We start from the raw sequence: 72,089 nt of genomic DNA, 5'->3' as shown, positions 1-72,089 counted from the left end.
TTAACCGCCCAAGCACCTCATTTCGAGCACAATATGTGCCCCAATTCAGTCCTCAAGTACGGCTGGGCTCAACCCGCTTCAGCCTTCGCCTGACGCTGCAACCTCAACTCTTCCTGATAGGAGCATATTTATGCGACTTAAATGGCTTGTTCTCGTACATTTACGTTATGTTTCTTTAGTTATTTTAGTTCTTTATGCTTCTTTTGTGTGTTTTCAGGTTCTAAGGGCTTAGGGAGCAAAAAAAGATGCATTTTGGAGACTTTTGGAGCACTTTTGGGCTAAGGACGGATAGCTTATGCTTGAAGCCAAAGTGTTGGACGAAATTGAAGACCTAATTGGAGCCAAAGTGTTGGAACCTTGTTCTCTTTAGTTTTAGGACATTTAAACCTTTCCTAATCCCAATCATGCCATGCATAACACACATCCATTCTAACACATTGTCATTGCACATGCATTTCCTTCTTTAGTTAACCCACATGCACTTATCACTTATCATCACCACATATCATATCACTTAATCACTTATCACTTATCATCACCACTTAACCACTTATCATATCATAACCACATATCATATCACTTATCACTTATCACTTAACATATCATCCACCTACTTCACCTACAACATCCACCTACTTCACCTACAACATCCACCTACTTCACCTACAACATCCACCTACAAATGACATAGCCATATGTTCCCTCCACTACTCCTATAAATACCCTTGCATTCATTCATTCATGAACATCTCATTTCATACACAACACATTACAAACACATTCTCCCTTCCCTAGCCGTGAGCTTCCCATCCATTCCCTTATAATCCAAACACCACTCCTCATCCATTTCCATAATCCCCCAAACCTCACCTTAGACCTTGTGCTACAACAACGAGGAAGATAAGAGGGCCTAAACGTTCATACAATTCAAGTGTGAGTTGTTGGAATGTTTAGGTGTTTCTTTGATTTCAAAGTTTAAATTCAATTCTCTTTGTTTTGTACGTATGAGGAATGGAAGAGAAGAGTGCCTAAACGTTCATACAATTCAAGTTTGAGTTGTTGGAATGTTTAGGTGTTTCTTTGATTTCAAAGTTATGAGGAACTAAACCCCCTTTAGCTAGGGGGTGATTCGAAACTATGTTTATATTTGCAATATGAATTGATTAACTTTCGTTGGAATTTCATAAGTTGTGGATTCAATTTGTTTAACCGTTTGATTGATAACTTATTTATGAATGTTTATTAAGAATGCGCGCTTAATTTTCATGCATAAATATGACGCTAGAATATAAGTGAATTTCACCTAATCGTTATGAACTTATATTCACAAGTAGTGGAGGTTGCTTATAAACAATCGCGTTAAATGAATTCTTGACACGAGTTTCATGCTCATCATAGTAACGAATGCCTCGTCAACACTTATAGTTTTCATAATGCTTAATGATCTTTGATTGTATCTTTATTGTGCTGTTCACGTAAAGGACTTTTGGAGAATGTGGTGAATTGCGTTGCGCTAACCCATCCAATTCATTAACTTAAGGAAAACTTGACGGTTAATTTAAGCGGACCTAATTAACCCGGGGCGTTGAGTTTCATAATTTATCGAAAGACCAACTGAGAATCAATCTTGTATGCAAGTGTAACATGTGTGGAGAAGAACCCCTTGGCTATTCCATCATCCATATTTTATTCACATTCATATTTACATTCTGTTTTAATTGCAATTTGTTCATTTAGTTTAATTTTGTCAAAACCTAAATCCCCCTTTACTTTAATGTCAAATTAGTTAGAAATCAATTTAGTTTGTGTTTTTAAGAGTTTTGAGTCTTTTGAACTTGTTAGAATCTGTTTAGTTTATGTTTTAAAGTATTTTTGAATTCCTTGAGTCTAGTTTAGTGTTTTATATTGTTAATACGTTTTTAAGTCAGTTTCCAAGAGATTAACAATCCCTCCTAATCCCCGGTCCAGAACGATCCCTACTTATACTTATACTACAATTGTCAAACGAGGGTTTAATTTGAGTGTCAAGTAATTTTCGCATCAAATTTTGGCGCCGTTGCCGGGGATTAGCAACTTTGCTAATCCCTTGGTTCTTTTTTTTTTTTTTTTTTTTTTGTTTAGTTGTTTTCGTTTTAGTTTCTAACTTAATGTTGTTTTCTTTGTTTGTTGTTACTTTTGATATTTGATTTAGTTCTCTTTCTTTGATTTTAGGTACTAGAGAAGTAAGATATGGATTTTGCTAGCATTCAAGCTCAATTGGCAAATCTTACTTCTAAATTGTCGCCGTATGCCGAAAGGACCACAATGCAGAGTGTCCCTACATTTGGTGCTTCATATAGGCAAGGATTTCAAGCCAATCAATGTCCACAAAGAGATTGGAGGGATCATTCAAACTCTATATGGTGGGAAGATCAACAAGTTCAACGTGAAGCATATTGGCAACCATATGAGGAGTTCTATTCAAGACCTATGCATCCACCACAACTTCATATGCAATATGCTCAATTAAATTCAAGTTCGCCAATAGATTATAATCAAATTCTTAATGAAATAAATTCTTTGGCGCAGGGGTCACAAAATCAAGCCAAGGAGGCTCAACAAGAAGCATATTGGCAACCATATGAGGAGTTCAATACAACACCTATGCAGCCACCACAACCTCCCCCACAACAATTCCAATCAAGTTCAAGTATGTCCATGGATAATGATAAAAATTTTCAATTACTAACCTCTTTGGCGCAGGGGTCACAAAATCAAGCCAAGGAGTTGGGTAAATTGGACGAGCAATTTGGGCAGATTATGGAGTTCATGAAACAAATTCAAGAGCAAAGTGAACTCTCCAACTCAACTATTGAAAACTCGAAGGAAGATTTTGAAATCCATAATGCTATCACTTTGGGAAGTGCTATGGAGGTTGGAGCTGACCTAAAAATGTCCAAACATAGCCTAGAAGTGGATGAAGAGCTGCTAATTGAGGAGGAGGAAGAAGACATGCACACGGCAAGGGTAGAACAACCCTTGCCGCAGCCCCCTAAGCCCTCTAAACCACCCACCACCAGTAAGGACGTCCCAATTCCATGTTATTCTGATGTTATTCCACCCAATGTCCCTTTTCCTAGCAGGTTTTTGATTCCCAACCAAGAAGAGAGTAAAAAGGACATCGTGGAAGCCTTCCCAAAGGTGCAAAATGCTATTCAAATTCTTGGTGCAACACAGCAAGTTTTAGATGGTGTTGAATTCTTCAAAGGACTTTGTACACCAAGAAGAATGATTCAAGAGAAGGTAGTGGCTGGAGAAGATGTAGAAGGCATCAAATAGGACATATTTGAAACCACAATTCCCAAGGAAGTTGGATTTTATGACACGGGACAAGTCATAACTTTCGAAGGGGTGTTTATTCTGGAGTTCATTTTGGAGCACACAGGTAAGCCGCCTCCCCGAATTTCAATTTTCTTTTATACTAACATGTGGTTAATGATTCAGGCACCCAATCTGGAATTTAAACTATTACCGGATCATTTCAAGTATCACCGCCCATTCAAAGATAAATTCCATGCCGTTTGATTTTATTTATGTAAAAAAAATGAAAAAAAAAAAAAAAAAAAAAAAGATACTAAACATGGAGAAAGGTGGAGCTTCACAAAGGTTGTTTACGTGAAGCCCCACTACGAGGCGCAGAAGCGGAAGGCGCAGAAGCGGGAGGCATAGAAGCGGGAGGCATCGGAGCGGAAGCCATAGAAGCGGGAGGCATCGGAGCTAGAGCATTCCAGGCCTCAATACTTGGCCAAGCGCTGGATGACCCAGGAAAAATGTGCCTCTGGAGATAAGACGCAAGCCTTTGACGGTCATTGTGAATTCGACCCTCAGACTCTTGCAGCTCATCAAGCTTCCTCTTCATGCCCGTCGAATAGTTGTTGGCAAGCACGTGCAAACTTCTATTCTCATGCTTAAGCAGTTTGATCTCCTGCTTAAGACTTTCCACCTCTGCCATCAATGATTCCACCTGACGGGAGCGGGCAAGCAGGCGTTGGCCCATGTTGGACACAGAACTCGCACACTGAACACTAAGTGCGAGGGACTCTTGAACGGCCAACTCATCGGACCGTCCTGACAGCAGCCTACTATCTTTTGGAGTGAGGAGGTTCCTAGCTACTATTGTAGCTGTTGTGGCGTCCTGCATCACAGAGTCTTCACCTGAAAGAGGACCGTTAGAAGATAAGAAAGAAGGGCGCCATACGTTACCTTGACGCGGCGCGCCCGTATCACTGCTAAGGCTCAATTCCAAGCTAAGGTTCGATGAGTTTGCCATTTTTCAAAAGTGTTCAAAGAGAAGGGTTGGAGTTAAATTTCCAAGGGCCGGAGTCGATTTTCAAGAATGGGAAATCTTCAGAGTGTGTTGCTGGCGGTGATTGATAGCTCTATAAAAAGCCAAGATGACGCGTCCACCGATTCAAAGAGCCGGATTTTCCGGCGTAATTTAGGCGACGCTCCCTCGGCTTTTCAGAAAACGCGTTCAACTTTGTCAAAAGATTTCTGACAAAGCTGAAAACACGTGGAGGCCATCATCGCATCTACACATCTTTAGCCGACAAGCGCAAAGTTCGGCGACGCTTTCTCTGCTTTTCAGAAGACGCGTGCAGCTTTGTCAAAAGGAGCCGCATCTGCACTACCACGTGTCGTTCGGAAAGCGAAGGGGCGTCGTTCAGAAATCGAAGGGGCGCCTGCTCAGAAATCGAAGAGGCGTATTCAAAGATCGAAGAGGCGCCACTATTTCAAAGAGCCGGATTTGCGGGATCAAAACGTTTGTCGACAAGGGTAAAAAGTACCACCACTTGATATTATCTCTATATATGTCGACCTTCGTCTTTTATGGCAAGGCAAACCTGAAGAAAATGCCCAACTCTCCCTCACCTCTGAGGGCGCACTCCCAGCAAAGCCTTTCAAAATACTCAATTCTTTCTTCTTCCCCAAAGATGATACCAGATGCCTGGAGTACATATGACCCAGGAGGAAACGGCAGATTGAAGCATGTGCTGATTCATTCACCGCTTCTTTAAAGCAAAGGTATCTCATATCATCAAGGTCAAAAGCAAAAGTATCTCATATCATGCTCTTTCCCTGTCTTTTCCTTTGTCTTTGTTATTACTCGCATAGCAAAGTGAAAGAAGCAATCAGCCGGCACTTGGAGTCAGTCTTTTGTTCTGGAACCGACTGCCTGGAATCCATTCCTGATTGCTTACCTAGCGTTGCTCTCGAGTAGTCATCTTCAACGGTTGATACACTTCCAGAGAAGGGACCACTTCTGCAAAGGGGAGCAAGTAAGGCAAGGGAAAATGATACATTGAAGCATGTGGAGACAAACGTAGGCTGAGTTATCCTCCAACCCTTTTCAATACGAATTGGAAAGATTGAACAAAGAAACAGACCAAAGGAGTAAGCTCAGACCTTCGAGGGAGACCAAAAGAAGCCTGCTGCCCAGTTCATGAGTAGCACAAAGGAAAATCAACGATGGGAGCAGCGCAATTCAAGAGGAAGCCTGTGGAATCACAAAGATCAAAGCCTCAATGCAATTACCAAGGAGAAGATGGAATTTACACTCTATAACCAGATTTGCGTCTCTAAACTCTTCTCTTTGTTAATTACATTATGCCATGTTTAGTATGTTTAGTTGCTTTTTGTGAGTTTACTTATGTTTTGTGTGAATCTATGCTTAAAACATTGAGGACAATGTTTGATTTAAGTGTGGGGGGGGGGGGTAACTAAAGTGTTTTGATGCAAATTCGTAGGGTTTTATCCACCATAACTTCTAATGTTGTTCCTTGCTGTTTTAAGGTGTTTTTAAGTTGTTTTAGAGTGTTTTAGTGTGTTTTGTTTTATAATTCGAAAATCCCATAAAAATTTGAAAAATTGTTTTGAAAAACCCAAAAAGAGTTGTTTTAAAAGTCGTTTTTGTGTGTTTGTGTCTTAGGGTACCTTCCAACACAATGATAAGGATTTGGTTTATAATTGCATGACGGTTAGAAAGAGTTATAAACATAGAGAAAAGTTTGATTTACTCTTGGTATATGCTTGGTTATGGTTATAATGTATGACTTCAAATGCAATCATAAAAGAAAAATTCGTTTTTGTAACATGCTTGAAGGAAGAAACTCAAACAAACGCTACATCCCTGTGAGACTCGAGCCATTACTTTCTTTGGAGAGTTATTTTCTGTGATTCTTTATTTTCTAAAGTTGTTGCATGATCTCATTATTCCTTGCTTGGTTGCTACTTAGAATGCAATTGTATCATGATAGAACTAAATGCTAGAACTCATGCCCATTTCATTCAAAGCATGTTATTGATTTGCATAACACATATTGAAGAAGAAGTTGTGTAGTGACCACCACCATAGCCAAATAGCCTTACTTCCCATACTTCGTATATGTTGTAAGTTTTAACCCCGTTAAGCCTTGTTTAGCCTTTATTCTTTGTTTACCCACATTTTCCTCACCTAGCCTAGTTTAGGACAATCCCCACCCTTGTTCTTAAAAGATAGTGAGCATGACTTAATTGAATTCCTTTTGAGTTACATTATGAAAGAAAATAAGTGTGGGGGAGAGAATGTTTAAGTGTTTATGTTTTGAGATTCAAAAGAAAAAAAAAAAAAAAAAAAAAAAAAAAAAAAAAAAAAAGAGAAAAGAAAGAAAGAAAGAAAAAAGAGCTAAAAAAAAAAAATGAAAGAATAAGTGATTGAAGAAAGGTTCCAAAACACCAATTCTGGGCGTAAATTGTCTAAATTCTCCCTTTTTGTTCAAAAGTTGAGTTTTCATTCAAAAGTGAATTCTAAGTTGATTCAAATGCTTTGCTCACTATTTCTTTAAAAACCTTTGTTTTCCATATCCCTTCTTTGTTATCCACATACCCCAAGCCCCGTTACAACCCTTGACTTCTATCTTGAGTGTTGTGTATTTCAATTTGTGGAGTTTGAACTTGGTATGAGCATATGGTATCACTGGTTCTCGCGTCTAAGTAGTAGCATTCCATTCATGAGATCATATCTAAACATGCTTATTAACTCCAGAAATTGCTTCCTTTGAAATACATATATGTGAGTGTTCGTTTTTATGATTACATCAATCTTCTCACATATACCTAGTGTAGGGTGTGTAGTCAGAAAATCTGTGTGAAAAACGAGAGTACATCTAGTAAGAAATTGAGGGAATTCTCTAAGGCATGTTACCACATTCAAAACATGGTTTTAAATGCTTAATTGTGAACTAGTATGTGGTGACTATGAGTAAGAATGTACTTAAGTGTAAAGATGGCTCAAATCTGTGAGAATAATGATTTTTAATTTGTCATGTGCATTGGAAGTCCCTGATACGATTGTTGGAAGGTGTAGGTTGTGTTTTGTTCTTTTTGTTTTGTTTTTCTGTTTTGCTCGAGGACTAGCAAAAGCTAAGTGTGGGGGTATTTGATAGGAGCATATTTATGCGACTTAAATGGCTTGTTCTCGTACATTTACGTTATGTTTCTTTAGTTATTTTAGTTCTTTATGCTTCTTTTGTGTGTTTTCAGGTTCTAAGGGCTTAGGGAGCAAAAAAAGATGCATTTTGGAGACTTTTGGAGCACTTTTGGGCTAAGGACGGATAGCTTATGCTTGAAGCCAAAGTGTTGGACGAAATTGAAGACCTAATTGGAGCCAAAGTGTTGGAACCTTGTTCTCTTTAGTTTTAGGACATTTAAACCTTTCCTAATCCCAATCATGCCATGCATAACACACATCCATTCTAACACATTGTCATTGCACATGCATTTCCTTCTTTAGTTAACCCACATGCACTTATCACTTATCATCACCACATATCATATCACTTAATCACTTATCACTTATCATCACCACTTAACCACTTATCATATCATAACCACATATCATATCACTTATCACTTATCACTTAACATATCATCCACCTACTTCACCTACAACATCCACTTCACCTACAACATCCACCTACTTCACCTACAACATCCACCTACTTCACCTACAACATCCACTTCACCTACAACATCCACCTACTTCACCTACAACATCCACCTACTTCACCTACAACATCCACCTACAAATGACATAGCCATATGTTCCCTCCACTACTCCTATAAATACCCTTGCATTCATTCATTCATGAACATCTCATTTCATACACAACACATTACAAACACATTCTCCCTTCCCTAGCCGTGAGCTTCCCATCCATTCCCTTATAATCCAAACACCACTCCTCATTGATAGGAGCATATTTATGCGACTTAAATGGCTTGTTCTCGTACATTTACGTTATGTTTCTTTAGTTATTTTAGTACTTTAAGCTATTTTCGTGTGTTTGTAGGTCCAAATGGCTAAAGGAGCAAAAAGATGCATTTTGGAGACTTTTGGAGCACTTTTGGGCTAAGGACGGATAGCTTATGCTTGAAGCCAAAGTGTTGGACGAAATTGAAGACCTAATTGGAGCCAAAGTGTTGGAACCTTGTTCTCTTTAGTTTTAGGACATTTAAACCTTTCCTAATCCCAATCATGCCATGCATAACACACATCCATTCTAACACATTGTCATTGCACATGCATTTCCTTCATTAGTTAACCCACATGCACTTATCACTTATCATCACCACATATCATATCAGTTAATCACTTATCACTTATCATCACCACTTAACCACTTATCATATCATAACCACATATCATATCACTTATCACTTATCACTTAACATAACACCCACTTCACCTACAACATCCACCTACTTCACCTACAACATCTCATTCCATTTCACAACACAACACCCCTCAAACACTTCCTTAGAATCCAAACCATCTTTCCATTTCCACCATTCCTCATCCATTTCCATAATTCCCCAAACCTCACCTTAGACCTTGTGCTACAACAACGAGGAAGATAAGAGGGCCTAAACGTTCATACAATTCAAGTTTGAGTTGTTGGAATGTTTAGGTGTTTCTTTGATTTCAAAGTTTAAATTCAATTCTCTTTGTTTTGTACGTATGAGGAATGGAAGAGAAGAGTGCCTAAACGTTCATACAATTCAAGTTTGAGTTGTTGGAATGTTTAGGTGTTTCTTTGATTTCAAAGTAATGAGGAACTAATCCCCCTTTAGCTAGGGGGTGATTCGAAACTATGTTTATATTTGCAATATGAATTGATTACTTTTGGTTGGAATTTCATAAGTTGTGGATTCAATTCGTTTAACTGTTTGATTGATAACTTATTTATGTATGTTCATTGAGATTGCAAGCTTAATTTTCATGCATGAATATGACGCTAGAATATAAGTGAGTTTCACCTAATCGTTATGAACTTATATTCACAAGTAGTGGAGGTTGCTTATAAACAATCGCGTTAAACGAATTCTTGGCATAAGTTTCATGCGTATTCCATAGTAACGAATGCCTCGTCAACACTTCTAATTTTCATTGAACTTAATGATCTTTGTTGAATGTCTCTATCATGCGTATTCCATAGTTAGGGACTTTGATTAAGAATAATTTGGTTGTAATGCGTATTCCATTCAATCCAATGAATTTAGGGAAATCTGAAAGTTAATTTAAGCGGACCTAATTAACTTGGAGCATTGAGTTTCATAATTTATCGAAAGACCAACTGAGAATCAATCTTGTATGCAAGTATAACATGTGTGGAGAAGAACCCCTTAGCTAGCCTTCATTCCATTTATTCCATCATCCATATTCACATTTACATTCTGCTTAGTTTATTAACTTGTTTTGTTATTTCAATTTTCGTCAAATCAAAACTCTTCCCCCCTTTTTCCTTATTGTTCAATTTAGTTTATGTTTTAAAGCATTTTGAGTCTTTGGTTTGTCTTAGTGATTTAAAGTTTAGTTTTGCATTCTTTGAGTCTAGTATAGTGTTTTAAACTTTATTTTACGTTTTTTAGTCAAATCCAAGTGATTAACAATCCCTCCTAATCCCCGGTCCAGAACGATCCCTACTTATACTTATACTACAATTGTCAAAAAGAGGGTTTAATTTATGCGCGTATAATTCTCGCATCACTCATCCATTTCCATAATCCCCCAAACCTCACCTTAGACCTTGTGCTACAACAACGAGGAAGATAAGAGGGCCTAAACGTTCATACAATTCAAGTGTGAGTTGTTGGAATGTTTAGGTGTTTCTTTGATTTCAAAGTTTAAATTCAATTCTCTTTGTTTTGTACGTATGAGGAATGGAAGAGAAGAGTGCCTAAACGTTCATACAATTCAAGTTTGAGTTGTTGGAATGTTTAGGTGTTTCTTTGATTTCAAAGTTATGAGGAACTAAACCCCCTTTAGCTAGGGGGTGATTCGAAACTATGTTTATATTTGCAATATGAATTGATTAACTTTCGTTGGAATTTCATAAGTTGTGGATTCAATTTGTTTAACCGTTTGATTGATAACTTATTTATGAATGTTTATTAAGAATGCGCGCTTAATTTTCATGCATAAATATGACGCTAGAATATAAGTGAATTTCACCTAATCGTTATGAACTTATATTCACAAGTAGTGGAGGTTGCTTATAAACAATCGCGTTAAATGAATTCTTGGCACGAGTTTCATGCTTATCATAGTAACGAATGCCTCGTCAACACTTATAGTTTTCATAATGCTTAATGATCTTTGATTGTATCTTTATTGTGCTGTTCACGTAAAGGACTTTTGGAGAATGTGGTGAATTGCGTTGCGCTAACCCATCCAATTCATTAACTTAAGGAAAACTTGACGGTTAATTTAAGCGGACCTAATTAACCCGGGGCGTTGAGTTTCATAATTTATCGAAAGACCAACTGAGAATCAATCTTGTATGCAAGTGTAACATGTGTGGAGAAGAACCCCTTGGCTATTCCATCATCCATATTTTATTCACATTCATATTTACATTCTGTTTTAATTGCAATTTGTTCATTTAGTTTAATTTTGTCAAAACCTAAATCCCCCTTTACTTTAATGTCAAATTAGTTAGAAATCAATTTAGTTTGTGTTTTTAAGAGTTTTGAGTCTTTTGAACTTGTTAGAATCTGTTTAGTTTATGTTTTAAAGTATTTTTGAATTCCTTGAGTCTAGTTTAGTGTTTTATATTGTTAATACGTTTTTAAGTCAGTTTCCAAGAGATTAACAATCCCTCCTAATCCCCGGTCCAGAACGATCCCTACTTATACTTATACTACAATTGTCAAACGAGGGTTTAATTTGAGTGTCAAGTAATTTTCGCATCACTTCCCTCACCCTATAAGGTCATCCTAGTAAGCCTTTGCCTTTATCTCTTCAAATGTGGCAGCGTCGATATACTTGTGTATCTCCACTTCATGAACATCCTTCAAAGACCGCTGCTCAGCTCGAAGTTTCTCGAGTTCCTCTGACTGAGCTAACATTTGCCTCTCCGACTCCAGCCTAGCCTCCATCTCTTGCGAGGTTATTCACTCAAGCGCGTAGATTGGCCCCGTTTGGCGGAACAAGGCCATCTCTATCCAGACGTTGCCCTAATAAACAAAAGTTAAAAATAAAATAGAGAGAAAGAAATACATGCAGATACTAAGACAGTTTCGCAGAAGGAAATGAGAGATGGGGCGTTACCTCATAGCGGCTTCCATGTTGGATATCCCGAGGACAATATGTTTTGGTGAATATCTCTAGGCATTGAGCATGGCTCCACCGTTCAATAAAACATTTGGTGTATTTTTGCCAAAGTCTCGATTAAAGACAAATAAGAATGCTTGAGACAATTCTCCCATGAATTTGAATTCAGTGGATATCACCAACTTTCAGATTTCAGAATTCTTCTGTGGTTGAGTTTATTCTCCCTTGAGCTTACGAGAAATTAACGGTAGTTATCTCCTATTAATTTGGCTCTTTATCTTATTTTGTTTATTTTTCAGCACTTGTACTATGCAAATTTCAATTTTGTTTATTTCAATTTTTTTATGTTATTGTATTTTAATTGAATTTATTTTTATAATGAATTGTATTTTAATTCCGAGCAATTCAATTTTCATAGAAGCTTTTGCTTCCATTATGAGTTGTAGTGCACAATCATATAAGTAGTGTATGTTTGTCCTGAAGTAGAAGTTCACTGACCAAATTATGGCATGATTATCTTGGCAATTCTCTATCCACAATGAGGTGTATGATTGTCTTTGGTACATTTTTAGGCCTTGTCATAGTGCATTGTGCACATCCTTGCAAGGAATACTCTCATGGAATTTGTCATCAAACCAACTAAGTCATAATTGACCTTGAATCTCCATTTTATTCTCGAGAATTTAAAAGCGTATTTATGAGCTTAATCAATATCTAATTGTGGACTATTTGACCTCGATGTATCTACAAGATGGTCATAATATTATTTGCTTCTTATTGCAAGGCAATTTTCCAAATTTTGTACGATATGTCATGTCACTTGGGATAAATTTTGAGCACACAACTTTTCTTGGCTTACCACAAACTTTCAACATTTAATTCATTGCAAATTTTTGCTTGGGATATGCATCTTAAACATGTGCATCGTCATGATCAACTCAGTTGAGGAATATTTTCCAATCAATAAGTCATTGTGTACAAAAGATGGTTTCATCCATTAAAATTGGGATTCAAATCAATTTGTTCTAAGTTATACTCATAGTTACCATAGTTTTGCGGATTGAAATTTTGGAGAAACTAGGTTCTCATCCTGCATTTCTATACTGAGATAATACTTACGTTCTTACTAATGAATATTCTATGTTACTTACTAGTGAATATTCTATATATTTACTTTTTGATGGACTTGCCTGACGAGGAGGTGTTCTACAACGACATCTTCCTGACATGGACAATGTTCTTCGACGGATCTGCATGAATGAACGGAGCGGGGGCAGGAGTAGTATTCATGTCGCCACAAAGACAAGTACTACCCTATTCCTTCCAACTAAGCGAGCTATGCTCCAACAACATCGTTAAGTACCAAGCACTAATCATTGAACTCCAAATGGTGATCGACATGGAAATCACAACGCTAGAATTGTATGGCGACTCCAAGCTCATAATTAATTAACTCTTGATTGAATATGAAATGAGGAAACATTATCTCATCCCATACTTTCGGCTAGCAACTCAACTGTTACAAAAGTTTGAGGCCGTGATGCTAGAACATGTGCCAAGAAAAGAAAATCAAATGGCAGACGCTCTTGCTAACTTAGCCTCAAGTATAGTGCTAAGAGAAGACGAAGCTGCATATGTGCTAGTTTGCCAAAGATGGGTGATCCCACTCGTCACTGAAATACTACTAGATGACACAAACATCATCTCAGTACTTCTAGTCGACACTGAAGAGTGGAGACAACCGAGATTAACTACTTGGAGCATGGAAAGCTTTCGGACAATCCTAGACATTGCTCTAAAGTACGTCGACGGGCACCTCGCTTCATCTACTATAAAGATACACTCTACCGACACTATTTTGAAGGAGTACTTCTAAGATGCCTAGGTGAGGAATAAGCTAATCAAGCCATGGAAGAAGCACACTCAAGCATATGCAGAGCGCATCAGTTTGGACTAAAGCTACTTCCAGCTTAAAAGAATGGGCTACCATTGGCCAAGTATGGTGAAAGATTACCTGTAATACACCAAAATGTGCCAAGCCCGCCAATTCCACGCTAACTTCATACATCAACTGCATGAGCCATTACACCTTACGATTGCTTCATGGCTATTTGATGCATAGGGATTAGACGTCGTGCGACTAATCACACCAAAATCATCTGCCGGAGAAGCCTACATCATAACCGCAATGGATCACTTTTTCAATTGGGTTGACGCCGTACCCCTAAGGGAAGTCAAGAAGGAAATTGTCATCTATTTCATCAAGGAGCATATCATCCATCGATATGGTGTGCCTCACTACATCATAACCGACAGTGGAAAATAGTTCTCAAGCCGCCTTATGGACGAGCTCTGCGAGAAATACAAATTCAAGCAGCACAATTCTTCCATGTATCATGCTCCGACCAACAGTCTTGCAAAAGCATTCAACAAAATGTTGTGCTACCACATAAAGAAAGTGATCGCCTGAACAAAGAGAAGCTGGCATGAAAGAATAAGCGAAGCACTTTGGGCATATAGGACAACACATAGAAATCCTACCCAAGCTATGCCTTATTCTCTAGTATATGGCATGGAAGTTATTCTGCCATTCGAAAGTCAAATGCCCTCACTAAGGATGGCTATACAAGAAGGCTTGACTGAAGAAGAAAATACAAAGCTACGACTTCAAGAGTTAAAAGCACTCGACGAAAGAAGGCTCGAAGCACTCGACCCAATGTTCCTTGTTTGCACGATCATAAAAGGTAACACCGAACGCTCCTAGCCTGCAAGAGCATAAAATATGTACGGCAAAATCACCATAAAAAGAAATTCATCATTCCTTTGAACCACGTCATGACTTGATCCCTCCTCAACCGAAGGTACGTTGGCAACTTGAAACTTCAAAACTTCAAGTACAGTCACATCATCAACAAAAACACAAACACTTTGAAGAATAAAGAGAAAATTCAAGAATGGGAATACTTTATTTCTTTAAAGCTACAAAGCCTTATTACAAAATAAGCAAGAAAAAAAAAACACAAAGAAGGCTTCAAGCACAAAAATGGAAGACACTATTGAATAGCTATGTCCCTAAAACTACGGCGACGATCTTCAAGCAACCCTTCCAAAGTCTACAAATTCTCTACATCGGTGGGAGACAAGGTAGGCATTTCCATGGCCACGCCTTTCTCTTGCTGTAGGTGTGAAACCCTCTCTTAATGCTGAGAAAGTGTAGCTTCCTGCTCCAAGAGAACACCCTGAAGTCGTGACGCTTTAGTTTCCAGCTACTCTTGCTCACGTGCCAACACTTGTAGACTTGCTTGGACAGAAGCTAAAGATGTCCTTGTGGCTTGATAACTTTCCGAATCAACTTGCTGAGAAGAGCGAACTTGGGCAATTGATAAGTCTATTGCCGCATGTTGTTGAGCTCTAACCTCTGGACTCAACTTCTTCGACGAAATAACATACAAGGAAGAATACTCAGTTGAGGTGGCCATAAGTTCGACAATCTTGACTTTCAAGAGCAAGGAATCAACGTTAAGATTGTTAATCGCAGAAACAAGCTTCAACAAGTCTTCTTTAAGCAATGAAAGGTCCTCCAATGGGCACTTCGCAATCCTCCTCTCAATGTGGCTCTTGATGTCCATAGTTGTGCGAAGGCTGATACGATGGATGAGCTGCTCAGTGCCACTAAAGTTCGGCCCTCTAAGAAAGATCTTAGAGCTAGCTGGCAAATGTAACATCCCACATCGACCAATCCCACATCGCCCAGGGGAGAGGATCCTCTATGCCTTATATGTACATGCCCACCTTCATATAGCACGAGGCCTTTTAGGAGTTCACTGGCTTCAGAGTTCATCAAAACTCCAAAGTCAAGCGAGTTTGCTCGAAAGCAATCCCAGGATGGGTGACCCACTGGGAAATTCTCGTGTGAGTTCCCAGAAACAAAACTGTGAGGGCATGGTTGGGGCCTAAAGCAGATAATATTGTGCTATGATGGAGTCGAGCCCGGGTCGGGATGTAACAATTTGGTATCAGAGCCAATCCCTGGCCGAAAGTGTGCCGACGAGGACGTCGGGCCCTTAAGGAAGGGTGGATTGTTAGATACCACATCGCCCAGAGGAAAGGATCCTCTATGCCTTATATGTACTTAACCACCTTTAAATAGCACGAGGCCTTTTAGAAGCTCACTGGCTTCGGAGTTCATCGAAACTCCAAAGTTAACCGAGTTCGTGCGAAAGCAATCCCAGAATGGGTGACCCACTGGGAAGTTCTCGCGTGAGTTCCTAGAAACAAAACCATGAGGGCATGGCCCAAAACGGACAATATTGTGCTACAACGGAGCAGGGTCCAGGATGTGACAACAAAGGTGTTGGACGCATGATGGGCTCTTGCATACCTTCACCCACACATGGAAAACTTAGGCACCTTGGCGGATTTGGAACAAGTGATGCGAAAATTAACTTAACACACAAATTAAACCCTCTTTTGACAATTGTAGTATATATGTAAGTAGGGATCGTTCTTAAACCAGGGATTAGGAGGGATTGCTAAACACTTTAAACTAACTCAAATAGATAAAATTAAGCTTTAAAACACTTAACTAAACTTAAAAGACTCAAAACAAGTTCACAAGACTCAAAATAAGCTAAAAACACTCAAAACTGCCTAAAAACAAAAACTGGGCAGATTTGACTCTAAACACAATTTTGGACGAATTTTGGTTTTAACTTGACTCAAAACACTTGAAAACACAATCTAAAACAGATTCTAACAAGTTAGACACTCTAAAATAAAGGGGGATTTGGTTTTGGACGAAAATAAGGTAAACAAAACAAAAATTAGGACTAAGCAGATTTGCACGAATTTGGTGGAAATAGATGGATGATGGGCTGCTATGAGGTCTTTCTCCACACATGACATACTTGCATACAAAACAATCTCCAGTTGCTTTTTCAATGAATCATTAACTTCAACACCCCAAGTTAATTAGTTACGCTTAAAGTAACCCTCAGATTTTCCTTAAGCCATTGAATTGAATGGAATTAGCGCATTGCAATCAAATTATTCCTCAAAAGTTCTCTACATGAAAGCGCATAATAGAGAAACAATCAAAGATCATTAATTTCTATGAAAATCATAAGTGTTGATGAGGCATTCGTAACTATGAAAGTGCATGATACTTATGCCAAGAATTTACTTAACATGATTGTGACTAACAACCTTTACTACTTATGAATATAAGTTCACAACGATTAGGTGAAGCTTCCTTATATCCTAGCATCAGATTTATGCATGCAAATTAAGTGTGCACTCTCAACCCACATACGCAAACAAGTTTTAATTCAAACAGATAAGTAAATTGAATTCACAATTCATGAAATCACAACTGGAAGTAATCAAATCATATTGCAAATATAGCCATGGTTTCGAAATTCCCCCTAGCCAAAAGGGGATTAGTTCCTCAATCTCACAAAGCAAAGATTCTTGAATTTAAACATTGAAAAACACAAGAAAGATTACACCTAAAACGTTCCAGCAACTCCAAGTCGAATGGCATGCACGTCTAGGGCTCTCCTCCTTCTTCCTTGCTGCGGCACAAGGTGTGGGTGGTGTTTTTGGGGGTGATGAATGGTGTATTCTTGCTTAGGATGATGAATGATGGCTGATTAGGGTGGAAGGGTGCGGCAGATTATGTATGGGGTTGTATGGAGTGAATGAATGATGGAGAATGGGGTTTAGGGCTTGCGGCAATGAGTTTTCTGAATAGCATGAGGGTTCATCTGAATTTGTGGCTGAAAATATCAATATATAGTTCGGCCAACCCTAGGGTTAATTAGATTAGGGTAACAACTTAGCAGATTTTTAAGGCTTAGGGCCCTAGGTTTCAGCACAAGTCATTAAATCCACTTAGGAAGGGGTTTGGCCCAATTAATTTCAGAAAAGGATTTGTATAACCCAAATCCACAAGGAATAAGGCCTAATAAATCAGAATCCATAAGGGAAAAGGTTTAGGAAATTCGTCCAAAATTAGGCCTTCTAGAAACTAGGTGTTTTGTGGCTGATTTTGGGTTTTCTAGAAGAGATAAAAGGGGGAAGGATGTGGCACCCTTTTAGGGTCAGATAAGGCTTCTAGAAATCATGTTTTTAGGTCCACTTGCAGCTAGGATTAAGGTGGAACAAGATTAGGTTAGGATAAGATAGGATAAAGTTTGGATAAGATAAGGTTGTTAGGATAAGTTTCCATATTTCTTGCTCTTTCCTTATCTTCTTTGTCTTGAACTTTCCTTTTCTGATTTGTAGCATGTTCCTAGCCTCTTTTGACTCCAAATTCGTCCATCCACCTTGCTCCATATACAAGCTATCCATTTAGTGCCTAAAACTGCTCCAAAATGCACCAAAATGCACTTTCTTGGTACTTTAACCCTTTGGACCTACAAACACACGCAAATGACTTGAAATACTACATTAACTAAGAAATAACAACACAAATGCACAAGAACAAGCTAACTAAGTTGCATAAATATGCTTCTATCAACAAGCTCTGCACTAGGTGGATCCCCAATCTCCTCGTTTGTAGGTAGATTGCCTCCAAATAGCATTTCTGTAAAGGAATGAACGCCCACGTTCGCCAAGTCAAAAGAACAAGAATGCCTATGATTGATGTTTTCCTTCTTCGTGCTAGAATATGTTTAGTATAATGGCACAAGTAAGGGTGTCGAATCCACAGGGACTAATTGGACCTATACAACTACTTGTTTTGCAAGAACTCTATAAGAGAAATAAAACTAATCAACTTAGGCAGATTTGTTGTTGTAACTTGAAAGCACAAGAAAATGAAGTAGACACAAATAAATGAATCAACAATTAATAAAATGAGATAGCACAAATGGAGATGAAGCTAGGGATTCGGTTTCACCATTGCTAAGCCAAGTCCATGCTTGCTAAGTCAGATTATACTCATCCATCTACCTATTTCTTGGGTTTGTTTCACTTAGATATGATCAACCATATGATGTGTGGATTTGATCAAATGTTCCTAATCATGAACCTAAGTGTGATGTGCAACTTTGGTCCCTAATCAAGAACATGATACGCACAAGAAACTTTCATAAAACCAAAGGAAACACTCGGCAGGTTGTTTGCAAAGCATTCCCTTCATTCATTCACATATCCACCAAGAGTATGCATGATGTGTGCTTTACTCTTGACTAAACAACCTGTGGTTAAATCAAATGGTGATCAAACATTAAAATCAACACACAAAGTCACAATTAAATCAGAGAATGAAACAAGAAATAGATGGATCAACTGAGCATTCTGAAATAACTACATGGCAATCTTGCAAGGCTACATCGAATCCCTAGAAAGAAATTAGTTACACTTCATGTTTACAGAATGTTTGATATAAAAATATACAACATGAATGAACATAAAATTAAGGAGAAAGAACCCTTGAAGCAAAACTGATGTCGAAATCCCTTAAGAGTTGCCTTCGGTGTGGTGCTCCAAGTGTGTTGTAAATGAAGGTGGAGCGGCTAAGGTTGAATGGTTTCTGCGAATGGGAGAGTGTATGGAATGGAATGAAGCCGAGAAGAGATTGTGTAGAAATGGAAGGGGATTTGCGGCAAAGGGGATGTGTTTGTGGTATCTTGTGTATGAAAATGAGATGTGTTTAGGTAATGGGAATGCAAGGGTATTTATAGGAGGAGTGGAGGTGTATATGGCTGTTTGTTTAAGGTGTTTGTGTGGAGGAATGATGGAAAAATAGCTAGGAGTGAAAGCTGGAATTGCATGTGAAGATGCTGGAATTTCAATGTGAAGTGCACGGCATGGGTGTTTTGGTGCATGTGTTGGCTGTTTTGTTTGTTGGTTAAAGCTTGTGTTTGCATGTGAATGTTGTTTGTGTGAAGTGTGTGTGAATGCATGTGGATTAAAGAGTGAATGGTGGCTGAAATAATGATGGAAAACAGCTAGGAGAAGTATGGAATGCATGTAAAATGTAAAGGGAAAAGTTGGAAATGGCTAGGAAGGTCACGGCATAGACTTCTTTGGTGCAGAAATGGGTGTTGTTTGCATGTGAATTGAAGTTAGGGTGAATGATGATGAATGGATGTGGATTAAAGAATGAATGGTGGTGTAATGATGAAGTGTGATGGCTGAAAATGGCAAGGGAAATGCATGTGTTTGCACGGCAAAGAGGGAATGTTGGTGTTTTTGTGTTGGTTTGAATGGTTTAATTAATGGGAGTGCATGTTTGAATGATTAAAGTGCATGTGGGTGAATATGTGGCTGATTTATGAAAGGAATGCATGTGTTGATGAAGTGGAATGACAACTAGGTTATGAGGGGAATGCATGTGATGCATGGCAAGGTTTTAGAATGGGCTTAAAATAAGGTTGTTTTTGATGGAATGGATGGTTCTTTGCATGGCTATAAGGGAGAGAATAAGAGAGAATGGGCTAGGCCCTTTGTTGTATGTCCTAAATTGCATAAATGGCCTTCAATTTCGTCCATCCTTTTGGCTCCATGGATAAGCTATCCAATCCATGCCCAAAAATGCTCCAAATAGCCTCAAAATGCACTTTCTTGCTCCCTAAGCCCTTAGAACCTGAAAACACACAAAAGAAGCATAAAGAACTAAAATAACTAAAGAAACATAACGTAAATGTACGAGAACAAGCCATTTAAGTCGCATGAATATGCTCCTATCAAATACCCCCACACTTAGCTTTTGCTAGTCCTCGAGCAAAATAGAAAAACAAAACAAAACAACAAAAGAACACGAAACTAGACAAAACGAACAAAACACCACCTACACCTTCCAACAATCGTCTCACGGATTTCCAATGCACATGACAAGTTAAAAATCATTATTCCCACAGATTTTGGCCATCTTTACACTTAAGTACATTCTTAATCATAGTCACCACATACTAGTTCACAATTAAGCATTTAAAACCATGATTTGAATGTGGTAACATGCTTTAGAGAATTTACTCAATTCCTTACTAGAATGCACTCTATTTTCACACAGATTTTCTGACTACACACCCTACACTAGTTATATGTGAGAGATTGATGTAAACATGAAAGACTAGTATCTCACATATGTTATAACAAAGAAAGCATTTTCTAGATTTACGATAATGACATGAATATGATCTCATGAATGGAATGCTACTACTTAGAATGAGAACCAGTGATTCCATAAGCTCATATCAAATCCAAACTCCACATTATTGAACACATAACGATCAAGATAAAAGTCAAAGGGGTGTAATGGGCTAGGGTATTGGCTAACAATGAAAGGTGAAGGATAAACAAACATTCTTAAAGCAATAGTGAGCAAAGTATTGAATTAAGCACTTAGAATTCCCTTAGAGCGCGGAAAACAACTTTTAGACTAATAGGGGAGATTCAAACAACTCTTATTTTTCTTTTCTTTTTCATATTTTTCAAATTTTTTTTTTTTTTTTTTTTAGCCGTGCCTATGGCACAACAACTCTCATCAATAATCCTTCCCCCACACTTATTTTCTGCAACATATTAATCAAAAGGAATTCATTTTCCGTCATGCTTACTATGCTTTAAGAACAAAGGCATGGATGGTCCTATTCTAGGCTAGGTAAGGATAACATGGGTTAACAAAGAACATAGGCTAAAGAAGGCTCAAAGGGGTTAAAACTTACAACAAATACGAAATATGGGAAGTAAGGCTATTTGGCTATGGTGGCAACTACACAACTTTATCTTGATATATGTTATGCAATTCAGTGCTTTGAATGAAATGGATATAAGTTCTAGCATTTAGTTCTAGCATGATACAATTGCATTCTAAGTAGCAACCAAGCAAGGAATAATGAGATCATGCAACAACTTTAGAAAACAAAGAATCACAGAAAATAACTCTCCAAAGAATGTTTAGGCTCAAGTCTCATAAGGTTGTAGCGTTTGTTTGAGTTCCTTCCTTCAAGCATGTTACAAAACGAATTTTTCTTTTATGATTGCATGTGAAGTCATACATTATAACCATAACCAAGCATATACCAAGAGTAAATCAAACTTTCATCCATGTTTATAACTCTTTTTAACCGTCATGCAATTACAAACCAAATCCTTATCATTGTGTTGGAAGGTACCCTAAGACACAAACACACAAAAACGACTCAAAACACTCTTTTTAGGCTTTTTAAAACATTTTTTTCAAATTTTTATGTGATTTTCGGAGTTATAAAACAAAACACACTAAAACACTCTAAAACAATTTAAAAACACCTTAAAACAGCAAGGAACAACATTTGAAGTTATGGGTGATAAAATCCCACGAATTTGCATTAACAACATTAGTTACCCCCCCCCCCCCACACTTAAATCAAACATTGTCCTCAATGTTTTAAGCATGGATTCACACAAAACATAAGTAAACACACAAAAAGCACTTAAACATACTAAACATGGCAAAATGTAATTAACAAAGAGAAGAGTTTAGGGACGCAAATCTGGTTATGGAGTGTAAATTCCCTCTTCTCCTTGGTGATTGCATTGAGGCTTTGATCTTTGTGATTCCACAGGCTTACTCTTGAACTGGTTTCCGCCCATCGTTGATTTTCCTTTGTGCTACTCTTGAACTGGGCAGCAGGATTCTTTTGGTCTTCCCCGAAGGTCTGAGCTTCCTCCTTTTATCTGTTTCTTTGTTCAATCTTCGCAGAAGTGGTCCCTTCTCTGGAAGTGTATCAACCGTTGAAGATGACTACTCGAGAGCAACGCTAGGTAAGCAATCAGGAATAGATTCTAGGCAGTTGGCTCCAGAACAGAAGACTGACTCCAAGTGCCGGCTGATTGCTTCTTTCACTTTGCCATGCGAGTAAGAACAAGGACAAAGAAAAAGACAGGGAAAGAGCATGATATGAGATACTTTTGCTTTTGACCTTGATGATATGAGATACCTTTGCTTTTGAAGAAGCGGTGAATGAATCAGCACACTTCAATCCGCCGTTTCCTCCTGGGTCATCTGTACTCCAGGCATCTGGTATCATCTTTGGGGAAGAAGAAAGAATTGAGTATTTCGAAAGGCTTTGCTGGGAGTGCGCCCTCAGAGGTGAGGGAGAGTTGGGCATTTTCTTCAGGTTTTCCTTGCCATAAAAAACGAAGGTCGACATATATAGAGATAATATCAAGTGGTGGTACTGTTCTTTTACCATTGTCGACAAACGTTTTAATCCCGCAAATCTGGCTTTTTGAAATTGCAGGCGCCTCTTCGATTTCTGAACGACGCCCCTTCGATTTCTGAGCAGGCGCCCCTTTGCTTTCTGAACGACACATAGTAGTGCGGATGCGGCTCCTTTTGACAAAGATGCACGCGTTTTCTGAAAAGCAGAGAAAGCGTCGCCGGACTTTGCGCCTGTCGGCTAAAGATGTGTAATTGCGATGATGGCCTCCACGTGTTTTCTGAAAAGAAGAAATCCTTTGACAAAGTTGAACACGTCTTCTGAAAAGCCGAGAAAGCGTCGCCAAAATTACGCCGGAAATTCCGGCTTTTTGAATCGGTGGACGCGTCGCCTTGGCTTTTTATAGAGGTATCGATCACCGCCAACAAACACACTCTGAAGATTTCCCATTCTTGAAAATCGACTCCGGCCCTTTGAAATTTAACTCCATCCCTTCTTTGAACACTTTTGAAAAATGGCAAACCCATCGAACCTTAGCTTGGAATTGAGCCTTAGCAGTGATACGGGCGCGCCGCGTCAAGGTAACGTATGGCGCCCTTCTTTCTTATCTTCTAACGGTCTTCTTACAGGTGAAGACTCCGTCATGCAGGACGCCACAACAGCTACAATAGTAGCTAGGAACCTCCTCACTCCAAAAGATAGTAGGCTGCTGTCAGGACGGTCCGATGAGTTGGCCATTCAAGAGTCCCTCGCACTTAGTGTTCAGTGTGCGAGTTCTGTGTCCAACATGGGCCAACGCCTGCTTGCCCGCTCCCGTCAGGTGGAATCATTTATGGCAGAGGTGGAAAGTCTTAAGCAAGAGATCCAGCAGCTTAAGTACGAGAATAGAAGTTTGCATGTGCTTGCAAATAACTATTCGTCGGGCATGAAGAGGAAGCTTGATGAGCTGCAAGAATCTGAGGGTCGAATTCACAGTGACCGTCAAAGGCTTGCGGCTTATCTCCAGAGGCACCTTTTTCCTGGGTCATCCAGCGCTTGGCCAAGTATTGAGGCTTGGAATGCTCTAGCTCCGATGCCTTCCGCTCCGACGGCTCCAGCTTCTATGCCTCGTAGTGGGGCTTCACGTAAACAACCTTTGTGAAGCTCCATCTTTCTCCATGTTTAGTATCTTTTTTTTTTTTTTTTTTTTTTTTTTTTTTTAATCAAATCAAACGGCATGGAATTGATCTTTGAATGGAGGGTGATACTTGAAATGATCCGGTAATGGTTTAAATTCTAGAGTGGATGCCTGAATCATTAACAACATATTAGTATAAAAGAAACTTGAAATTCGGGGAGGCGGCTTACCTTTGTGCTCCGACATGAACTTACAAATAAACACCCTTTCGAAAGTTATGACATGTTCCGTGTCATAAAACCCTTTTTCATAGCAACCCAATAGTTTGTCTACAAACATAGCCCTCATATACATTCGTATTAGTAAGCAAAAACACACTTAACCACAACTAACACAAGGCAAGTAGGCAAAGAATATGGAATGGTGACAACATAAACACAAAATGAGGAAAGAACACAAACCACACTAGGTTGCCTCCTAGTAAGCGCTTTATTTAATGTCTAGGCAAGACATGGTAGCTTGTTCACGGTGTTGTAAACTCAAGAAAATCTACAACTTGATAAACTTGCTCTTCCTCCACTTTCTCCAAATATGGTTTCAATCGCTGCCCATTGACTTTAAAAGAGGTGCCATTCTTCATGTTCTCTATCTCCACAGCTCCGTGGGGAAATGTTTGCAGCACCTTAAATGGTCCCACCCACCTAGACTTCAATTTACCTGGAAAAAGTCTCAAACGTGAGTCATACAACAGTACTTTCATACCTTGGTGAAACTCCTTCCGTAGGATGGCCTTGTCATGATAGAGCTTAGTCCGTTCCTTGTAGATTTTGGCATTCTCATATGCTTCATTTCTGAGTTCTTCCAACTCATTAAGTTGGAGCTTCCTTGCTATTCCAGCATCCTTGTAATCAAAGTTGAACTTCTTGATGGCCCAATATGCACGGTGTTCAAGCTCTATTGGCAAATGACAAGCTTTCCCAAACACAAGGCGATAAGGACTCATGCCAATGGGGGTCTTATATGCTGTTCTATATGCCCATAGTGCATCATTCAACCTCAGTGACCAATCCTTCCTTGTAGGGCTTACGGTCTTCATCAAAATGTTCTTGATCTCCCTATTGCTATTCTCCACTTGTCCTGAGGTTTGAGGATGGTACGGGGTTGCCACTTTGTGGTTGATGTTGTACTTCTTCATCAAGGATTCAAAGGGTTTGTTGCAGAAATGGCTGCCACCATCACTAATAATAGCACTTGGGGTTCCAAACCTACAAAAAATCACATCTTTAAGAAAATTCAAAACAACCTTATGATCATTAGTTGTTGTAGCAATGGCTTCAACCCATTTGGATACATAATCTACTGCCACTAATATGTATAAGTAACCAAAAGAGGATGGAAATGGTCCCATGAAATCGATTCCCCAAACATCAAAGAGCTCCACCACCAAAATGTTGTTCAATGGCATCTCATTTCTTCCGCTAATGTTCCCGATTTTCTGGCACCTATCACACTTAGAACAAAAATCAAAAGCATCTTTGAATAAAGTAGGCCAAAAGAAACCAGATTGTAAAACCTTTAGAGATGTCTTTTTGGCACCAAAATGTCCTCCACATGCCAATGTATGGCTGAACGTTAGAATGCTTTGTTGCTCACTCTCTGGGACACACCTCCTAATGATTTGGTCAGGGCAATATTTAAACAAATATGGTTCGTCCCAAACGTAGTGCTTTACCATGGCAAGGAACTTCTTTCTTTCCTGAAAAGAAAGATCATTTCTAATTATACCACAAACAAGATAATTAACAAAATCAGCATACCACGGCTCTTTTTCTTGAATAACAAGGAGTTGTTCATCTGGAAATGATTCATTTAGAGGCAAAGGTTGTCCAACTCCATGGTTTTCATTGAGCCGTGACAAATGGTCAGCCACAACATTATCACTTCCCTTCTTATCTCGAATTTCCAAGTCAAACTCTTGTAGTAAGAGTATCCATCTAATTAAGCGTGGCTTAGCATCCTTTTTTGTCATCAAGTACCTAAGGGCTGCATGATCAGAAAACACAATAACTTTAGATCCAACAAGATATGATCGAAACTTCTCTAAGGCAAAAACAATAGCAAGCAACTCCTTTTCAGTTGTGGAATAGTTAAGTTAAGCATCATTTAGAGTCCGGCTTGCATAGTAGATCACGTGTGGGAGCTTGTTCACCCTTTGCCCTAAAACTGCACCAATAGCATAGTCAGAGGCATCACACATTAATTCAAAAGGTAAAGACCAATCTGGTGCCATAATAATAGGGGCCGAGGTTAATTCATGTTTCAAAGTATTGAATGCATCCATACAAGCTTTATCAAAATGAAATGCAACATCTTTAGCTAACAGATTGCATAATGGACGAGTGATCATTGAAAAGTTCTTAATGAAACGACGATAAAAACCCGCATGTCCCAAAAAACTTCTTACTCCCTTCACGGTTGTGGGAGCTGCCATATTGGTGATGATGTCAATTTTGGCTTTGTCCACCTCCATTCCTTGGCTAGAGATTACATGCCCCAACACAATTCCTTGTTTCACCATAAATTGGCACTTTTCCCAATTGAGAACCAAATTTGTTTCCTGACATCTTTGAAGTACTAAAGAGAGATGGTTAAGACATTCATCAAAAGAGGAACCAAACACTGAAAAGTCATCCATAAATACCTCAATGAATCTTTCTACCATGTCAGAAAAGATTGCCAACATGCATCTTTGGAATGTTGCTGGAGCATTGCAAAGTCCAAAAGGCATTCTCCTATATGCAAATGTGCCAAACGGGCAAGTAAAGGTAGTTTTCTCTTGATCCTCCAGAGCAATTGCAATTTGATTGTAACCTGAGTAACCATCAAGAAAACAATAGAGTGAGTAACCTGCCAATCTCTCAAGCATTTGATCTATGAAAGGCATAGGAAAGTAATCTTTTCTAGTGCTAGAATTCAACTTCCTGTAATCGGTGCAAACACGCCAACTAGCCGTGGGCTTTGTGGGCACAAGCTCTTTGTTTTCATTCTTCATCACCGTGATTCCCACCTTCTTAGGTACCACCTGAATAGCACTCACCCATTTGCTATAAGAAATGGGATATATGATCCCCACATCTAACAACTTCAACACTTCATTCCTCACAACTTCCTTCATGTGTGGATTGAGCCTCTTTTGTGGTTCACGGGTTGACTTTGCTCCTTCTTCCAAAAGAATCCTATGCATGCACATGGTAGGGCTTATTCCCTTGATATCTGCAATAGACCAACCAATAACTGATTTGAACTCTTTTAACACCCTAATTAGTTTATCTTCTTCATTTGGGGTGAGGTCAGAAGTTATGATAACTGGAAGAGTTTCAAATTCAGCTAGATATGCATACTTTAGATGTGGTGGAAGTGGTTTAAGTTCAAGTTTTGGTGCCTTAACAGTGGAAGGGGTTAAATGTGACCTCGATGGTTCTAAAGGCTCTAAAAGAGGTAAAATATTCAAAGGATACGGTGCCAATGCTTCCAAGGCAGCTACCTCTTCCATGAGTGCATCTTCTTCATCAAACTCATCTTGAGATTGACTCAAAACAGTTTGTAATGGTTCATTAGATTGTGCCTGCAAGAACTTAGAGAAAACAAGAGAATCAAGCACATCAATGGCATAACAATCAAGAGATGAAGAAGGATGTGAAAGAGACTCAAACACTTTGAATTGAACGGTCTCTCCTAGCACTATCATAGTGAGGAGTCCATTTTGCACATCAATGATGGTCTTGGCCGTGGCCATAAACGGTCTCCCAAGCAAAATAGGCAATTCTCGGTCATGTATAGGAGCTTCTTCCATGTCCAACACTACAAAATCCGCAGGCAAGATTAGTTTATCAATTTGAACTAGAATATCCTCTACTATACCTCTTGGATATTTCACGGATCTGTCCGCAAGTTGTAATGAGATGGTGGTGGCTTTCAATTCCCCCAAACCTAGTTGAAGGTACACCGAATAAGGCATTAAGTTGATGCTAGCACCTAAGTCAAGCATTGCATTCTCTACCTTCTTGTCCCCTATGGTGATGTTGATAGAAAAACTTCCTGGATCCTTGAGCTTTGGTGGAAGTTTTCTTTGCAACACGGCACTTACATTCTCGGACACCACTACTTTCTCATGTGGTCCATACTTCCTTTTGTAGTTGTTTAACTCTTTGAAGAACTTCCCATAAGCTGGCATGTTCCTAATGACATCAAGCAAAGGTAAGTTAACATTCACCTTACTTAGAATATCAAAAATCTCCTTAAATGACTTATCCTGCTTGCTCTTGGCAAGTCTTCCAGGGAATGGTATTGGTGGAGTGTAAGGTTTCTCGGCCTTGTGAAGATTTGGTGCTTCAAACGAGGGAGTAGCATGGCTTGGTTCCTCATTTGGTTTCTTATTTTCTCCTTGAGTAACCCCTGCATTCACATGATCAGATTCATTAGTAACTTCATTGCCAACTCTATTATTGATAACCTTACCACTTTTAAGTATAGTGATTGCTTTGGTTTGCTCTTGGTTCCTTTGGAGTATCACGGGTTGGCTTGGAAACTTTCCAACCTCTCTTTGGCTCAAGGCATCTGCAATCTGCCCCAATTGTGTCTCCATTTTGGTTAGAGCCGCCGAATGTTGTTGGAGAGTGCTATTGGTGGTTTGTTGGAATTGCAAGGTATTTTGGGCTAACAATTTAACCGTATCCTCAAGAGTAGGTTTTGGTTGGAAGTTTTGGAATTGATTGTTGTTCTTCCACGAAAGATTGGGATGATCTCTCCAACTTGGGTTATATGTATTGGAATACACATCATTCCTTGGCCTTTGATTGTAAGAATTCATGAGGTTCACTTGCTCTTGGACATACTCGGGGTAAGCCTCCCTAGATGGACATTGATGAGTAAGGTGGCTTGGTATGTTGCAAATGGCACACACTTCACTTGCTTTTGGCACCATGTTGAGCACGGATTCAAGCTTCTTTTCTAGGTTAGCTACCTGCAAAGAAAGATCATGATTAGAGCTTGTTTCATATACTCCAACTCTCTTACCCCTTACATCTTTGTGTTGAGCATTAGATCCCAACATCTCATAAATGTTATATGACTCTTGAGCATTCTTTTTCTTCAAAGCTCCACCTGCTGCATTATCAACAGTTGATTGACATGTTTGGGTTAGTCCATCATAGAAAATTTGCATTTGTAAGTGAAGAGGTAACCCATGGTATGGACATTGTAACAAAAGGCCTTTAAAGCGCTCCCAACACTCATTGAAAGGTTCTCCATCATCTTGTTTGAAGTTGAAGATTTGTCCCCTTAATGTGGCTGTCTTTTGAGTGGAAAAGAACTTTTCCAAAAACTTCTTAGCCACGGCATCCCATGTGGTGAGTGAACCAGGTACTAGAGTCATCAACCAACCCTTGGCCCTATCTTTCAAGGTGTAAGGGAACACTCTCATCCTCAGATTTGCTTCACTTACTCCCTGTAAAGGCAAACCACTCACAACATTGTAAAATTCTTTAATATGAGCTAAAGGATCTTCATTAGGTAAGCCATAAAAAGAAGGAAACATATGGAAATGTGAAGATTTAAGATCATAGTTTCTAGCTTCTGTGGGCAGCAAGATGCATGAAGGTGAATTTGGTATGATTGGTTGAGCAAAATCCTCCAAAGCTCGAAGATCATCTTGGTTGCCCGCCATCTCTTCTTCTCTTTCCCAATTAAAGTGCTCAGATCCTTCACTTGTTGGACTAGACGGTTTCCCTTCCTCTTCTTCACGGACAATGGAGGAACTTGTTGGCACAAAGCTTTCCAAAGTGTTGCCCTTTAACCGTTCAATTCTTTGGCCTAATTCAGCAAGTCTATTTGACATATACTACCTGAAACAAGATAAAACAAGTTTGAATAAAAATCAGAAATCTACTTAAAATGAAAAGAACAATGTTTAATATCAAAACAAGCAATTATAAGGGACTGAAATCAGTCCCCGGCAACGGCGCCATTTTGATTGATGTTTTCCTTCTTCGTGCTAGAATATGTTTAGTATAATGGCACAAGTAAGGGTGTCGAATCCACAGGGACTAATTGGACCTATACAACTACTTGTTTTGCAAGAACTCTATAAGAGAAATAAAACTAATCAACTTAGGCAGATTTGTTGTTGTAAATTGAAAGCACAAGAAAATGAAGTAGACACAAATAAATGAATCAACAATTAATAAAATGAGATAGCACAAATGGAGATGATGCTAGGGATTCGGTTTCACCATTGCTAAGCCAAGTCCATGCTTGTTAAGTCAGATTATACTCATCCATCTACCTATTTCTTGGGTTTGTTTCACTTAGATATGATCAACCATATGATGTGTGGATTTGATCAAATGTTCCTAATCATGAACCTAAGTGTGATGTGCAACTTTGGTCCCTAATCAAGAACATGATACGCACAAGAAACTTTCATAAAACCAAAGGAAACACTCGGCAGGTTGTTTGCAAAGCATTCCCTTCATTCATTCACATATCCACCAAGAGTATGCATGATGTGTGCTTTACTCTTGACTAAACAACCTGTGGTTAAATCAAATGGTGATCAAACATTAAAATCAACACACAAAGTCACAATTAAATCAGAGAATGAAACAAGAAATAGATGGATCAACTGAGCATTCTGAAATAACTACATGGCAATCTTGCAAGGCTACATCGAATCCCTAGAAAGAAATTAGTTACACTTCATGTTTACAGAATGTTTGATATAAAAATATACAACATGAATGAACATAGAATTAAGGAGAAAGAACCCTTGAAGCAAAACTGATGTCGAAATCCCTTAAGAGTTGCCTTCGGTGTGGTGCTCCAAGTGTGTTGTAAATGAAGGTGGAGCGGCTAAGGTTGAATGGTTTCTGCGAATGGGAGAGTGTATGGAATGGAATGAAGCCGAGAAGAGATTGTGTAGAAATGGAAGGGGATTTGCGGCAAAGGGGATGTGTTTGTGGTATCTTGTGTATGAAAATGAGATGTGTTTAGGTAATGGGAATGCAAGGGTATTTATAGGAAGAGTGGAGGTGTATATGGCTGTTTGTTTAAGGTGTTTGTGTGGAGGAATGATGGAAAAACAGCTAGGAGTGAAAGCTGGAATTGCATGTGAAGATGCTGGAATTTCAATGTGAAGTGCACGGCATGGGTGTTTTGGTGCATGTGTTGGCTGTTTTGTTTGTTGGTTAAAGCTTGTGTTTGCATGTGAATGTTGTTTGTGTGAAGTGTGTGTGAATGCATGTGGATTAAAGAGTGAATGGTGGCTGAAATAATGATGGAAAACAGCTAGGAGAAGTATGGAATGCATGTGAAATGTAAAGGGAAAAGTTGGAAATGGCTAGGAAGGTCACAACATAGACTTCTTTGGTGCAGAAATGGGTGTTGTTTGCATGTGAATTGAAGTTAGGGTGAATGATGATGAATGGATGTGGATTAAAGAATGAATGGTGGTGTAATGATGAAGTGTGATGGCTGAAAATGGCAAGGGAAATGCATGTGTTTGCACGGCAAAGAGGGAATGTTGGTGTTTTTGTGTTGGTTTGAATGGTTTAATTAATGGGAGTGCATGTTTGAATGATTAAAGTGCATGTGGGTGAATATGTGGCTGATTTATGAAAGGAATGCATGTGTTGATGAAGTGGAATGACAACTAGGTTATGAGGGGAATGCATGTGATGCATGGCAAGGTTTTAGAATGGGCTTAAAATAGGGTTGTTTTTTATGGAATGGATGGTTCTTTGCATGGCTATAAGGGAGAGAATAAGAGAGAATGGGCTAGGCCCTTTGTTGTATGTCCTAAATTGCATAAATGGCCTTCAATTTCGTCCATCCTTTTGGCTCCATGGATAAGCTATCCAATCCATGCCCAAAAATGCTCCAAATAGCCTCAAAATGCACTTTCTTGCTCCCTAAGCCCTTAGAACCTGAAAACACACAAAAAAAGCATAAAGAACTAAAATAACTAAAGAAACATAATGTAAATGTACGAGAACAAGCCATTTAAGTCGCATGAATATGCTCCTATCAGCCTAGCCTAAAAAAAAAACCGACAAAAAAGGTGTTAGAAACAAAAAGCTAAACCAACAAAAAAAAAAAAAAAAAAAAAAAAACAAAAGAAATCACAAGAAAGAAGGTGAACACGACCATCAAACTGAGGAAGCCTAAACACTTTCTTCTTCTTATGACAGAAATTAACTTCGCTGTCATCCAGAGCACCTTTAAGCGGTCGCTTGTTCAAAACTTGTTGACGCTGCCGCAAACAAGTTCATCCTCATGCGAGTCAACCTCGTCACCCACCTCTTCAGAAGCATCCAAACGATGAGAAGACAAACATGGGTGTTGAAGAGCTAAAGCCGTAGGTCCATCTTGTAAAGGAGTTACACTCGCACAATCAAAAGGTACCAACTATGTAGGAACCGCAGAACAACCCTTTCTCGGCTCATTATTGAGTGAACGAGATGAATTGGCACCACTTACCATCCCCAAGTCTTCACAATGTACCTTTGACCACCAATCTACGTTGGCACTGGTCACTGGATTACTCTTGAACTCGTCCTTGGCTGGCAGGGTGATAGAAGCATTTGTGCATGAACGGGTACAAGACTCTCAATGCATATATACGGCTTCCAAGGATTCCGGCTGTGTGTTTTCCTTCAGCTTGCCTGGCACACGTTGGACAAAACCAAATTGCCTGCTGAAACAGTGAGGGCTATATGGCTGAACAATACATCGGTCTCCTTGCCCAAAGAAACATACCCCGAGTGAAGACTTGTAATATAATACAAGTCTGAGAAGCGAATGTGTGAATCATCTACAAGGCCTCGTCGCGCCGAGACAACCCTTGCTAAGTGATCCATTCTTAAACCTTCACAACTTCTAAACAATGCTTGCGCCTACAAATCATCAAAGCTCTTCATAGAAAGCACGCCACAGTACTTTGTCTAAAGCCAAAATAGCAATACTCAAGCCATTGTAAATATTGGCTAAAACCAAAATAGCAAGGTTGAAAGATTCACCTGCAGCCATCTTGCTAGCCACTTTGAAGACTTCGGGACGAATAAGGTTGACGTCGTCTTTGGGGAAAACAAAATTACAAAGCCAACGAGCTAAGAAAATGGCTAGGTAAGATTCTTCCACGTGCTCTGACGCTATGTCAAGATCCTTAAACGTTTTCAATTCGACAGGGGAACGGCGTCTGGCTAAACCATTGACACCTAACAAGTTTGAGTCTCCCTTTGGTTTAGTGGTCTTGTTGTTGCCACTTTTCTTCGAAGGCTTTTTGTACTTCATGGCATCCCAATACCAAAATCAGATTCATGAAAAAATCTTCACGCTTGACATACCCTGAGCCTCTTGGGAAAGCTTATGATACACCCAAAATAAATAACGGCAACTTGTAGGCAATCATCAGCTATTGCGATGAGAAAATTCCTCCACACTAGGAACCACCTTGTCATAAAACTTACCTTAAATCGGCAAGCCTCCTATCTTGTAGAGATCCTAAAGTGAAATCGACATCTCCCCTTGTGACGTGCGAAGTGTGTTGGTTGCTGAACACCAATGCTCAAAGAACGCATGAAGGACAGAATGATGGTGATCATAAGTAGACAAAGATGTGTACATAGCATGATAAAGGCCCACGTTGGTAAGTACATCTTTGGATCTGCTCAAGACATCTTCAAGCCAATCCTAATAAAACTCAACAAAGACGGCTTTTTCAGTAGTCAGCAAAGTACTATTCCAAGTCGTAGCTCCGCTACGAATGCGATCGCCAAGAAGCTTAAACGAAGCCGGTGAATTGTCACGACCATGGTGCGAAGGATTCAAGATAAGAATCCTCGACATACAGGCCTTCTTTTTTGTGTTTAGTCCACCAAAATCTATCTCTTCCCAAGATGCGTCAGAAGACCATGACTTGATGTGGATCAAATTGTCTTTTGAAGGAAGAACAATCGCCTTAGGGCCAGTCAATGGCACACAAAGCTTCAACGTCGTTCCCTTATCTTGCGAATTGATAGGAGCATATTTATGCGACTTTGTTATCTTATTTCTTTGCATTTATTTAGTTAATTTCTATTTATTGTAGTAATTTAAGTTATTTTCGTATTATTGTTGGTCCAATCGGTAAAGATGACAATAAATGGCAAAATGGAGCAATTTGGAGCAGTTTTGGACTTGGATTGGATACCAGGCGTGGATAACATATAAGTTGGACATTTTTTGTGTTTAAATGGTGCTAGATATGTGCTAAAATCTGGAGAAATTAAAGTTGAGGCAAGGAATTAGACAAGAAAGAGGAATCTTAGTTGGAGAGGAACATTATCTTATCTTATCTTATCCAACCTTATCTTATCTTATCCAATCTTATCTCCAACTGCAAAGAGGAATCCTAATCACATTCCAAGACTCTCTACTTGATTTTTAGAGTCCTAAAATAATTCAAAATGCCAAAACCTTTTCCTCCTTGGATTCAGCCATTCCCCCTATATATATGAAATTCCTGCAAAGATTTAGAGGGTGCCATGCTTGCCATTCATCCATTGAAGTTGTTGGAATTTTTAGAGTTTTTCTATCTTTGTTTTAAGTTTCAATGTTTATTTTAGATTGTTTTTCAGTTATGATGAACATAAGTAAATAAGTTTCTTTTTAGCTAGAGGTGAATTCGATGCCATGATCATATGCTTTATATAAATTGATTACATCCAGTTATTGTTTCATACAACATGAATGTGATTTACTTATCTGCTTTATAGAGAACTTTTTCTTGTATGTTTATTAAGGATGCATACTTAGTTTGCATGCAAGAATTTGATGCTAGAATACAAGGGAATTTCACCTAATCATTATGAACTTATATTTGTAAGTAGTAAAAGTCACTAGTCATGATTGAATTAAGTAAATTCTTGGCAGGAGTATCATGCTTTTCATATTTATGAATGCTTTGTCAATGCTTATGATTTTCACAGAACTTAATGATCTTTGAGATGTATCTCTATCATGCTTTTCATAGTTAGAGAACTTGAGAAGAATAATTTGTTTGCATTGCTGAGTCCAATTCAATGAACTTAGGAAAATCTGAGAGTTAATTAGTGTTGTTCACAATTAATTTGGGGCATTGTCATTCATGGTTTATAGGAAGAATAACTGGAAATCGATTTGTATGCATATGTTTCATGTGTGGAGAAGAATCATTTAGTTATCCCTTCATCCAAATTTCATTCACAACTTAATTTACTTGCAGCCATTTACTTTTGTTTTAATTAAATTCGTCCAAAATCCCCCTCATTCATTGTTTTGTTGTTAGTTTAACTTAGTTTTCAGTTTTATAAGTTTAATTCGTGCTAATTAGCATCCCTTCTAATCCCCGGAATAGAACGATCCCTACTTACTCGTACTACGATTGCATAATTTATAGGGTTTAATTTGTGTGTTAGTTTCTACCACATCATGAATTGCCTTCCTTCACAAGAATGGTGATGGTATTGCTCTTAAAGAACTTAAAAAATACCGTGGCTGTAACAAAACAAACAAGGCAACATAAGCACAAGGTGGGACGGCAAGAAAAAAACAAAGAAAAAAAAAATTGCTTTGCTAAAGCAAAAGACATGGGAGACAAATCTCGTTAATGTTGAAGGATGATGATGACAAAGGCATAACAATGAAAAGAAATCAGCCACAAAAGCTCGAAGGGCACGGCGAAAATGACAGGTACAAGACGATCCTTCAACGCACGCTACAGTAGCAAAGAAAACCAAAATGCTACGCAATTGCACACTGCAAACCCGCAACGATTACGCAATTAGTTTCTTGCACTACACGACAAAGAGGGTAGCTGCAAGACAGTCCTTCAACACACGCTACAATAGCAATGGAAACCAAAATGCTACACAATCGCATTACGCAACCCCACGGTGATTACACAAGCAGCTTTTTGCACTGTAAGGCAACGTCACCACCGAGGGAAAATTGCGACCAAAAGGTACTACACAGTGCAAACCTACTGCAATCTTTTGCATAGCACCACACAGTAAAAAGTGATGCACTGGAACAAGCTCCAAGCAAGCAGACCACGACAAACACAATAGCAAAAACCCACAACAAAGCACAGTAGCAAGCACACAGCAAGGGTAGGAATTGTGAAAAAAAATACAAACCCAATTGTCCTATAAATAGGGGTCAATTGCTTCCTAATGCTATAAGGGAAATGAATACCCAAATTGCAAAAGGAAAATCAAAACAAGGAAGCACATTCCAACCAAAAGAAGGAAGCAAATTCCAAGCAAAAAATGTCAAGTTTCAGCCAATTTGCACAAGCAGGACGTTTTTGGTGATAATTCAACTTTTTGGAGGAATTTTGATGCAAGGCCAATTGGAGAAGGAAGCCAAAAGGCTGATGATATGTATCCAAATTTCATAATTTTCCCTAAAGCCAAATGTTCTAGTTTTTCCTAGTGGTGTGCAATATATGCCTGAAAAGACAAGAGATAAAGCTACATTTCCCATATTTTTACAGAATTTTCCAGAAGAGAAATTGAACTCAAACTTGGCCTGCAAGTCAGATGATGTGTTTCCCAAACCAACAAGGGAAATACATGGTGTTTTTGCAACAAAAATAAGCAAAGAAAAGAAAAGGATAAAAATAAATAAATAAGGAAAGGGCTTTAAAATTTCCAAAACATCAAAGGAAAGTACCTTTCCTTGCCAAAATACAAAAAGAAATCCCTCTAAGGCAAGGACAAGCCTTCAAGTTTCCCAAAACAAGGAAAAGAGGAAAGGAAAAAAATGAAAAGAGGAAAGGAAAAAAATGAAAATCCTGCTTACCCAAGGACAAGCATTAAAGCTTTCCAACACCTTGAAGGAAATCACCAAACTTTCCAACACTTTGAAGGAAATTACCCTCATTACCAAAATTGAAGGAGGTTCCTACCTAAGGAAGGAAAAACTTTCTTTTTTTTTTCCTTACAACCGCTAGGAAAAATTCAAAATACACCAAATTTGTTTTGTCAAAAGTTATGGAAAATCAATACCACAAAAAGTATATGCCGATTTATCCATTTCCAAAATTTCTTTCAAGATCAAGCCTCTATGGCCAGAAAAAAAAATTCATTTCTTTTAAGATCAAGCCCTTACAGCCCTTGAAGGAAAAATTTCATTTCTTTCAAGAAAGCATCTACTGCCCTTGAAGAAAAATAGCATTTTCATTCAAGACCAAGCCTCAAATAGCCCTTGAAGAAATATTTCGTTCAAGAAATATGCCTCAACCGGCCTTGATGAAATTCATCATGTCAATTCAAGAAATACGCCTTTATGGCCTTTGAAGAAGCAAACTAATTCAAGATCAAGTCTCGACGACTCTTGAGTTGGAACATTCACATTGCAGGACTTCAAAACACATTTCCTACATGTGACAAGCACATGCCTACAATGCGCCTTGAAGTGGGGGCATTTGTAGACATGTAAATTTCATTGCATACAAAAGGTGCATCACAAAGCCCCACGTGGCAAATGACCTATCACAAATAGACAAGTCATGAATGACATGTGGCACAAATCAAGTAAAGGAAGTGTAAAACATTCCCAAAATTCGGCAAAAGGGAGAAAAATCCCCCTTAAAATCGGCAAGGGACCCAAAATCTCTCAAAACCAGACAGAAAGCCAAATCATCTTCACAAAATAAGCAAGAATTAAAGATTTCTCACAAATAGGCAACATGGCTTATAAATTTCAGCCAATATGAGGAAGGTGGTTGAAATTAAGACATAAAACATACCTAAATTCTCCCATGGACGAATCAAGACACAGATCAAGGCCAAATCCATCCAAAGGCATGGCTTTGGAAGTCTATAAATACAAGGACCCAAGACACACAAAGGGTCGAAAATTACACATTGAGAAGAACCTCTGCACAAATCTTTGAAGACTAATACGTTGCTAAAGCTTTCTTCGAATAATGTATAACCAAAGCCAAAGCTTTCTTTCAAGCAAAGTCGAAGCACTCGCTTGAAGAATCAACAAGCACTTGTGCCGATTCCTTCAAGACTTTGTTGCAAGCTCAAAACCTGTAACGACGTTCGTTTCAAGATCAAGTTGCCAAAACACTTGAATCAATGAAATCCTGCATCAACATCACCCTTTGCCACAACTTTGAGGTGAAGACCACCCAAGCATCGTTTCAAGCTCAAAACTTGAAACAATTGTTCAATTGTTCTTCCGAAATCAAGTCATCGCGACCCTTGAATCAACAATCTTAGCATCTACATCAAATTTGAAGACTGAATCAGAGCAAAATTGTAAACAGAGATTGTAACCTACTAATTCAAATCAATACAAATCTACTTTGTACATGTGTTCTCGTTTCATTCGTTACAAAATTTTCTTGTTTGCAACTTTTATTGAACAACATAATCACCCTCGTAAAGAAAGAATATGCCCATATGCTACCATCCTAACGAAAAATCACAGCCTCACAAGCCACTAAAGTAGATTTGGCTGAAGAATTGAGGATTCCACTTAGGTTGGCTTATGAGTTAATAAGCAACCAAGCAGGTGGAAGATAATCTTTGGGATATATTAAGCAGGACCAAAAGAATTTCCAATTGTGAAGCAAAAGAAAATGGCATATGGAGAAGTTGGAGTCATGCTACAATACTTTTCCAAACAAATATCGGAAAACCTATCATTCTTTTATGAGCGACACTTGAACAAAGAGGATCAAATAGCAAACATGTTTTGGGCAGACCCAAAAATGATAATTGATTATAGATTTTGGAGATGTTGTAAGTTTTGATACAACTTATAAAGTCAATGAGTTGGATCGACCATTTGCAATGTTTGTTGGCTTTGTATTTAGAGTAGCCTTAATGTATGACAAGACCGCTGCTTCATATAGTTAGTTATCTAAGAAATTTTTGAAGGCAATATCTAGCAGGGCTCCAAGAATTATTTTTATCGATCAAGATCCTACGATAGCTAAGGCCATTTTAGAAGGGATGCCTCAAACTTACCATAGACTTTGTTTATGGCATCTGATGCAGGATGCTTGTAAGAGTATGAATGCTCAGTTCAAAGGTGAAGGAAGGAGTTCACAATGCTTTGAACGTTTTTTTACCAAATTGAGGAGAAAGATGAGTTTTTAGCTGCTTGGAATTGTATGTTTGATGAGTATGATGCACATAAGAATGGCTAGTTAGCCACTACTTCTAAGATTAGAAAGAAATGGGCTTACGCATGTGTGAGGTCGGCATGGTTGACAGGAATACGAAGCACACAAATTAGTGAAAGTTTTAATGCAACATTGAAAAATTATTTGAAGTCAGGTCTCAATATTGTTCAATTTTTCACAAACATTGTGAGGGTTCTTATTGATACTAGGTACAAGGAATGGGAAGCGGAGTATGACCTACAATTCAGAATTGTGCATGTCAAATTTGACATCAAAATGTTGCAATAAGCTAGAGAAGTCTACATGAAAGTCATATCCAAATTGTTTCAAGATTAGCTTGAACAATCTATTGAATTGTCAATAACTAATTGTGTTGCTAAGGGTGATATCTTTGTATACACGGTTGAACTAGATGATAAGTCTAAGAAGCGTAAGGTGAAAAGGGAAGGATCTACTGTTTCTTATAACTGTAGGCTATTAGAGATGAAAGGTATTATGTGTAGTCATGCTATTAAAGTTCTTAGAGAAGTCATGCTTATCAAAGAAATTCTTGAATAATATATATTGAACAGGTGGAGAAAGAAGCAAAAGTTGAGAGTGTGGTGGACATGTGTGCATGAGATTCAAGTAGAGCCTAAATTGCATCACGGTTCCAGATATAGGTCCTTGTGTTATGTATGCACTAGATTATCAACAAGAACATCTGAGAATGAAAAGGCATAGGAACTACTGAATGAACAAGCAAATAAATTGTCAAAAATGGTTGAAGACCTATTGCTTCTGGAAGTGACTGATGATGCACATGAGAAAAGGCATACCAATTGTAATAGCTAGATGGCCAGTTGCTTGGAGAATGTTGATCTTGTCATTCCAAAAGGGCTTAAGAAGAAAGAGGTGTCTCATCAATACCAATGCTACTGATCTATTACTTTTTCGAGTGAAAACATTCCACAAATATGAATTTGCTTTGAACTTATGTCTATTTATAAAAGTATTTCATTGATTCAATTAACCAAAAACAGAGCATTTTGTACAAATCCCTTCATGAATTAGTGTAGACAGGAAAAATATGAATAACCTACATTCACTAAATTCTTGTGCTGCATCTTCGTAAATCAACAACCAAACACCCTTAAGGAAAAATCTAAACTTCAAGGGGTCCATGCCAGACTCTTCTATGCACCGTTTCCCTCTCTCTCTCCATCTTCGTCAAAGGCAAAGATCCCACAATGGTGATCATCCTGCAAGGCTCAGATGATGATTTTGTTTTCTTCAGAATTTTTGGAGAAAGGAGACGAAATGAAAATGGGTATGCATAGAAACTCGTGAAGCAACGAAGAGGAAATTGGATGGCAACATCTTTTGGTTAGTTGGAGAAAAGAGCCAGAGGAGAGTGGAAGGTTTCAGAGGAAAAAAACATGGCGCTGGAGTGAATTGAAAATGCGCTCGAGGAGAGTAAAAAGGAGCTGAACATGACCTTGTTTTGCGTGAAATTTTTTTAACATTTAAATTCACTTTCTGGTGGCAGGATGAAATTGGAAGGTTGACATCTTCTGATCAGTTGGATCTGCATGCTGGGATCCTAATCCCTTTTTTCTTCTCTTGAATCCCACAAACAATACAATTTTATTGATTCTAATTACCAAAAAATTTAATTTCTGTCTCTTCCTAGCTAAGTATGGATCATTACTGTTTATAAAATTAAGATATATACTAATTTAGCTAGCATGTTGGACTTAGGTGTTTCCATTTTTCAAAATTTTTTTTTGAACAAATAGTATTATTTACGTCAAGAAGGAGGTGTGATTAATCTTACCGTAAATTAGCAATAATATGGTTAAAATTCATTTTTAGCGAGAATCAAATTTAAAATTTTTTACTTGTGAAGAAGAATCTTATTAGGCCGTAGTACTAATTAACTTTTTTTTTTTTTTTTTTAATTAAAATAGCTCAAAAACTTCATTCAGCAGGCGGTTGGATTTGCTCCTTTTCATCCCAGCCATTTTTCTCATTATAAAAGAAGGAACCTTATATTTTTTTTTTATTTCAAGTGAGAATATGAGATTGTGAGCGACGAACGAGACACGTCCAACTCTGTAAGACTCTGTACGTTATGGCCACAGCTACCTCCCAATAGGAGGAAGAAGTGGCGGCGGAACTGGAAGCCGTACAATCAGTCTACGGGGGCGACTGAGTGGTTCTCCAATCCTACCCTCCCCATCTCCACCTCCATATCAAACCTCGCACCGCCTATGTTGCTTCACAACAGGTCCTTCCCCACATACTCTTTACTGCTTGCTTCTTTCTTATCACTCTCTTTCAAATTTTGGATTGAATTCTGTTTGGTTGCTGAGAAAGTCTGGGAAAATCTGATGAAAGAAACAAAAGAGCACTTTTTTTTGTATTTTATGCTTTCTGAAAGTTTCTCAGCTGCCGAACAGCGATTTGCGATTCAATTTGTTTGATTGCGTAGTTTGTTAGCGTAGAGGTCGAGCTGGTGGAGCAAAAGTTTAGTTTTTTATTGCAAAGCTGCAATCTTTTCCTTCTTTGTTTTTGCTTCAATGGTGAAAATCTCTTATTACTTGTAGTTTGTGGAAGCTGTCATGGGAATTCGAGCAGATTCTCAGGTGAAGATTAATATGAAAATAATATTCTTTATGCATTCATCATTTGCTATAGGCTTGGTTTAATCTCTTATCTTTTCAGTTTCCTACCGAGTTTTCTGTTTTTGGTTCTCTCTTCTGTGGTAGTATCTGAATGAACTGCCACATATTGATCTTATAGATTCAAAGGGTCTTGATTTTCAAAGGCAAAAACATCTAACAAATTCGATAAGGGACAGAGCATGGGAACTCTCGTCTTGTTTAATGCTTGTGGTAATTTGTGAGTTAATTGCTGCTCTAGCCAACTTCGCAAAAACTGTTTGACATACGAATACATTGCTCCTTTGTGACACTGTCAAAAAGTTTAGATAAACTCTGCACATTATGTAGCTCCTGCAATCTGCATGCTCATGAGTGTTTAAATATCGGTCTTATGGTAGCTCGTGGTTTTTATCCCTTCCCGGTGTAGAGATATATTCACCATTTGTGGACACTCCCGGACTTTCATATTCAGGAGACTGATACATTAAGATATGTGTTCAGGAAGCAGTGGAGAAGCTCTCTGTTATGAATCGCCCTGATGGAGACTGTCCATTGTGTTTGTATCCTTTGGTCCCAGAAGATGAGCAGAAAAATGCTTTGCCATTTATGAAGTTGATGTCTTGTTTCCATTGCTTCTCTAAATATGTATATATATATATATATATATTGGTGTTAGATTACATTTAAGGGTTTTGGTTTTAAATTTTGTTCTCCCTTTTTTGTTTTAAAATGTGGCCCTGAGTGCATTATTAGGTGGTGGAGTTGGCTTCAAAAAGAAGAAAAAAGAAATACCAGTGATTCATCAAGTGCACATCTGCATTGAGACGTGAGAAACCATAAAAATATACTTGAGTCACAGTTGTTTGGTAGTAGGTTGAATTCTAGAGCTTGAGGAGATCATTGGGCAATTTACTTCAACTTTATATGGGATTCTTGTAATACGGTTGGTTTTGCAAAGAGAAGAAGCCTTACCAAAAATAAAATGTACTTATAAAAGAGCATCAAGAGAATGTTTAATACAAAATACAAGCTTAAGAATATGTAAACATCAAGATATGGATAGAATAAGTTGAATGAGTCCATAGCTGTGTAATTGATTGGATGAACTTAGGTCCTGCATCTCAAAAATTAATGTCTGATCTAACAACTGACACATAAGTTCTTATCTTGGATCTGCATAAGAAAACATATAGTTGTAACAACCCACGTCCCTTAAAAGAAGGGGAAGAAGGTGGTGTGTGGACAGTATGCATTCTCATGTTGATGTTTCAAACTTTCAAAGTAGCATGATTCGTAAGGATTACTTGAGAATTGGGATAGGATATCTGGAAGAGGCTTATGGAAGGCTTTTGTATTTATTACTTATTACTTTGTTATTGTTACAGTTTACATTCATGACTGGCAAGATTTTTGTAATGTAGGCATAAGCTGAAGCATGGTCTTGATAAAAGTATGTGGGATCCCAGAATGCCCATGTAGGTAGGTGTTGAATTTTGGATTAGTTGATTGCTAATGAGTAATGAGTAGGTTCAGATCAGGGACAAATAGTTTCATTTGTGAATTGGATGCAGAGAAGGGATATGCTTATGTTAATTGGGTGATTGGGAATCAGTTGTGGCAATTTATACATTACTGTATTTGTACTGGTAGACTTTCTGCCTTTGTGAATGACTACCCTCCTGGTTTGTTTGGTTGCCCAAGCGGTCTCCACAAAGGAGTTCATCCTCTTTCAGTTCTGTTTATCTAGTCATGGTGGTGCTTAGCCGGTTGATCCATAGCGCACCTTAGAGGGTGGTTCTCTTATGGGTTTGATGTGGTCTCTAGTACTGCAAGATCTATTCAGATTTCACATGCGTAATTAAAAGATGATACGATTTTTTCAATTGTGCAGATTGGGAAAAATAATGTATTTGAGGTGTCTTATTTTATGAGTCAAAGATGTATTGGGTCTAAGGTTTAGATGGATAAGACTGAAATCTTCAAAAGAAAACTAGGCCTTTTAGCCAAAATACTTATGAGATTGTCATAACTCCTCATTTTGGTCCCTGAGATTTAAAATCGTTAGAAGTGGTCCTAGAAATTGTCAACCGTCCCATTTTGGTCCCTCAATGAAAAATCTCCGTTGAAATGAAGAAACCACTAGTTCAAAAGGGAGGGGTTAATTTGACAAAAATACTCTCTATTTAGCAGAGATTTCTCACAGAAGGACCAAAATGATTGACGGTTGACAATCTCATGGACCATTTCTGTTGGTTTTAAATCTCAGGGACCAAAGTGAGGAGTTGTGCCAATCTCATTGACCAGCATGCGGCCCTTGTCCTCTAGTGGAAGATACTCCTGGTACCTCAAAAACCTATGATACTCTACTTCTTCCTTTGCCTTATGTTCGTTCCCTTGGATAAAAAGCCTAAAATCTATTCCAGACTCCAGTTGCACGAGATATTTCTGATTTCTGCTGCTCGGGAGTGCAGAGTTAGCTCTCTGCTTCTTTATGTAAACAGGTTCGTTTTTGGTCTTTCATTTGAAATTCAAATATGGAAAGGATAGAGAAGTGTGTGGTAGGAAAGAAAACTTAAGGGGAACCTTAATGTTTTATCTAGGTTATCTATGTAATATGTCTGTTTTGGTTCCGGTCATGGAAAACTTTACGAGAGGCTTTCTTCAGGTGAGTTGGCTAACGAACCTGAATTTCACTTGGTTGGTTGAGATAACTTGTGTTTTCCTCACCAATTATTATGTGTAGACTGTAGAGGAATCAATTATGGACTTGTTTGTTGGCTTGTAAATATGGAAGTATTTTGGCGGCTGAAGCACACAGGAAGTGACGACGACTCATGTGTGGGCTTGTGGAGAAGTGTCTGAAAGGATTTGGAGGTTTATATAGAATATTTGGCCGGTATGCAAGGGAAGTGATATTGACTTTGCATCCAAGTTTGTTTCTGGTAGGATGCTTTGCATTGTATGGGATAAAATTGCCCTGATAGGGACTCTTTCAGTCAGATTGGGGGTACGGTTTAGTTGAATCTTGCTTTTGTTAGAAGTTCTAGTGAGCAGAGATTGAAATGGTTGATAGTTTCTTGGAAGCTCTACATGGTTTTAGAGTTGGTGGTGACTGGACGCTCTGAAATGCACTTAATGAAGTGTTTGATGTGCGCTCTTTTCGTTGAGATTTATTGGATAAAATCTGTTGTACTTTTGCATGGAAGCAGTTCTAGTGTGCAGATCCTTCGAGGGTGGTGTTTTCTTGTGGATAAGTTCTTCAAGGAGGATTCTTGCCTCAAAAACTTGAAAAAGAAAAACAGATTCAGATTTGTGTGGCCAACAGGATGAGGTTAGTGATGGAGCTTTGCAGCTTCGATTTCTATTATGTATGGGCAGTAGTATGGGAAATATATATATATATATATATATATATATATATATATATTATTTTTTTCTTTTTTAGTGGTATGGGAGATTTGTAAGACAGGAGAATCGGGTTACTGGTATTGTCCATTCTTAAAGTACCCAAAAACCGTCATGGCCCAAGTATTATAGTTTTCGCTTAGTTGTGGTAGGCGCATAGGTGGTGCCTTTGGTGGTGTGCATTTAAGGGTGTGCTTGTTGCATGCTTTTGTGTAGATTAAGGATAGCCCACTGTCCTCTTTTTTTATCCTATGATAGGTTTTCTTTCTTCTATTTTTTTTTTTTACTACTATTATTATTATTATTATTATTTAAATATTTATTTTAATATTCTGTCACGTATTTATGGGCCACGTCACCTGTGAAGCTCGCTTAGTAAACTTTATGGTTTTTAAGAAAATATAATTCCTAAATAATGATGATTTGTTGTTACAAAAATGTGGAGCTTTGGAAGAAAGTATGGGAAACTGCCCCGTCTGCCGTAAAGTTTTTGATACCCAGGACTTGGAGCACGTGCTTCACTTGGTTGATAATCACTCCTCTCAATTAGTATGGTATCCAACCACAAATTATATTTCTGCAGATGAATGTTTCGGCATTCTGGTATAGTGGAAACTGTTTTTTTCCTTTTCAAATCAATGTTTTAAATTTGTATTTAGTATTGAAGGGCAAATTTATCAGTTTCTGTTATGTCACTGCAATTCTACCCCGCCATTTAATCCATTATCAGAAAGTATGGTGCATGTATAATTGATAAAGGTTCTGTCGTTATTCATTCAGGTTGTGTCGAGTCATTTTACTTCATACTGATGCTGAACTCTCATTTTACTTCATACTGATGCTGAACTCTTACTTTGAAATGCATGAAGAACAGAAATATGATTTATGGCCATTTGAAAGTTCTGAATAATTGCATGTGTCCAGCTGAGGATGGTAGTAGAACGTGAATGTCCCAAGGCAAAATTTTGAGGCCTGATTGAAGTTACAGCAAGAAAACTGTGGTTTAATCGAACCTAAAAAAGATCTTGTCGTGTGCCTGGTATGGTACTTCCACCACCACCAGTCTCACCATTAGTCTTCGGGGCCGACAAAGAATCTACTAAGCAGCAACAAATCTCAATATGGTATCAGAGCAGTGATCATAATCGACTTGCTTCTAAGTAGTTTCTTGAGACATCTGTGAGCTTTTCCTAATTCTCTATCATGGCTGAAGAGAGTTCAGTGCATGGTGAAGAAGTTAGCTCACATGCTGCGCCATCTTCATTTCATTTAGATGTTGATGTCAACCCAAATCAACGTCTCAGTTCTGTCTTACTAAATGAGTTCAGTTATCTTCCCTGGGAGATAGCAGGCACTCTTGCCTTGGGAGGACGATCGAAATTTGGTTATGTTAATGGTGTTATTCCAGCGCTTGATGTGTCCTCATCAAATTACAATGATTGGTTGTGCAAGGACCAGTTGGTCATGTCATGGCTACTCAATTCTATGGATCGAAAGATTGCAGAAATTTTCAGCTATGCTGAATCCTTCTGCATGATTTGGAAAAATCTCAAAGAAATGTACGGGAATTAGAATAATGCAGCTTGAGTGTTTCAGTTAAAAAAGGATATTGCTGGTCTACAACAGGAAGGAAACTCATTTGTGCAGCACCTTGGTAAGTTAACCACCATGTGGAACGAGTTGAATGTCTATCGGCCACACACCATTGATGCTACTGTGCTGACCAAGAGAGCTGAGGAAGACAAAATATTTCAACTTCTTGTGAGTTTAAGTCCTGAATATGAAGATCTTAGGAGTCATGTCCTCATGAATCCTGATCTTCCCTCATTCTCAAGTGTGTGCGCCATGATTCAAAGGGAAGAAACTCACAGAAAAATCATGACTATGGAATTAAAGGCAAATATACCAGAAGCTAGGGTATATCTCTCTACCCACAGAACTAGTGAAGAGAGGGGCTACAAAGGAAAGAAACCTATTGTAAAATGTAGCTACTGTGATACTGGTGGACATACACGAGATCATTGTTGGATTCTACACCCTGAACTAAGGCCTAAGTTTTCTAGGGACAACAACAAGGGTTTCCCTAAGGGTTCACACAACTCATCCTACAAGGCAAATCATACCGCCACCACTCATTCCGAGGGAGTACAGAAGTTCACCTCCAATCCAGCCACCCTGATCAATGAATTTGCTGCATTCCTCCATAAGAAACAAGGTCATGGAGACAATGAAGGATCAACTAGTCAAGGTGACAAAAAATAAGGTGCTATACTCGGGCAGTTTGCTGGTTTTTTGGCTGAAAAAGAAGGTGTGACACAACAAGATATTCCAGGTATCGTACAATCCTTCTCAACTGCTCTTAAAGTAGGTAATGTGCATGATTATTGGATTATAGATTCAGGTGCTACTGATCATATGACTAACAAGTCTACAAATCTGCATAATTTTGAAAAACTCTCATGTCCATCTCAAGTGTCAGTTGCTAATGGCAAGGGTGCTATGGTTGTAGGGAGAGGGAAAACACATTTGATTTCTAGTAATGTCGAGTCTGAGGCTTTTTATGTTCCCTCATTCCTTTTTCAGCTCTTATCGGTTGGAAAAATCACAAACTTATTGAACTGTCTTGCTATTTTCTCCCCAAAAAATTGTGGTTTTTCAGGATATCACCACCAAGAAGATGATTGGTGAATGTTTTTTTCTTAAATGGTCTCTACTACCTTTCCAAGCATGTCCAAATTCCCAAGGTTTTCCAAGTCACTTCAAGCCTGGTTCAAGAACAACAACTTTGGCATTAATGACTTGCATATCCTTCTGATAAAGTTCTGTCTTTTTTGTTTCCAAACCTATGCAAAGTTACAAGTTCCTGTGATGTTTGTCACTTCTCTAAGTCCACTAGATTACGTTTCACTTTCTCCTTGTCTAGGGCTAGTAATCCTTTTGAAATCGTGCATTCTGATGTTTAGGGACCAGTCCTAGAGTCCTTTGACGGATACAAATATTTTGTAACTTTTGTAGATGATTTCACAAGGATCACTTGGTTGTATCTTTTGAAATTAAAAGTGAAGTGCTGGAAGTTTTTCAAGATTTTCATAGACTTGTAAACACACAATTTGCTTCAAACATTCATGTCTTACGATCAGATAATGGCTCCGAATATATGTCCCATAACATGTCTCACTATATAAGGACACATGGTATATTACATCAAACTAGTTGTGTTGGAACACCTCAACAAAACGGGGTAGCAGAAAGGAAGAATAGAGATTTACTTGAAAAAAACTAGAGCTCTTATGTTTCACTCGAATGTGCCTAAAATTTTTTGGTCCCAAGGTGTTCTTACTGCTACATATCTCATCAATAAATTTCCTAGTAAGATATTGAACTTTAAATCACCTTATGAGGTCTTGAAAGATAGATAGATCAATCTATCCCATTTGAGAGTTTTTGGATGTACATGCTTCGTTCACATTCAAGCACGAAATCGTGACAAACTAGATCCAAGGGTTGCCAAATGTTTTTTCCTAGGCTATTCATCCACTCAAAAGGGTTACAAATGCTACAATCCAACAACTAGGAAAATAGTTGTTTCAAGAAATGTGAAATTTGAAGAAACCATGCCTTACTTCACTTAACCTCTGGACTATTCTAGAGAGGGGGAGAATTTGCTTGATTTGTTACCAATACCATATCCAAGTGAAGAGGATACAACAGATATTTCAAGGGACCAGGTATTGAATGAGGTTAATTCTCGCAACTTGCAGATTCTCCACTTGTGGTCCCTGAAGAACCTATCTCATCAGAACCCTCAAGTAGTCCTTCCAACCAAGAAACTGCTCAATTGCCAGCAACTCAATCTCCCATAGTTCGTCAAAATCCTCCCTATGAGAGGAAACTTCCATCCAAGTTACATGATTATGTAACTTACAATGCCAGGTATCCTTCGACTTCTGCTATTAATTACAGCAAAGTTTCATCCTCCTTTGCTGCATTTCTCAGTGCAATTACTGAAACCTATGAACCACAAAGCTTTCAAGAATCAAATCTACACAGTGAGTGGAGAGCTGTTATGGCAGAAGAGCTTCAAACTCTTCATGAAAACAACACCTGGACTATAGTGAAACTTCCCAAAGGAAAGAAGGTTGTGGGAAGTCGTTGGTATGCAAGACCAAGTTTCATTTAGATGGCATGATTGAAAGCAACAAGGCTCGTTTGGTTGCTCGAGGATTTACTCAAACCCATGGAGTGGATTACAAGGAGACGTTTGCTCCTGTGGCAAAGATTGAACACTGTGAGGGTGCTGTTATCTGTTGCCATTAACAATGCATTGTTGGAAGTATGCCCACAAAGCCACTCATTTGATGTAATAGCTTTTTGGAATACTTAATGTATTAAACTTTTATATGTTTAATGGAGGGCAAAGCTTATTGTTAATCACTATTTATTGTATCTTGTGTTTAAGCAATAAGGGAATCCAAGGAATGTATTTGATCTAAGAGATAAGTGATCTAAGTAAGTTAGATTTTCGAGACCTTTCTCTTATGTTCATTCCTAAAACGTTCCTAGCCATAGGGTTGCCAATTGGGCATTGACAATCCGCTAAGGTTAGTATGTGTTATGTCGACTCAAGTATGGATATGACAAGTCTCAAGTCATTTAGTGTTGGACACTAAGACAAACACATAGGTGCTCGAAAAAGTAATCGAGTACACTGAACTATGATCAAAAGAGAGTTCAAACATACATGTCATGTAAGAACTCGATGGTTACAATATGCAAAGTAGTCCTTTGACCTGAAGCATCATAGATGTCTAATGGTTAGGTCCTTGATCTTTGATCGTGTCAAATGGCATTCCTTTGGAGTGTCCACGGCATGGTTGGGGTCAAGCTATCTAGTCATGTAGGCATATGAATGCACAACAAGGGATCTCTAACCTTCCATGGTGGAAGGAGAATACTCTAAGATATGATTCGAGAGTCTTTGGCCAAAGCATATGAATATGACTTAGGAAGTTTGTTCCAAATCTTATTCAAGCGAATCATATAGGGAAGTATCACATTGGATAGTAGACATGAAACAAACTATCACTTCAACAATGTGATTAAGAGTATTGTATTAGAGAATGACCGTATTGCATTGTAGTTGTAACTGGATAGGTTCTCCAACCACTTCTACTTAGCTTGGGTAACCATGACATGCTGCTAGGTGTCACTCATGGTTTGTGGAAGCCCTAAAGATTAGCAAACACTAATCTTAAGGGAGAATTGAAATATGGTTTCAATTCACAATCGATAGTTAAGAGTAACATCGCCCACTGCCTCGCTAATTGGAACCTAATGGACCGTACACCGAGTAAGGATGAAAGTGAAGTAATTAAATGAAATGGATAAGCAATTAAATGGTTAATTGAAGTATGGTCAAAGTTAATTAATTAGTTAATTAATTATACGAAACGTTCGTATTGGACTTCTAAGTTGGTTTTGGGTTTAGGGGCCCAAAAGTGTTTTGGTCCACAAGGCCCATTATGTTTAAGTTGTTTGACAACTAAAACAAAATGGGCAATTGGCCCAAACACTTAGAGAGGCCGGCCATGAATAGTGAGGGATACCAAACTTGTGTTAATTACAAGTTTGCCACTCACAAGAAATGAAGTATAAATTCAAAATTATAACTTTATTTCATTAAGGATTTTTTCTTAATGAAAATTGGGTGAAATTATTCTCTCTATTTCAACAAGGGAGGCCGGCCACTTAGGGAGGGATATCTAGCAATTTCCTCTCCCCTAAGTCATCCATTTTTATCTTCACAATTAATCTTTGGTGTAGAGACTTGGAGACATCAAGCTTTTGGTGTTTTGGAGAACATATCCTCAAATCCTCAAGGAAGCAAAGGAGGTGACTTGAAGGCCCCCCACTTGGGTGAATCCCTTGTGTAATCAAGGATGAGCTACAAGGGTAATGATTCTCTAAATCCTTTCTTCTCTTTAATGTTGTTAAAGAGTTATGGTTCACCATATACTAGGCTTTGAAAGTCATGGGTTTTATGAATTGTTTTTGGATGCATGCCTACTTTAATTTGTTAATAGTTTGCCTATGTATTCAAATGTTCTTTACATGTTCTTAGCTAGGACATAAATTTTCCTTCAAGTGGTATCAGAGCCTAGGCCTAGTTTATGGTGGATCCTTTTGGGTTTTGTGATTTTTCATAATATGTGATTTAAATGTTGTAAATGTTACAAGCTTTGTTCTTGCTTTGAATATAAATTTTGTTTGAACATTTAGCATCTCAAATGTTGTAGATGTAGTTCATATAAGCATGAATATTAGAACTAAAATTTGGTGCCAAGCATTTTGGGATTTTCGGCCAAATCCAAAGGGTGATTTTTTTGGGTTCATGTTAGGCTTGTTAAAATGGTTTTAAAGTGCTTTTTGGAACCCCTAAATACCCTAGGATATTAACCCTCTTTTGAGTTGTGAAAAATTGAGTTTTGGTAAGTGAAAACATTCATGGAGCTATTATGAGTTTTCATGAGTGTTCTTCAATGTTCTTGAAGTTCTTGCCAAGAACAAAAAATTTTGAAGTTTTGATTCAAAAGTTTTTTTTTTTTTTTGTTTTTCATAAAGTTTTGATTATTAGTTGATGGGTGATGATTATTGGTGAGAAATGATTAAATGACTTTAATTATGTCAAAGATATATTTTCTTTTCAAACCATCCCCACCATCTTTAATCTCACCCACCAAAATCCACTTTCAAATTTTTTTTTTTTATCAAAAATCTCAATGATTCTATCCTTGGCCGGCCACCCCTCTAGTGGGGTACTTTTGTGCAATTATATAAAGTTTTGATACTTTTGTGTATTTGTATTTTGGCCCAAAAGTTTGTGTTTTTGCAAAATGGCCCAAATAAAATGAGAACAAAAAAATTGTTTTGTCTCTTTAATGAGAATTGGATTTTCATTATATTTAGTTCCATTTAAATCAATTCTATGGATCCAAAAACCAATTGTTTAAAGTTGCTTTCTTAGTTAATTTGATTGATTAAGAAAAGGGTGATTATGAACCAAATGCCTCGATAATTGAGCTATGTGATTGGCCGCTTAACGTTATGAATGTTTGGGTTTAGTAGTATAGATTTGAATGTAATTTGATTAATTCAAGTTTGTTGTAAAGGGCATAAGTCCTCCAATGTGTTGTAAAAGGGCATAAGCCCTTCTCTTTATTTCATGTATTCCTATTTGTTTAATTGTATGCAAATTGGAATAGTTGGGTCCAACGCCCAATAGGAAATAACGGTTTAATTAGATTAAACGCGTAATTAAAATCAACAAATTATCTACCTAAAACCCAAGGTCCAACACAAGGCTCGTGTTGGATCAAATCAATCGGTTCATAATCATCCTAAAACCTAAAACGACTATATAGTCCATATGAGGATGCAATGCGTTCGTTAGTAGTTCCATATAGTCTCGCTTGTTTCAACGAAACAGTGGGAGTATTATATGCTACTAATTCATATTAACTTGGACCAATAGTTGTGATAGGCCCATGTTCTTTTAATATGATTAAAATGTTTTTGATGTAGCCCAACACTACTCCCTCAAATAAAATAGATATTAAGTTGATAAGCGAGAGATGCTTTGAACATCTCTTCGTAGGCCTTCCACCGTGGTGGACTCCAATCGTTTGTGACTCCTACACCGGCTTCACCCTATCATGGGGAAGTTCAAAGTATGTGCTTACATTCAGGAGGAGTCCATATGTACATGCATGATGTGGTGAGGTAGGCAACGAGGATAGCCAACATCGTATCATCGTGAGGTTATTCTTGAACCCCTACACGAACTAAGCATGGTGGGAATAACTTAACTAAGTGCAATGGTGCCAACATTGTATCATCGTGAGGCAACATTCTCTAGAGGACAAACAAGATGGGTAATTACAAACGTTGTAAATGAGTAAAGCGTTATTCTCTCATCATTATTTTTGCTAACCAACATCGTATCATCGTGAGGTGGGCTTGGTAATGGTGAGTCTCCCATACCCCGCTAAGAGTTCAATATAACTCTCGGATTCTATTGAGGGATATGGAATTTGCCAAAAATAGTGGGTGGTACTATTTGATTCAAGACCCAATCAAGTAGTTTATCAACAATCTAATACGATTTCTGTTATGTTATGTAGTGAACGACATGCCTAAAATTATACCCACCATTATACTTGACAAAAGGGGCCTTAGGGGCCAACGTTTCCTTGCTTGGTATCGCCACATTGAGAATGTCTCAAAGGTGAAAGACATATTGTATGTGCTTAAGCAATCCCCTCCTCATGTACCTCCTAAGAAACTAGCTTCGAAGGAAGAGTGTCATGATTATGCAAGACGCTATGAGGATGACTTACAAGCCAAATGCTTAATCCTCACTTCACTTAGTGAGGAGCTTATGAAGCTACATAAGCATATGGACACTTCATGTGCCATGGTTGAAAGTTTGCATAAGATGCATGACATTGAGACTAGTAAAGTACGATTCTCAAATGTTTGTAGTCTATTAAATGCCAAAATGGCAAAAGGGGCATCGGTCCATAAACATGGACAAAAGATGGAAAGGATCTTTCAAGATCTTGAAAGTTTAGGAACTTCCATTGATGGGAAAATGGCCCAAGATTTTTTCCTTGCATCTCTTTCGGATGATTTCACTAAGTTTATTGTAAACTATAAAGTGAATAGATTCGATCATACTTTTAACGAGATGATTGACATGTGCTATAAATTTGAAAAAGGTTTCAAAAGGGACAGTGGGAGTGAGAATGAAAACACAAGGAAAAGGTTAAATAAGAAGAAGGCAAGAAAATCCAAAGGAACATGCTTTCATTGTGGAAAGGATGGACGTTGGATGAAGAAATACAGGGTGCGCATTGCGAGCTTTATGACACGAACTTTTGAAGAGACTATTTCTGTCATAGAGAGTGCTTTTACAGTGAGCTCTAATTTTTGGATATTTGATTCAGGTGCTAGTCAACATATCTGTAATACGATACAGGGACTAGCAGGGAGCAAGACACTGCGCAATGGGGAGATGGTTGTGCGAGTTGGGAACGGCGCTAAAATCTCTGCAGAAGCAATAGGCACCTACATGCTTAACCTACCCTCTGGGGAAGTCCTGGAACTTAAAAATTGTTTATATTTTCCTTCATGTATAAAGAATTTGATTTCTATCTCTAAGCTTTTACGAGATGGGCACTCAGTATTGTTTGACAAAATGAGTTGCACTTTATACTTGAACGGTCGTATTATCTCTCATGGTAATATGATAGAGGGACTTTTTCACCTAGAGACGAATAGTGGGATGCACTATATTGAAAGCGGGAATACCTCAAAACCCAAAAGGGCTAGAGAAGAAGTTAACCAAGAAAGGATGTGGCATCTTAAACTTGGACATGTGAACCTTGAAAAGATTCGCAAGATGTCGAAAGACGGATATGTCCGCCCATTAGGTAATGACCAGATGGGTACTTGTGAATGCTGTTTGAAAGGGAAGATGACCAAATCTCCATTCACTGGGAAAGGAGAGCGTGCCACTGAAATTCTAGGGTTAATCCACACTGACGTATGTGGACCTATGTCTACTACGTCGAGAGGAGGTTTCTCCTACTATATCACATTCACCGACGATCACTCTCGGTTTGGCTATGTGTATCTTATGAAGTACAAGTCAGAATCCTTTGAAAGGTTCAAAGAATTCAAGAATGAAGTGATAGGAGCATATTTATGCGCCTTAGTTTGCTTGTTTCCTTGCATTTATGTTGCTAGTACTTAGTAATTTTAGTACTTTAAGCTATTTTCGTGTGTTTGTAGGTCCAAAGGGCTAAAGGAGCAAAAAGATGCATTTTGGAGACTTTTGGAGCACTTTTGGGCTAAGGATGGATAGCCTATGCTTGGAGCCAAAGTGTTGGATGAAATTGAAGACCTAATTGAAGACCAAAGTGTTGGAACCTTGTTCCCTTTAGTTCTAGGACATTTAAACCTTTCCTTTATCCATTGCACATGCATCTCCATAAACCATCAACACATTCACACATCACCCATTCACCTTTGTGCCGTGACTTCACTCCTTCATCTCAGCCACACCTCACACATAATCATTCAACCATGCACTCCATATGCATTTCCACCCTTACAAGACCCTAATCATTCATCCACCTTTCTCCCAAAAACCGTGCACATGCATACACACTTCATTTCAGCCACATGCAACCATTAAACATTCAATCATTTCACCCCACTTAATGCCGTGAGTTCCCATCAGATTTCCAACCTAATTCACATGCATTCCATCCTTTAATTCACCCACATGCACTCATAATCATTCACACCTTGCATTCACATGCATTTCCAACCTAATCACTCACCCACACAATCTACAATCATTCAAACAAACACCATCATTGCCATGCATCTCATTCCATCTCCCATTTCAGATTGCATTTCATTCATTCCAACCAAGCCACATGCACTCCCTTTAAATATATTCAACCTAGCTGTCATTCCACTTCATTGCACATGCATTCCCTTCATAAATAATTCACATGCATTCATCATCATTCCCCTTTTAATCCACATGCTCTCCCATTTCAGATTACATTACCATTCACCACAGAAAAACACCATCATTGCCGTGGCTTACATGCACTCCCATCCTTTACCATTTCAGCCACATGCATTCATACAAAGCTTTAATCCACATGCATTTCCACCTAGCTTTCCACCTCACAACCACCAGAAATCAACCAAAACCGTGCATTCCCTTTCATTTCTGTCAAAGCACATGCACTCCCACCCTTTAATCACATGCATAAATCAGCCACATGCATCTCCCATCACCATTTCAGATTTCCACCAAGTTCCTAGCTGTCATGTTCCCTCTCTTTCTCCCTATAAATACCATACACATGATAGGAGCATATTCATGCGACTTAAATGGCTTGTTCTCGTGCATTTACGTTATGTTTCTCTAGTTATTTTAGTCCTTTATGCTTCTTTTGTGTGTTTTCAGGTTCTAAGGGCAAGGTATGCAAAAGAATGCCTTTTGGAGCCTTTTGGAGCAAATTAGAGATTGGAATGGATATCATATGCTTGGAGCCAAGAGGATGGACGAAATTAAAGACTTGAAGTAGGAAAGTTAAATCCTAAAAGACCTCATGTTTAAGCATCATTGAAGACTCCTACGCATTTTAGAACACAAAAACAACATTCCTTGCAACCTTAGGACATTGTCGTGTGTTTCCTTGTGTCCCCCTTCCTTGCCATGCAAGGAAGGGCTTTGTTCCCTATTTTAAACACTTAAAGCATTCACTTATCATATCATTCACTTATCACTCACCACATATCATTCATTTATCACTTAACATATCATTCATTTATCACTTATCACTTCCACTCACTTATCACTTATCACATATCATTCATTTATCACTTAACATATCATTCACTTATCACTTATCATACTCATAATCATCTACACATTTCAACCATTTAAACACATGCATTCACACACATGCACATCATTCATTCTTCTTCCTAGCCGTGCATCCCCTTAGCCATTTCCAACCACATTCTTCCACTTCCCATTTCATCATTACACCACCTAACACACATGCACTCCCATCCATTTCATCATTGCATTCATCACCAAAGAACCAACAACAAAACCGTGCATTACTCATCAATTCCAGCCACATTCCACATGTTTTCACAACCTAATTCACATGCACATTCAGCCACCTTTCTCCCAAAAACAGTGCACATGCATTCATTATTCATTCACTTTGCATTCCCTTTGCAATTACACCCCACATGTCCATTTAATCATTCAACCACATTCCCATTAACCACAAAACAAATCACACAACACACCAACACACATGCATCCTGAAATTCTTTGCCTCGCAATCACATGCATTTCCCTTGACATTTTCAACCATCACACTTCATCATTACACCACCATTCACTCTTTAACCCACACACACTTCACACAAACAACATTCACATGCATTCACATGCATTTCCAACACAAAACACACTCAAAACCGTGGCCACCTTTGCATTTCAGCATTCCCATTTGCATTTTTAGATTTCCAGCTTTCCAACCTAGCCACATTCACATGCATTCACTCATAATCATTCACCAAACTTGCAGCCACATTTCCACCCACCTCCTAGCTGTCATGTTCCCTCCATTACTCCTATAAATACCCTTGCATTCATTCATTCAAAGATCATCTCATTTCATACACAACACATTACAAACACATTCTCCCTTCCCTAGCCGTGAGCTTCCCATCTCTCCCCTTATAATCCAAACACCATTTTCCATTCCCCTTCCACTTCTACACCACTCCTCATCCATTTCCATAATCCCCCAAACCTCCCTTAGACCTTGTGCCATAATAAAGAGGAAGAGAAGAGGGCCTAAACGTTCATACAATTCAAGTTTGAGTTGTTGGAATGTTTGGGTGTTTCTTTGATTTCAATGTTTAAATTCAATTCTCTTTGTTTTGTACGCATGAGGAATGGAAGAGAAGAGTGCCTAAACGTTCATACAATTCAAGTTTGAGTTGTTGGAATGTTTAGGTGTTTCTTTGATTTCAAAGTTATGAGGAACTAAAAACCCCCTTTAGCTAGGGGGTGATTCGAAATTATGTTTATGTTTGCATTATGAATTGATTAACTTTCGTTGGAATTTCATAAGTTGTTGATTCAATTTGTTTAACCGTTTGATTGATAACTTATTTATGTATGTTTATTAAGAATGCGCGCTTAATTTTCATGCATGAATATGACGCTAGAATATAAGTGAGTTTCACCTAATCGTTATGAACTTATATTCACAAGTAGTGGAGGTTGCTTATAAACAATCGCGTTAAATGAATTCTTGGCACGAGTTTCATGCTCATCATAGTAACGAATGCCTCGTCAACACTTATAGTTTTCATAATGCTTAATAATCTTTGATTGTATCTTTATTGTGCTTTTCACGTAAAGGACTTTTGGAGAATGTGGTGAATTGCGTTGCGCTAACCCATCCAATTCATTAACTTAAGGAAAACTTGACGGTTAATTTAAGCGGACCTAATTAACCCAGAGTGTTGAGTTTCATAATTTATCGAAAGACCAACTGAGAATCAATCTTGTATGCAAGTGTAACATGTGTGGAGAAGAACCCCTTGGCTATTCCATCATCCATATTTTCATCATATTTATATTTACGTTTTGACTTTAATTACAATTTGTGCAATTTAGTTAATTTCGTCAAATCAAACCCCCCCTTTACTTTCTTGTTCTTTAGTGCTTAGAATCTGTTTAGTTTATGTTTTAAAGTATTTTTGAATTCTTTGAGTCTTTTAGTTTGTCTTAGTGTTTTAAAAGTTAGTTTTATTTATTTGAGTCAAAAGATTTGCAATCCCTCCTAATCCCCGGTCCAGAACGATCCCTACTTATACTTATACTACAATTGTCAAAAGAGGGTTTAATTTGTGTGCGTATAAATCACGCATCAACACACTTCACACAACATTCATTCATTCTCATTCATTCTTCCACATTTCAGAAAATCATCCATTCACACCAAGAAACATCCCCTTGGCCGTGAGTTTCCCTACAAATCCAAACACCACTCCTCTTCCATTCACACCACTCCTCTTCCATTTTCACCACTCCCCAAACCATTCGCACCATCAAACTCACCTTAGACCTTGTGCCACAACGAAGAGGAAGATAAGAGGGCCTAAACGTTCATACAATTCAAGTTTGAGTTGTTGGAATGTTTAGGTGTTTCTTTGATTTCAATGTTTAATTTCAATACTCTTTGTTTTGTACGAATGAGGAATGGAAGAGAAGAGGGCCTAAACGTTCATACAATTCAAGTTTGAGTTGTTGGAATGTTTAGGTGTTTCTTTGATTCTCTTTGTTTTGTACCATGAGGAACTGATGCGAAAATTACTTGACACTCAAATTAAACCCTCGTTTGACAATTGTAGTAGAATGGATAAGTGAGGGATCGTTCTGGACCGGGGATTAGGAGGGATTGTTAATCACTTGGATTTGACTAAAAAACGTAAAATAAAGTTTAAAACACTATACTAGACTCAAAGAATGCAAAACTAAACTTTAAATCACTAAGACAAACCAAAGACTCAAAATGCTTTAAAACATAAACTAAATTGAACAATAAGGAAAAAGGGGGGAAGAGTTTTGATTTGACGAAAATTGAAATAACAAAACAAGTTAATAAACTAAGCAGAATGTAAATGTGAATATGGATGATGGAATAAATGGAATGAAGGCTAGCTAAGGGGTTCTTCTCCACACATGTTATACTTGCATACAAGATTGATTCTCAGTTGGTCTTTCGATAAATTATGAAACTCAATGCTCCAAGTTAATTAGGTCCGCTTAAATTAACTTTCAGATTTCCCTAAATTCATTGGATTGAATGGAATACGCATTACAACCAAATTATTCTTAATCAAAGTCCCTAACTATGGAATACGCATGATAGAGACATTCAACAAAGATCATTAAGTTCAATGAAAATTAGAAGTGTTGACGAGGCATTCGTTACTATGGAATACGCATGAAACTTATGCCAAGAATTCGTTTAACGCGATTGTTTATAAGCAACCTCCACTACTTGTGAATATAAGTTCATAACGATTAGGTGAAACTCACTTATATTCTAGCGTCATATTCATGCATGAAAATTAAGCTTGCAATCTCAATGAACATACATAAATAAGTTATCAATCAAACAGTTAAACGAATTGAATCCACAACTTATGAAATTCCAACCAAAAGTAATCAATTCATATTGCAAATATAAACATAGTTTCGAATCACCCCCTAGCTAAAGGGGGATTAGTTCCTCATTACTTTGAAATCAAAGAAACACCTAAACATTCCAACAACTCAAACTTGAATTGTATGAACGTTTAGGCACTCTTCTCTTCCATTCCTCATACGTACAAAACAAAGAGAATTGAATTTAAACTTTGAAATCAAAGAAACACCTAAACATTCCAACAACTCAAACTTGAATTGTATGAACGTTTAGGCCCTCTTATCTTCCTCGTTGTTGTAGCACAAGGTCTAAGGTGAGGTTTGGGGAATTATGGAAATGGATGAGGAATGGTGGAAATGGAAAGATGGTTTGGATTCTAAGGAAGTGTTTGAGGGGTGTTGTGTTGTGAAATGGAATGAGATGTGAATTGAATGAATGAATGCAAGGGTATTTATAGGAGTAGTGGAGGGAACATATGGCTATGTCATTTGTAGGTGAAGTAGGTGGATGTTGTAGGTGAAGTAGGTGGATGTTGTAAGTGAAGTAGGTGGATGTTGTAGGTGAAGTGGATGTTGTAGGTGAAGTAGGTGGATGTTGTAGGTGAAGTGGGTGGATGTTGTAGGTGAAGTAGGTGGATGTTGTAGGTGAAGTGGATGTTGTAGGTGAAGTAGGTGGATGTTATGTTAAGTGATAAGTGATAAGTGATATGATATGTGGTTATGATATGATAAGTGGTTAAGTGGTGATGATAAGTGATAAGTGATTAAGTGATATGATATGTGGTGATGATAAGTGATAAGTGCATGTGGGTTAACTAATGAAGGAAATGCATGTGCAATGACAATGTGTTAGAATGGATGTGTGTTATGCATGGCATGATTGGGATTAGGAAAGGTTTAAATGTCCTAAAACTAAAGAGAACAAGGTTCCAACACTTTGGCTCCAATTAGGTCTTCAATTTCGTCCAACACTTTGGCTTCAAGCATAAGCTATCCGTCCTTAGCCCAAAAGTGCTCCAAAAGTCTCCAAAATGCATCTTTTTGCTCCTTTAGCCCTTTGGACCTACAAACACACGAAAATAGCTTAAAGTACTAAAATAACTAAAGAAACATAACGTAAATGTACGAGAACAAGCCATTTAAGTCGCATAAATATGCTCCTATCAAATACCCCCACACTTAGCTTTTGCTAGTCCTCGAGCAAAACAGAAAAACAAAACAAAAAGAACAAAACACAACCTACACCTTCCAACAATCGTATCAGGGACTTCCAATGCACATGACAAGTTAAAAATCATTATTCTCACAGATTTGAGCCATCTTTACACTTAAGTACATTCTTAATCATAGTCACCACATACTAGTTCACAATTAAGCAATTAAAACACATTTCAAATGTAGTAACATGCCTTTAGAGAATTCCCTCAATTTCTTACTAGATGTACTCTCGTTTTTCACACAGATTTTCTGACTACACACCCTACACTAGGTATATGTGAGAAGATTGATGTAAACATGTAGACGAACACTCACATATGTTATAATAAGGAAAGCATTTTCTGGAGTTAATAAGCATGTTTAGATATGATCTCATGAATGGAATGCTACTACTTAGACGCGAGAACCAGTGACACCATAAGCTCATACCAAGTTCAAACTCCACAATTGAAATAAATAACACTCAATATAGAAGTCAAAGGGTAGTAACGGGGCTAGGGTATTGGCTAACAATGAAAGGTGAAGGATAAACAAACATTCTTAAAGCAATAGTGAGCAAAGTATTGAATTAGACACTTAGAATTCCCTTAAGAACGCAGAAGTCAACTTTGAACACCCAAGGGAAAATCACACAAAACTTAGGGCCATATTCAACTTTTTGGACCCTTTCTTCAACCATCAACGCTCGTGAGTTCATTCTTACTTATTTTCACTCCTCTTTTTTTTTTTTTTTTTTTTTTTTTCTTTTCTTCTTTTTCTTTTGAATCTCAAAACATACATATAAACGTAAGAACAAACTTTTACTCCCCCACACTCATTTTCTTGCATAATGTAACTCAAAAGGAATTCATTTAAGTCATGCTCACTAAACTTTAAGAACAAGGGTATAGGAAAGTCCTACTCTAAGCTAGGTAAGGGGTGATGTGGGTAAACAAGGAATAAAGGCAAAACGAGGCTCAACGGGGTTAAAACTTACAACATATACGAAGTATGGGAAGTAAGGCTATTTGGCTATGGTGGTGGTCACTACACAACTTCTTCTTGAATATGTGTTATGCAAATCAATAACATGCTTTGAATGAAATGGGCATGAGTTCTAACATTTGGAACTATATGATGAAACGCCTTCTAAGTAGTAACCAAGCAAAGAATAATGAGATCATGCAACGACTTTAGAAAACAAGAAATCACAGATTATACTCTCCAAAGAACGTTATAGGCTCAAGTCTCTCAGGGTTGTAGCGTTTGTTTGAGTTCCTTCCTTCAAGCATGTTACAAAAACGAATTTTTTTCTTTTATGATTGCATGTGAAGTCATACATTATAACCATAACCAAGCATATACCAAGAGTAAATCAAACTTTTCTCTATGTTTATAACTCTTTCAAACCGTCATGCAATTATAAACCAAATCCTTATCATTGTGTTGGAAGGTACCCTAAGACACAAACACACAAAAACGACTCAAAACACTCTTTTTAGGCTTTTCAAAACAATTTTTTCAAATTTTTATGGTATTTTCGGAGTTATAAAAACAAAACATACTAAAACACTCTAAAACAACTTAAAAACACCTTAAAACAGTAAGGAACAACATTTGAAGTTATGGGCGATAAAATCCCACGAATTTGCATTAACAACATTAGTTACCCCCCCACACTTAAATCAAACATTGTCCTCAATGTTTTAAGCTTAAAATCATACAAAGCATAAGTAAACACACAAAAAGCATTTAAACATACTAAACATGGCAGAATGTAAATAACAAAGAGAAGAGTTTAGAGACGCAAATCTGGTTGTGGAATGTAAATTCCATCTTCTCCTTGTTGATTTCATTGAGGCTTGATGTTGTTGATTCCACAGGGGTTCCTCCCATCGTTGATTTTCCTTTGTGCTACTCTTGAACTGGGCAGCAGGATTCTTTTGGTCTCCCCCGAAGGTCTGAGCATACCCCTTTGGTCTGTTTCTTTGTTCAATCTTTCCAATTCGTATTGAAAAGGGTTGGAGGATAACTCAGCCTATGTTTGTCTCCACATGCTTCAATGTATCATTTTCACTTGCCTTACTCGCGCCCCTTTGCAGAAGTGGTCCCTTCTCCGGAAGTGTATCAACCGTTGAAGATGACTACTCGAGAGCAACGCTAGGTAAGCAATCAGGAATAGATTCCAGGCAGTTGGCTCCAGATCGGAAGACTGACTCCAAGTGCTGGCTGATTGCTTCTTTTACTTTGCCATGCAAGTAAGAACAAGGACAAAGAAAAAGACAGGGAAAGAGCATGATATGAGATACTTTTGCTTTTGACCTTGATGATATGAGATACCTTTGCTTTGAAGAAGCGGTGAATGAATCAGCACATGCTTCAATCCGCCGTTTCCTCCTGGGTCATATGTACTCCAGGCATCTGGTATCATCTTTGGGGAAGAAGAAAGAATTGAGTATTTCGAAAGGCTTTGCTGGGAGTGCGCCCTCAGAGGTGAGGGAGAGTTGGGCATTTTCTTCAGGTTTGCCCTGCCATAAAAGACGAAGGTCGACATATATAGAGATAATATCAAGTGGTGGTACTTTTTACCCTTGTCGACAAACGTTTTGATCCCGCAAATCCGGCTTTTTGAAATAGTGGCGCCTCTTCGATCTTTGAATACGCCTCTTTGATTTCTGAGCAGGCGCCCCTTCGATTTCTGAACGACGCCCCTTCGCTTTCTGAACGACACGTGGTAGTGCAGATGCGGCTCCTTTTGACAAAGCTGCACACGTCTTCTGAAAAGCAGAGAAAGCGTCGCCGAACTTTGCGCTTGTCGGCTAAAGATGTGTAGTTGCGATGATGGCCTCCACGTGTATTCAGCTTTGTCAGAAATCTTTTGACAAAGTTGAACGCGTCTTCTGAATAGCCGAGAACGCGTCGCCTAAATTACGCCGGAAATTCCGGCTTCTTGAATCGGTGGACGCGTCGCCTTGGCTTTTATAGAGCTATCTATCACCACAACAAACACACTCTGAAGAATTCCCATTCTTGAAAATCGACTCCGGCCCTTTGAGAATTAACTCCATCCGCCCCTCTCTTTGAACACTTTTGAAAAATGGCAAACCCATCGAACCTTAGCTTGGAATTGAGCCTTAGCAGTGATACGGGCGCGCCGCGTCAAGGTAACGTATGGCGCCCTTCTTTCTTATCTTCTAACGGTCTTCTTACAGGTGAAGACTCCGTGATGCAGGACGCCACAACAGCTACAATAGTAGCTAGGAACCTCCTTACTCCAAAAGATAGTAGGCTGCTGTCAGGACGGTCCGATGAGTTGGCCGTTCAAGAATCCCTCGCACTTAGTGTTCAGTGTGCGAGTTCTGTGTCCAACATGGGCCAACGCCTGCTTGCCCGCTCCCGTCAGGTGGAATCTTTGATGGCAGAGGTGGAAAGTCTCAAGCAGGAGATCAAACTGCTTAAGTACGAGAATAGAAGTTTGCACGTGCTTGCCAACAACTATTCGACGGGTATGAAGAGGAAGCTTGATGAGCTACAAGAATCCAATGGTCGGATGCAAAGTGACCGTCAAACTGACCGTCAAAGGCTTGCGGCTTACTTCCAGAGGCACATTTTTCCGGGCTCATCCAGCGTTTGGCCAAGTATTGAGGCCTCTTCTTTGATGCCTCCCGCTCCGATACCTTCCGCCCCGATGCCTTCCGCCTCGATGCCTTCTGCTCCGATGCCTTCCGCATCTATGCCTCCTGCTTCTAGAGTTTTGCCCAGTAGTGGGGCTTCAAGTAAACGCCCTTTGTGAAGCTCCATCATTCTGCCATGTTTTTTTTTTTTTTTTTTTTTTTTTTTTTTTTTTTTTTCATAAATTTAGTATCTTTTTTTTTTTTTTTTTTTTTCATAAATAAAATCAAACAGCATGGAATTTATCTTTGAATGGGCGGTGATACTTGAAATGATCCGGTAATAGTTTAAATTCCAGATTGGGTGCCTGAATCATTAACCACATGTTAGTATAAAAGAAAATTGAAATTCGGGGAGGCGGCTTACCTGTGTGCTCCAAAATGAACTCCAGAATAAACACCCCTTCGAAAGTTATGACTTGTCCCGTGTCATAAAATCCAACTTCCTTGGGAATTGTGGTTTCAAATATGTCCTCTTTGATGCATTCTACATCTTCTCCAGCCACTACCTTCTCTTGAATCATTCTTCTTGGTGTACAAAGTCCTTTGAAGAATTCAACACCATCTAAAACTTGCTGTGTTGCACCAAGAATTTGAATAGCATTTTGCTCCTTTGGGAAGGCTTCCACGATGTCCTTTTTACTCTCTTCTTGGTTGGGAATCAAAAACCTGCTAGGAAAAGGGACATTGGGTGGAATAACATCAGAATAACATGGAATTGGGACGTCCTTACTGGTGGTGGGTGGTTTAGAGGGCTTAGGGATCTGCGGCAAGGGTTGTTCTACCCTTGCCGTGTGCATGTCTTCTTCCTCCTCCTCAATTAGCAGCTCTTCATCCACTTCTAGGCTATGTTTGGACATTTTTAGGTCAGCTCCAACCTCCATAGCACTTCCCAAAGTGATAGCATTATGGATTTCAAAATCTTCCTTCGAGTTTTCAATAGTTGAGTTGGAGAGTTCACTTTGCTCTTGAATTTGTTTCATGAACTCCATAATCTGCCCAAATTGCTCGTCCAATTTACCCAACTCCTTGGCTTGATTTTGTGACCCCTGCGCCAAAGAGGTTAGTAATTGAAAATTTTTATCATTATCCATGGACATACTTGAACTTGATTGGAATTGTTGTGGGGGAGGTTGTGGTGGCTGCATAGGTGTTGTATTGAACTCATCATATGGTTGCCAATATGCTTCTTGTTGAGCCTCCTTGGCTTGATTTTGTGACCCCTGCGCCAAAGAATTTATTTCATTAAGAATTTGATTATAATCTATTGGCAAACTTGAATTTAATTGAGCATATTGCATATGAAGTTGTGGTGGCTGCATAGGTCTTGAATAGAACTCCTCATATGGTTGCCAATATGCTTCACGTTGAACTTGTTGATCTTCCCACCATATAGAGTTTGAATGATCCCTCCAATCTCTTTGTGGACATTGATTGGCTTGAAATCCTTGCCTATATGAAGCACCAAATGTAGGGACACTCTGCATTGTGGTCCTTTCGGCATACGGCGACAATTTAGAAGTAAGATTTGCCAATTGAGCTTGAATGCTAGCAAAATCCATATCTTACTTCTCTAGTACCTAAAATCAAAGAAAGAGAACTAAATCAAATATCAAAAGTAACAACAAACAAAGAAAACAACATTAAGTTAGAAACTAAAACGAAAACAACTAAACCAAAAAAAAAGAAAAGAACCAAGGGATTAGCAAAGTTGCTAATCCCCGGCAACGGCGCCAAAATTTGATGCGAAAATTACTTGACACTCAAATTAAACCCTCGTTTGACAATTGTAGTAGAATGGATAAGTGAGGGATCGTTCTGGACCGGGGATTAGGAGGGATTGTTAATCACTTGGATTTGACTAAAAAACGTAAAATAAAGTTTAAAACACTATACTAGACTCAAAGAATGCAAAACTAAACTTTAAATCACTAAGACAAACCAAAGACTCAAAATGCTTTAAAACATAAACTAAATTGAACAATAAGGAAAAAGGGGGGAAGAGTTTTGATTTGACGAAAATTGAAATAACAAAACAAGTTAATAAACTAAGCAGAATGTAAATGTGAATATGGATGATGGAATAAATGGAATGAAGGCTAGCTAAGGGGTTCTTCTCCACACATGTTATACTTGCATACAAGATTGATTCTCAGTTGGTCTTTCGATAAATTATGAAACTCAATGCTCCAAGTTAATTAGGTCCGCTTAAATTAACTTTCAGATTTCCCTAAATTCATTGGATTGAATGGAATACGCATTACAACCAAATTATTCTTAATCAAAGTCCCTAACTATGGAATACGCATGATAGAGACATTCAACAAAGATCATTAAGTTCAATGAAAATTAGAAGTGTTGACGAGGCATTCGTTACTATGGAATACGCATGAAACTTATGCCAAGAATTCGTTTAACGCGATTGTTTATAAGCAACCTCCACTACTTGTGAATATAAGTTCATAACGATTAGGTGAAACTCACTTATATTCTAGCGTCATATTCATGCATGAAAATTAAGCTTGCAATCTCAATGAACATACATAAATAAGTTATCAATCAAACAGTTAAACGAATTGAATCCACAACTTATGAAATTCCAACCAAAAGTAATCAATTCATATTGCAAATATAAACATAGTTTCGAATCACCCCCTAGCTAAAGGGGGATTAGTTCCTCATTACTTTGAAATCAAAGAAACACCTAAACATTCCAACAACTCAAACTTGAATTGTATGAACGTTTAGGCACTCTTCTCTTCCATTCCTCATACGTACAAAACAAAGAGAATTGAATTTAAACTTTGAAATCAAAGAAACACCTAAACATTCCAACAACTCAAACTTGAATTGTATGAACGTTTAGGCCCTCTTATCTTCCTCGTTGTTGTAGCACAAGGTCTAAGGTGAGGTTTGGGGAATTATGGAAATGGATGAGGAATGGTGGAAATGGAAAGATGGTTTGGATTCTAAGGAAGTGTTTGAGGGGTGTTGTGTTGTGAAATGGAATGAGATGTGAATTGAATGAATGAATGCAAGGGTATTTATAGGAGTAGTGGAGGGAACATATGGCTATGTCATTTGTAGGTGAAGTAGGTGGATGTTGTAGGTGAAGTAGGTGGATGTTGTAAGTGAAGTAGGTGGATGTTGTAGGTGAAGTGGATGTTGTAGGTGAAGTAGGTGGATGTTGTAGGTGAAGTGGGTGGATGTTGTAGGTGAAGTAGGTGGATGTTGTAGGTGAAGTGGATGTTGTAGGTGAAGTAGGTGGATGTTATGTTAAGTGATAAGTGATAAGTGATATGATATGTGGTTATGATATGATAAGTGGTTAAGTGGTGATGATAAGTGATAAGTGATTAAGTGATATGATATGTGGTGATGATAAGTGATAAGTGCATGTGGGTTAACTAATGAAGGAAATGCATGTGCAATGACAATGTGTTAGAATGGATGTGTGTTATGCATGGCATGATTGGGATTAGGAAAGGTTTAAATGTCCTAAAACTAAAGAGAACAAGGTTCCAACACTTTGGCTCCAATTAGGTCTTCAATTTCGTCCAACACTTTGGCTTCAAGCATAAGCTATCCGTCCTTAGCCCAAAAGTGCTCCAAAAGTCTCCAAAATGCATCTTTTTGCTCCTTTAGCCCTTTGGACCTACAAACACACGAAAATAGCTTAAAGTACTAAAATAACTAAAGAAACATAACGTAAATGTACGAGAACAAGCCATTTAAGTCGCATAAATATGCTCCTATCAAGTAGAATGGATAAGTGAGGGATCGTTCTGGACCGGGGATTAGGAGGGATTGTTAATCACTTGGATTTGACTAAAAAACGTAAAATAAAGTTTAAAACACTATACTAGACTCAAAGAATGCAAAACTAAACTTTAAATCACTAAGACAAACCAAAGACTCAAAATGCTTTAAAACATAAACTAAATTGAACAATAAGGAAAAAGGGGGGAAGAGTTTTGATTTGACGAAAATTGAAATAACAAAACAAGTTAATAAACTAAGCAGAATGTAAATGTGAATATGGATGATGGAATAAATGGAATGAAGGCTAGCTAAGGGGTTCTTCTCCACACATGTTATACTTGCATACAAGATTGATTCTCAGTTGGTCTTTCGATAAATTATGAAACTCAATGCTCCAAGTTAATTAGGTCCGCTTAAATTAACTTTCAGATTTCCCTAAATTCATTGGATTGAATGGAATACGCATTACAACCAAATTATTCTTAATCAAAGTCCCTAACTATGGAATACGCATGATAGAGACATTCAACAAAGATCATTAAGTTCAATGAAAATTAGAAGTGTTGACGAGGCATTCGTTACTATGGAATACGCATGAAACTTATGCCAAGAATTCGTTTAACGCGATTGTTTATAAGCAACCTCCACTACTTGTGAATATAAGTTCATAACGATTAGGTGAAACTCACTTATATTCTAGCGTCATATTCATGCATGAAAATTAAGCTTGCAATCTCAATGAACATACATAAATAAGTTATCAATCAAACAGTTAAACGAATTGAATCCACAACTTATGAAATTCCAACCAAAAGTAATCAATTCATATTGCAAATATAAACATAGTTTCGAATCACCCCCTAGCTAAAGGGGGATTAGTTCCTCATTACTTTGAAATCAAAGAAACACCTAAACATTCCAACAACTCAAACTTGAATTGTATGAACGTTTAGGCACTCTTCTCTTCCATTCCTCATACGTACAAAACAAAGAGAATTGAATTTAAACTTTGAAATCAAAGAAACACCTAAACATTCCAACAACTCAAACTTGAATTGTATGAACGTTTAGGCCCTCTTATCTTCCTCGTTGTTGTAGCACAAGGTCTAAGGTGAGGTTTGGGGAATTATGGAAATGGATGAGGAATGGTGGAAATGGAAAGATGGTTTGGATTCTAAGGAAGTGTTTGAGGGGTGTTGTGTTGTGAAATGGAATGAGATGTGAATTGAATGAATGAATGCAAGGGTATTTATAGGAGTAGTGGAGGGAACATATGGCTATGTCATTTGTAGGTGAAGTAGGTGGATGTTGTAGGTGAAGTAGGTGGATGTTGTAAGTGAAGTAGGTGGATGTTGTAGGTGAAGTGGATGTTGTAGGTGAAGTAGGTGGATGTTGTAGGTGAAGTGGGTGGATGTTGTAGGTGAAGTAGGTGGATGTTGTAGGTGAAGTGGATGTTGTAGGTGAAGTAGGTGGATGTTATGTTAAGTGATAAGTGATAAGTGATATGATATGTGGTTATGATATGATAAGTGGTTAAGTGGTGATGATAAGTGATAAGTGATTAAGTGATATGATATGTGGTGATGATAAGTGATAAGTGCATGTGGGTTAACTAATGAAGGAAATGCATGTGCAATGACAATGTGTTAGAATGGATGTGTGTTATGCATGGCATGATTGGGATTAGGAAAGGTTTAAATGTCCTAAAACTAAAGAGAACAAGGTTCCAACACTTTGGCTCCAATTAGGTCTTCAATTTCGTCCAACACTTTGGCTTCAAGCATAAGCTATCCGTCCTTAGCCCAAAAGTGCTCCAAAAGTCTCCAAAATGCATCTTTTTGCTCCTTTAGCCCTTTGGACCTACAAACACACGAAAATAGCTTAAAGTACTAAAATAACTAAAGAAACATAACGTAAATGTACGAGAACAAGCCATTTAAGTCGCATAAATATGCTCCTATCAGGAACTAAACCCCCTTTAGCTAGGGGGTGATTCGAAATATATGTTTATGCTTGCATTTTGATTTGATTACTTCTAATTGCGTTTCATAAGTTGTGAATTCAATTTGTTTAACTGTTTTATTGATAACCTATTTATGTATGTTTATTGAGAGTGCACGCTTAATTTTCATGCATGAATATGACGCTAGAATATAAGTGAGTTTCACCTAATAGTTATGAACTTATATTCACAAGTAGTGGAGGTTGCTTATAAACAATCGCGTTAAATAAATTCTTGGCATAAGTTTCATGCAATCATAGTAACGAATGCCTCGTCAACACTTATAGTTTTCAAAGAACTTAATGATTCTTGCTTGTATCTCTATTATGCAATTCATGTAGGGAACTTGTGGGGAATGCTTTGGGTTGTCGTATGCAATCATCCAATTCATTAACTTAAGGAAAACTTGACGGTTAATTTAAGCGGACCTAATTAACCTGGGGTGATGAGAATTCATGGTTTATTGAAATGCAATTGGAAATCATTTTATTATGCAAGTGTAACTGATTGTTGTTTTCCTTCTTCATGCTAGAATATGTTTAGTATAATGGCACAAGTAAGGGTGTCGAATCCACAGGGACTAATTGGACCTATATAATCACTTGTTTTGCAAGAACTCTTTACTAGAGAAATAAAACTAATCAATGTAGGCAGATTTGTTGTTGTAACTTGAAAGCATAAGGAAATGAAGTAAACACAAAATGAATGAATCAACAGCTAATAAAATGAGATAGTACCAATGGAGATGAAGCTAGGGATTCGATTTTACCATTGCTAACCCAAGGCCATGCTTGTTGAATCAGATTATACTCATCCATCTGCCTATTTCTTGAGTTTGTTTCACTTAGATATGATCAACCATATGATGTGTGGATTTGATCAAATGTCTCTAATCATGAGCCTAATTGTGATGTGCAACTTTGGTTCCTAATCAAGAATATATAGTGCACAAGAAACTTTCACAAAACCAAAGGGAACACTCGGCAGGATGTTTGCAAAACATTCCCTTCATTCATTCACATATCCACCAAGATTATGCATGATGTGTGCTTTAATCTTGGCTAAACAACCTGTGGTTAATTCAAATGATGCTCAAGCATTAAAATCAACACACTAAGTCACAATTAAAACGGAGAATGAAACAAGAAATAGATAGATTAAATGAGAATTCTGAATTAACTACATGGCAATCTTGCAAGGCTACATCGAATCCCTAGAGAGAGATTAGTTACACTTCATGTTTACAAAAGGTTTGACTTAAAAATATATAACATGAGTGAACATAGGATTAAGAAGAAAGAACCCTTGAAGCAAAACTGATGTCGAAATCCCTTAAGAGTTGCCTTCGGTGTGGGTGCTCCAAGTGTGTTGTAAATGAAGGTGGAGCGGCTAAGGTTGAATGGTTTCTGCGAATGGGAGAGTGTATGGAATGGAATGAAGCCAAGAAGAGAT

General features: G+C 38.1%; 2 protein-coding genes and 1 non-coding gene across 3 annotated transcripts; all 3 read left to right on the top strand.

The window, feature by feature from the left end:
* Positions 1–29,142: 29,142 nt before the first annotated feature.
* Positions 29,143–29,253, top strand: LOC148698549 (small nucleolar RNA R71). The gene has a single exon (XR_015960261.1). It is a non-coding gene; the product is annotated as a small nucleolar RNA R71 (small nucleolar RNA).
* An 11,858-nt stretch (positions 29,254–41,111) lies between these two features.
* Positions 41,112–48,230, top strand: LOC137747946 (RWD domain-containing protein). The gene is given in 9 exon segments (XM_088684038.1): positions 41,112–41,391; positions 41,711–41,749; positions 41,873–42,016; positions 42,269–42,412; positions 42,510–42,615; positions 45,612–45,721; positions 46,047–46,203; positions 46,206–47,504; positions 47,832–48,230. Coding segments are annotated over 8 exon segments (987 nt in total). The 5' UTR covers positions 41,112–41,235; the 3' UTR covers positions 46,337–47,504; positions 47,832–48,230.
* On the top strand, positions 46,376–46,744 carry LOC148698548 (uncharacterized). Its single transcript, XM_088678305.1, has one exon. It carries the CDS (start codon positions 46,376–46,378, stop codon positions 46,742–46,744), a length of 369 nt encoding a protein of 122 aa, XP_088534431.1.
* Positions 48,231–72,089: the final 23,859 nt, after the last annotated feature.

Source organism: Pyrus communis, chromosome 2, assembly GCF_041283825.1.
Source record: "Pyrus communis isolate YQ-2024b chromosome 2, ASM4128382v1, whole genome shotgun sequence".
In the NCBI taxonomy this organism is placed as follows: Eukaryota; Viridiplantae; Streptophyta; class Magnoliopsida; order Rosales; family Rosaceae; genus Pyrus; species Pyrus communis.
The sequence above is the reverse complement of the archived record's forward strand: the minus strand, read 5'-3'. Positions and strand labels throughout refer to the sequence as shown.

Excerpts from the sequence above, each read along its gene's own strand:
- LOC148698548 (XM_088678305.1), top strand. The coding sequence starts at position 46,376 with ATGGCTGAAGAGAGTTCAGTGCATGGTGAAGAAGTTAGCTCACATGCT.